Source organism: Rhipicephalus sanguineus, chromosome 10, assembly GCF_013339695.2.
Source record: "Rhipicephalus sanguineus isolate Rsan-2018 chromosome 10, BIME_Rsan_1.4, whole genome shotgun sequence".
NCBI lineage: Eukaryota > Metazoa > Arthropoda > Arachnida > Ixodida > Ixodidae > Rhipicephalus > Rhipicephalus sanguineus.
Window position 1 is genome coordinate 16,227,077 of NC_051185.1, and position 54,212 is coordinate 16,281,288.

The following is a 54,212-nucleotide window of genomic DNA, read 5'->3' on the forward strand; positions in this document are numbered from 1 at the left end:
TTTGTTGAAGCTTTCGTGACGACATTTTGGTTTGTATATGATAAAATAGGGTGAATCCCAGAGAAGTTCTGGAGTACGGAGTTTTCGTTGGGTAAACTGAATTGGCTAAAGGAAACAGTTTGCCGGACGAATAACATTATCATTTTAGAAAAAAAAATTGCGGTATCCGGAACAACGCAAAAAAACTCACAGGGTCCCTTGTGCATTCACCTGAGACCACTCGAAGGCGGAGGCCATCTTCTTTTTATTCTCAGTCGATGTAGCGATCGTGCCCCACCACCCTCCGAAAGCTTTGTACACCTAGCGTGGTTTTGCATTGCCTCCAGGATTGGAGGCACCTCACCTGGTTTTGCACTGCCTCCGTGATCTGCCCACTTTCGACCAAGCTACGATGTCATGTGATGACGGCATCGTGTCAAGTCACGCCAGAATTTGCGACGTCATGATGACGTCGCAAATTTTAGCTATCTGTGGCGTGATGACGTCATATAGTGACGTCACCACGTGGTGATGTTTTTCTTTGCGTCACTCGTGTTGTCCCCGACGCCGCGGGACGCCGACGGTCAGTTTGCGGTTTTGATGAGGCATCTAAGGCTTTCGCCTTAAAATTAGGAAAAGATAATTGAAACACTTGACATGTCCTTGCGCATGCATCTGGCCCATGTGAGAGGTTATATCCGGCCACGGTTGTCGATACTGTTCATTTAAAGGCAGATGCCGACGAATCGGAATTTAGCTAATTTCTTTGGCAGAGTATCGGTAATCTGGAGGAAAAAAATATTTAGGCGATCCTAATGTTCCATTTAAGTCTTTAATGGTGCCACCCCTAGCATTTGGTGAAATTTTGGTTCATCTTGGTAGACTTTAGAGTGAAAGAGTGCTGTCCTGTAGCAAGTATGTGTCATTATGATGGCACGCATGCCCACTACTACTCCGCAAACAACGATGGCAGTGCGCCGCCGTCGCGCTGCCTATAAGCGAATGTCGGAGGCCACGTAGAAAGAAGCGCCTGGTTGAGATTTTCACCGCCAGGTGCCGCAGCGATCCCAGCTGTTCACATGAAGACAGTTTGCTCTTTCAATGAATTATTTCAGTTATTTTTCATTTATTACCTCGACAGCTAATTGGCCCTTTTCTTAATGAAACGTCTGCTCCGATATCATACATGTATCCAATATTACTCCTAACGTGAACCGGAACCACTGATTTCGCACAAGTTTTATTTTTTTACAAATCATTCTCATAATATTAGGAAAACGGGATGTAAGCGCTCGACCGGAAGTGCTTGGAAGAGAAACAAGAGAGTCGCTATTGGCTGGTGCCACTAAAAAACGCCAGGCCTGCGCTGAAGCCGCAGCACAGTCACAGCGAAAGCTGGAAGAGTTTCTAGTAAGGCATTATGTGAACTTTGTTGACGCGACGACTAATGACGATGAAGAATTGTGGCTCAGCTCTTCGTAATGGGTTGGAAGCTTTAAACGGCTCACCAGTTATGTAATTTGCGTTGGGTGACGCCCAGTCGCCAGTTCCCTCTCCCGTCATGCTGTATAACATGCGTTGACGTGGGAGAGAGACAGGGGGGGGGGATGAAGAACTTTACTGAGACCCCGAGGAAATGGATCATGCGCTTATGGGCTTCCTTGGCAACCAATACAAGTGAACTTTCGTGGAACCCACTACGCTATAAATCATTGTAATTTTACTGAGACCCCGAGGAAATGGATCGTGCGCTTGTGGGCTTCCTTGGCAACCAATTCAAGTGAACCTGCGTGGAACCCACTACGCTATAAATCATTGTAATTTTACTGAGACCCCGAGGAAATGGATCATGCGCTTATGGGCTTCCTTGGCAACCAATTCAAGTGAACTTGCGTGGAACCCACTACGCTATAAATCACTGTAATTTTACTGAGACCCCGAGGAAATAGATCATGCGCTTATGGGCTTCCTTGGCAACCAATACAAGTGCACTTGCGAAGAACCCACTACGCTATAAATCATTGTAATTTTTGAGAAGTAGGGCAGCAGGCACTGTGCCATTTTTCGTCATTGGAGAGCGTTGGTACCTGCTAAACGCATGTAAGGCATTATGCGCACTTTATTGATGCTGTGCCGGATGACGATGAAGAATTATGGCAGAGCCCTTTGTAATGGGTTGGAAGCATTCAACAACCTACTCGTTGCGCAATTCGCATTGTGTGACGCCTGGTTACAGAATTCGCGTTGTGCGACGCTTGGTGCTTATTTTACTCTTCTACCACGCTATATTGCATTTGCTAATGTGGTTCCTTCCCGACATGAAGCCTGTATAGGACCTTTTTGCAAAGCAGTTTCAAGCACCGGCATGGCTCAGAGGTTGAATACTGGGCCTCCCACGCAGAGGGCCCAGGTTCGAACCTCGTTCCATCCTGAAGTTTTTTTCTTATTTCGTTTTTTTTTTTCTTATTTCGAGCGATACTGGTTACGGACACCGGCGGCGGCAGCGGCGGCGGCGGCGGACAACAACTACGGCGCCAAAAACGGCCGGTGAAATGATCTCATAACAGCTTTCGCTGTAAAATTTGACAAACTTACAAATGGACGAACATCCACGTACCCAGTCTCCGTGTTGCAATAGAAACAGATGTTCGCGCAACCCGAGAGTTCACACGACATAAATGTTCACAGTACAGAAAGAGTTCACACAGCGTATGTCCGGCAGTTTCTTTTGTGATCAGCTGTAGGTGAATTTAGCCCTAAGTACTGAATTTGTTTCACGGGCTTATTGATGCCAGCTAGTGAAGGCGAGAAAATAAACCACTATCTCGTCTTTGAATTCGGGATTGATTTTATGGGCCCTTTAAAGTGCCCCTAAACTACTTCGATTCACTACCCTCACTACCCTTCCTACAGGCGATATGTCCTCCTCTAAAAAGACAGGGCGTGCAAACACGGACACAAGAAAGAAATCTGGACACCACAAACGTCGGCGTTTGTGGTGTCCTGACTTCTTTCTTGTGTCCGTGTTTGCACGCCCTGTCTTTTTAGAATGAATACTTACCAACTAGCTCAGCTCTCTGTTATTCTAAAATGTCCTCATCGCCACTTATTTCTTCGTAAAGCACGTGGACAATGTCAGCATTAAGCGTGGAGCCTATCAGAAGTTCGCGTTTTTCGGCTACACGACGTTATGTCCGCTTGCGCGGTCGAAAACACACAAAACGAAGTGAAGTCGCTTGACCGCGCGCGATAATAATGCTCGAGACGAGGCCAAACGGGTGTGCTACCGCATGGCTAAACAGGGTATAGGAGACAATCCGCAAATGATATCCCTCGTGTCAATCGAGAGCTTATTTTCTCATGATGTCAAGTAAACAGACTGCTGACGTCACGAACAGTGCCGAAAAGACGGGAAACACCGTGAGAGAATAATGCGCTCGTTTTTTTAATTTTTTTTCAGAGGCTTTACAGGCCCTTGAATTAAACCTTTCAGCCCTGAATTTTTTTTAACGGGTAGATAATTTTTTTCTTGTTGATATTTCTTTTTTGTCACCTCAAGAGCACGAAAATAATCTTTTCTGAGCAGCCCATCAGTGCATGAGAAAAATAGCGCCATGTCATAAATATAGGACACCAGGGCTTAGTGGTTGTGAAGGGAAATATGGTGAATTTCGATATTGCTATTTATTTTACTGTGTTTACACCTGGAATTGTTGTGAAGTTAGCATGCCAGCAACCATATATGAGCTACTGCCTCTCAAAGGTCCAAAAGCAAGTTTTTGCACTCGTGACACAGTGCTCTTCAATGCAGTTGAATGACCATTATCTAATTATGGACGCCTTGTGAGATTTAGCATCATAATAAGTTGCCGAATTCTTCTTTGGTGCGCCGCAATTATTGTCACCCGTGCCCGCATGGGTAAGCTGAAGGAACTGCTCTTCATCCTCGTCATCTTCAAGCCCTGTCATGCACGATTCTTACACTGCAGCAAACGTATTCGGATCAATTATGTGCAATCTCGCTGTTGGGACCCCTTGGAAATTAGCAAGAAATGCAGGCTGATTTCCTGAGGAGAATAACAAGAAATTGGAAGCAGACACAAGCGCTACGGCTCGGGTCATCATGCAGTGCATTAAAAAATCTCACAACCACTAAGCCCTGGTGTCCTATATTTAAGACATGAAGATTATTCATTGCAGCGGCCTAAGCAGAAATGTTAGGGAAGGCCCCTTTTGTAAATAGGCCGTCAAGGACTTTAGAAACAACAAAGAAAATTGCGATAGCTACAGAGAAAATAGTTATTCAGTAAAATGTCATCAAATATTTGCTTGCGGCGTTTGTCGTCTTTTTCACCTTCCGCCATCTTGTTTTCGGCATTGCAGACTTCCGAGGAAGATGATGATAGAAAAACTACTACCTATGTTTGCACAGGTGTATTGAGGATACCACATACACAATTTTGAATTTTTTAGTAATATATGTCACAATTTATAGCAATTTTTCTTCGTGTCCTTTTTATAGGACGCCAGGGCCGGAAGGGTTAAGTCTTTCTTCGTCTGGCGGTTTCCGCAAAAAAGCGAAGCTCGGTGTTCAAACCCCGCCACGTTTTTCTGGCTGTGTGGTTTCGGGCCAGTCATCTTGCAGTGCGCATAACCTTCACCGTATATCCACCTCACTGACCTTCTTGTACGCGAGTGCGTCGTTGCACACGACACCTTCGCATGGTGCCATCCGTTCTCCTTCTCGTCGAAAAACAACCTTCTAAAAAAATTTTTTTTGTTTTATTCTCTTTCTTTAAAAGCGATCCGTTATTCCTTTCGAACTGTCTCGAAAACACGCGTGCGCTGCAGCTCGAAATCGTTTTTTAAGCGTATTTTAGTTTTTGCAATTGCGCATAGCGAATTTTTGAAAAATTTATTAATTTCGAAATTTTTTTTCGTTCCTCGTGCTCTTAGGATAGCGCGAACCAACAACTCCGGAACACTTGCGCGCGATTTATTAATTTTTTTCTCTCGTCGCGTTGGGAGATACCGGCGAGCTCTTCGCGTCGCAGCACTAAAAAATAAAATAAAATAAAATAAAATAAAAACTAAAACTGCTGCTGTACACCGGCGTGCACAGGTTGCGTAGGTACAGGCCTGCAAACTCCACGCTGCGATGGCAGCGGTCCGCTCGCTAGCCAGGGCCCAATTGTTTTCGATGTGGATGCGATCGGAGAAGAAGATGTATTGCGGTGATCGTGGGTCTGCTGCGCTGCTTCTTACGGCGAAAGCGATAGCCACAGGTGCGTTTGTATCGTGGCTTGTATGGCTCCTTGTATAGACGCGGTATCCCGTCCGCATACCCGCTATGCCGGAAGGGTTCGTATCCACTACGACGAATAATTGAGTGTGTGTGCCGTTTATATTAAAAAAAAAAGAAAAAGTGTTCCGGAATAACGCACTCCTGCAATTGAAGAGATCCACGTTATGTTTCTTCTTTGGGGCAGTAAATAAATAAATAAATAAATAAATAAATAAATAAATAAATAAATAAATAAATAAATAAATAAATAAGTTGGAGCTACCGTCCCAAGCTCACAATTTTGAGTAATGCAGTCGGGTCGGCATGTGTTGAACCCACATATAACCAATTATTGTGTATGTCGAACAGTTGTGAAATCCCCTTGAAATGTTTTTCATATATAAAATGCTTTATATGTCGAATTACCTATACATAGAACTTTTTCGTGATCCCGTTAAGGTTCTGTGTTACAATAGTCGAACGACTGATAACCTATAACATTTTTCTCACAATGTAGTGTCTTTTGATTAATTTTCTTTCTTTATTTTTGCCCTTCATTCTAAAACGACCGTACTGCCCAATTCGTGACCGATACCCACGGGTGGGTTGCGCCAGGTAAAGAACCAACCAATCAGCAAAGGAAGCAGTAGCTCTACGGAAGGTATACAGGGCAGGAGCTTCGTTCACGGCGTCCTGTACTGTCAGCTGACCTACACCAGTCATACCGCTGTTGCGCTTTCCGCAATCTAACAAACACTCGGCATGATCCGCTTCGTGTACAGGGATACAGAAGAGACACTGGGAATCGAGCCCAGTACCCGCCGCATGGGAGGCAGACACTCTACCACACGAGTCACGACCACTGGTGGGGTGGTTGCTCTCGCATAGTATTCTCTCTCCTGCCAAACTTTAGCAGTTCATGGACCCCTCCACCCTGAAAACGAAACGAAAGCTGAAAACCAAAATCGGTTCGTCCATCGAAAATCTATTAAAGGAAATTACTTATAACAGAGCAACTCGAGATCTACACAGCGTGTGATGGAACATAATTGTGGGAGTTGAACGTCCCAAAACCACGATATGATTACGAGAGACGCCGTAGTAGAGGGCTCCAGAAAGTTCGACCACCTGGGGCTATTCAACGTGCACCTAAATATAAGCACACGGGCTTCTAGCGTTTTTAGCCTCCATCGAAATGCGGCCACTGCGGCCGGGATTCGATCCCGAGACCATCGCGTCAGCAGTCAAGCACCATAATCATTAGACCAGCGTTGCAGGTGTTCGATGGAACTAAGAATGATAGGCGTGACGGTGATTCCATTTATGCCTCCAAATTTCTCAAATATGTCGCCCCCACCTAACCTTCTGGCGTCCTCGTCCGCGCTGTCTTGGTATCCATTGCGTCACTCTGACCATGTTGTCACGTGATCATGACGTTGGAGTAGGCAGCAGTCGTCAAGTTCAGGATGGACGGAACTTTTTATTTGGGTGAGCCTGTGCCCGGTAAACGAGAAGTCAAACTACAAACGATGCCCGCTGCACACTGATAGCGGCGAGCAGAGCGTTGGCCGTCGATAATCTGATCTGTGTTTAGGCGCGTCATCATTTATACATGCGGCATCGAACGTTCGTCTCGTCGCTGGTGGCCGCGCCAGTTCTAGAATAAACTCAACTGTTCGCGTTTACGCGCTCAAGCCTGTCAGAAGGTTCTAAAATAACCGGAAAGGTACCCAGACATTCGTGCGCGGTTCGCAGAAAATCAGTCGTTGTACTGCATGCACTGCATAGAAATACAAAAATGAGCCCGCGTGCCAATATTTCATCTGCATTTCACATCACGTGACCCGCCAAGGTCCATTTCTTTCCCTCTTAATATCATCCAGCATCGATATCTGCAATCCCTCTTCGTTCTCTGACGGATCCAAATGTATGCAATGTTCCTATCTGTCACCGGGGTCCAAGATCAAGAAGGGAGCCGACAGATGGATACACGTTATAGGTTTCAAAACAGGAGAAAGTGCCTCAGAACAGGCTGGCCGACGTTTCGATAGGGGACCTATCTTCCCTGGCGTGTTAGTTTCAAGGGGTTAGTCATGACGTCATGTCCAGCGGTGGCGCGTCTGTTGCTGTTGGTAATTTCTGCCTGGAAAGAGAGAAACTCGAAAGCAGAGGAGTGTAGCCCTTGAAATGTGGCAAGGGCTACACTCCTCTGCTGTCGGGTTTCTCTCTTTCCAGGCAGAAATTACCAACAGCAACAGACGCGCCACCGCTGGACATGACGTCACCACTAACGCCTTAAAACTAACACGCCAGGGATGACAAGGCGCCTTTGACAAAGATAGGTGCCCTATCGAAACGTCGGCCAGCCTGTTCTGAGGCACTTTCTCCTGTTTTGAAACCTATATCTGTCACCGGGTTATGCCTGTAATATTTTCTTATATGCCGAACACTCGCCGCGTCGTTCTAATGGTGGTTATGGTGCTCGGCTGCTGACGCGAAGGTCGCGGGATCGAATCCCGGCCTCGGCGGCCGCATTTCGATGGATCCAAAATGATAGAGGCCCGATTTAAGTGCACGTTAAAGAACGCCAGATGGTCGAAATTTCCGGAGTCCTCCACTAAGGCGTCTCTCGTAACCGTATCGCTGTTTCCACACGTAAAACCCCCCAAAAATATATTATGCTAGCCGGCTCACGTAGGAGCATTAGCGAAATCGTGTACTGATTGAGCGAGCTCGCCTCAGAGAGCTAATTTTTTCCGACACTCTTACGTCACGAAGCTGCTCGTTCTTTTTTTATATATATATTTTTAGGTGTTGTCGCCAGTTTGCGCACGAACATTAATGCGTGGTCCCTATATTCCTCTCGCTCAAGTGTGGACAAGACAATGTTTCGGTTTCCCGCGTACAGTTTATACGCATGTATACGCAAGGTGTACTTCGCTTTCGGTATTACCGTCCAGTTGCCATGCTTTAGGCCTAGCAACGAGCCTACGTCTGTACGGCGCGAGTTGCTAGCGCAAGCTTTCCAGGACCATACGTCTTGGTCATCTTGGCCATGTAGCTTGGGACAATGGGAAGACGCAGCTGCGACCCATTTATCTGAAGCCGTCAGTGAAGATTCGAATCGCGTCGACGTTTTTATTTTTTATTTTTTTTAAAAAAAGGGCATGTATAACCTTCCTGCGTGGGCCTCCAACATCTTTAAAATTCTTGTTATTTTTTACTTTTTTAGATTTTCTCTGCCCGTTTTCGGCACGTGTGCGGAGTTTGAACTGATTGCCTACGCAGTATGCGCGCGCCGAACGAAAACGTTCAAGCCACGATGCACGTAAATCGATTTTTTAAAAAATGCGTGACGTCAAGCGCCCATAAATAATAGGGCGATAGGAACAGTGTCAAGGTCAATCTAAATAGGTCGCGAAACTCGGAACGAAAAGTGGTCAGAAACCTATTGCGACAAACATCAACACCCGCGTGACGATTAAAGCGCTACTAGGTGAGGGGGGGACAAATAATGAAAACAAAAAATTAATTAAACGTTTATTTTCATTAGTTTTAATTTTATTTGTCACGAATTAAATTAGTAGATTACTTTAATCAAACTTTAGTCTTGGGTATGTGGTTGAGTGGCCAATTTTTTTCGTTTATTTTCAGAAACAGCGGGCACATGCAGGCAGTCTGGTAACGTGGGCCAACGGTTGTGCGCATTTTCAGATGCGAATGGCGTCGCTCGTTTTTGCGCAGTAGGTTTGTGCCTGTCGTCCGTAGGTGATTTCCTCGCATAAGCGTTGTTTTCTAGTCGTGGTACTTGGCAGAAGGTAATATAGCCCACCGCAGCCATCAGGAACCGTTTCAGTGACTGTGTTTTGCCAGCGCACGGCCGGCGTGCTGTCGCCCTTCGGGACGATGAGTCCGCCACGCTACGCGAAGAAACGCTGCGCTGTCTACGGATGCAAGAGCAGCACGTGTGCAAGGTTTGTGTGCACGTCGAATTGTTATGCTACTTCTGATTTCTGTGTTATATATTTTGGGGTAATATCCTGTTCAACTGCAATATTTCGCCAATAAAATAGATCTTATTTATCAAATCTGTCTTTTTCGTCTTCCCGTTATCTTGCAGGCTTCCATTATGGAGCCGTCATAGTGATAAGAAAAAGAACGTGCAGCTATAAAAAAAATGTAAAGAGCGGCGCCCTGTCAAAAAATTTCATAATTTCGCGCCCATCGCGTTAAAACGTGACGTCATTTCCGCTTCCGGTTGTGACGTCATCTTTTTCTTTTTTTTAATTCTGTCTGTCCCCTCCTCACATAGACGGCGACTGTTGCAACAACTAGCCACCGGCTTGACACGTGGGCTTCTACGGAAGTTACGCTACCAGTTTACATATACCTTGACAGTGTTATGTACCAATTGGACGTGATGTCGTTAAATTATATATTCGCCGTTCTACGCGAGTAGCACAGTATGATTAAGAGAGACCCGCTGCATGTACTACAATGGTCTACGGATTAAGTTTGGCACCTTATATAACGTATACATCATCTGAACGAGCGCAAAGGCAACAATCACACGAGGTAGACACACGCAAGCAGCACGGTTTATACGTGTCTGTTCCTTGTGGGATTGTTGCTTTGTGCTTGTTATGCTGAATATGTTCGGGTAGCGCCAACTAGCCCAACTTTCTGCGTTAAATACTCCTTATAACGGGCTGCTAAATTCAAGTACAGCTTGTCTGGCAGTGCCCATGGGAGGCAGCGACGAACTATTACGAATACGAAACAGCAGGCGAGGAAAACTAGTTGCAGTGATGACGCAATGTGCTAACATAGCTGTCTATATAAAATAGCTATGCTATAGCTGCAAAATAAGATAACCCCACTAGACAAGCTTTTTGTTCGGTGAAAGCATTATTGCTTTGGGGATTTTTGTGCGAACCCTTCCCAATGTCCACGAAGTAGAGGTGAACGAGTTCTAATTTTAAATAATAATAATAATAATAAACCACGATAGGATTGAGAGATGCCGTAGTGGAAGGTTCCGGAAAGTTCGACCACCTGGGGCTCATTAACGTGCACCTAAATACAAACGGGCCTCTAGCATGAGTTAATTGTCCTTTACGTGTTAATAAAATGGTGTTTCGGTGTTGTAGGCTTAGCAAGGTGTGAGTGTGTGTGTGTGTTTTAAATTAATCACGTTACGAAATTGGCGTTGTAGAGGCTTTGACATATATACGCAGTTTTTATATTGCAAGAGTGTGTGTCATTATTTATTCCCAATACAGCGATGATTTCGCGCATTTGCATAGGCGACAACTTGAGTCGGTTTTACGTCACTTTTTTTTTTTTTTGCTACTAACACGACATGCTTCTTGGAATGACTTCAGAGCACTACGGAGTCGCCATTGCGCAGTTCCTCGCAAAACGCACTGCGCAGTCTCGGCGGCTGATGGTCATACACAAGGCGCGCATGCGCGGAGCCACTTTTACCTCCGCATTCCACGATATCGCACAGCAGCTCGCCCTGCCATTCCCCGATCGCGTACAGTTCCGGCTTCGTCTCCCACTCTTCCATTGCTAAGCCCGCGAAACAAAGGACCGTTTTCTGTCGTACAGAGAGTACACAGGGCAACCTACCCCCCCCCCCCCACCCCTTCTCTTTATGCGACCTCACTTCCTATCCCTCTGTGTTGTGCAAAGGGCACGATGTGTGTCGTTGTTTGTGTTCGTCAGGCGTGCCTGTTTTGAGCTTCCGTGTTTACGTGTCATTGTACTCGATGGTATAGTACCACTGTGAATTAGCAGTGTGCGCGCGCCGTATGCGCAGTTATCGGGGAGTATCTTACACAGAAGCTTTGAACGATAGAGAGCGAGAGGGTTTCGGCTTTATTATCAACACAAAAAGTTGGAGGTCCTCCAGGCAAAAGTTGTCGTAAGTAATCCACTGTGCTAGTTGGCGATCTTCCACGTTGAGTGGTTATAGCAAGCAAATGTTTGTACCCTGCAAACATTAGACCGCGCGTAAACAACTTGAAAGGACTTGTGTACCCTACAGACAGCAGCAATGAACACAATCACAGAAGAAAAATCTGAGAAACATTACATCTCTGGGTATTTTGAAACAATGAAAAATATTTCACAACGAAAGATAGAGACATGTATGGCAAATATAGAGTTACAGCAATTAGGAACATCTTTTCGTGCATATATAAAACACAACAATTTAAAAAAATACATAATCATGCAAACGCGCTTGTGTTATAAAGGTCACTTTGCCATTTAATTTGTAAAGTGGAATGTCGAAAAGTGTTTGTCGTGGAAAGATCTGGAGGTGACCTATTATAATCCTTGACTTCGGTGTCTGAAGTGGCACTCGCCCGTCGGCGTTTGTGTGCCCTGGTGTATTCCTTAGGCTAACCTCGTGTTTCGCGTGCTGCCGGAACCTCATAAGAAGTGCGTGGTTCAGATCTAATCCGTCAGGTGCTGCAACGAGCCCCGTCCGATGGGTTTTTGAGATGTAATTTCTGTTTATATTATTTTTCTAATGCTTATATGAATCCAATTCAAATTTCTGACATACCTTAGCGCACACTCTATCATATATCTATAGGTGGTATGCACTTGAAGTCATCGGCCAGGAGCGCTAGAGTGGGGGTCGCCATTTTGAAGGTCCGCGCTCTCGCCGCGCGCGCAAGAATGCGCTGTATACGCTGTGTCCGAGATCCGTACGACGAATAGGATGACTGGAGATCTCCGGAACACCTCCTGCACACCGACGCACGGACAGCACGGACGGCGCGTACGAACGGACCTTCAAAATGGCGCGGCGATGGTGTTGCCACGTTGCGGATCAACGCTCAGTGCATACCCCCTACACAACACTCCGGTTAACCTGTCCCGTATTTTTATATACATGTTTAGTGTTATCAAATTTTTCAGACGACTCGCAGACGGCGCTAGACAGGCTGGTCTGGAATATGTCACTCGCTGCTCGTGCCAATAAATATTATTTGTTATGGAATTCACTGCCCAGTTCAGAGGACCCACGTCGTGGCACAAGGCATGCGAACGCATCTGCTAAAAGGTGTATGGAACCTTGGAACTTTGAACTTTATTTTGTATCCACCCTAGGTACAGATAGCGTATCGATCTCGTCCCCTTGTGTTAACGCTTTCCCGTCTGCGATCGAACCTGTATGTTGCCTCGAGAAATTCACATCAGTCGTGACGATTATACATACAACACTATCTATCTATCTATCTATCTATCTATCTATCTATCTATCTATCTATCTATCTATCTATCTATCTATCTATCTATCTATCTATCTATCTATCTATCTATCTATCTATCTATCTATCTATCTATCTATCTATCTGTCTATCTGTCTGTCTGTCTGTCTGTCTGTCTGTCTGTCTGTCTGTCTGTCTGTCTGTCTGTCTGTCTGTCTGTCTGTCTGTCTGTCTGTCTGTCTGTCTGTCTGTCCTGTCTGTCTGTCTATCTATCTATCTATCTATCTATCTATCTATCTATCTATCTATCTATCTATCTATCTATCTATCTATCTATCTATCTATCTATCTATCTATCTATCTATCTATCTATCTATCTGTCTAACAACCAATTAATTAATTAATTAATCATGTTTCTTTTACCAGAACATTCTGGATGGTCTTCAGGGCAAAAATTGGTCGCGTATCTGCGTGCTTCACTGCAAATGTCGTCTAAAGACGATAGAAGAGGCGCTGCGTGAGATATGAACGCCATCTGGCAATACGTCGGGAAACGTGAATGCTGTGTTGCGGGATGGTAGTCCCGGCGCAGCAGCAGGCAAGACCGCGGTGACCAACGCGACCGGCGGGGACGCCAGCCAGCCCGAACACGCGGTTTGGCGCGAAGCGCCGAAGCAGAAGAAACGTCCGCACTCAACGAGTACTCTCGGCACACTCTTTTATATTCACGTCGCCTGGGTAAAGCAGGAATGCCAGAGCGGCGCCCCATGGCACTCGTACAGTGCAATACTGAACTGAAACCGAAACACAACAATGCTCGCGCAGAGGGCACGGAGGAAGCCAAGTTTCGGCGCAGTCGCATTTTCAGCGCAGCTTAAGAAACTAGGGTCTCTAGAATTACGTATCTATGTATTTTCTATTAAAGGAACACACCACCTAATACATACCTAGTGATGTTGCGCCTCAGATATGCGTAATGTTTGCTTTTTGATCAACCATGTACACAAGTATGAACCTATAGTGAGCCGTTCACGATGGCTGGCCCTTGTGCAAGTGGTTCAACTTTGGCCGAGTGGCTGAATCGAGGGACGTGCCGACAAACAGAAAGACAGGCAGACAGACAGAAAGACAGACCAAAATTCCTGCGTTTAAGTTCCCCAAGAAAGACTATCGTCTTTAAAAGCCCCTCTAAGCAACTATACTGGGTCCCTGAAGACCCTTACTTTGGCAGCATACGACGTTCACAGCACGAATATGCATGTCAGATTGTAATTTGAACATACGTGAGTAATACTGTAAATATTTCAGTAGCTATCACATCAAGTGATAAACATAGCATCAGGATGTCGGAGCGAAAGGTTTTTCCGAGTCGCTTTTAGTTTCGTTTTACCGAAAAAAAGTTCTGTTCAGTTTCTGTTCCGGAACGAAAAAAAACAACAAACGCTTCGTAATGATTTTTTTATTTGTATGCATATATTTACAGTTAAAGTAACGATGAAAACACCGCATTTAATTTTCTCATAGGTGAATTGCGAATTCTCTGAGCAGGCTGAATGCATTGCGTCAAGGGAGTGAGCATGATCTCTGAAGCAGCACGTCATGGAGTCTATAGCCTCTGATATGCGAGACCGCTGTTCTCATAAAACAAACTTCAGCTCCTAGAATACCGTCTCTACGCTCGCCTGTGGGACTGGTGCACCAAAGTCCACTTGCGTTAATAAAAACAGCTCCGGTTGACACTCGATCTTTTCGTTTTTCGCAGCATTTCAACGCATCGTTACTTGGGTGTCCATGTCTGAGATACGCACTAGTACTGTCCCCTGAGATATGCATTAAAGGGGCCATGACGCCCAATTTTCGATCGTAATACGTGTTATTTGGGTTAATCCTCGTGCGTCCACAAACAAGCTGGCGAAATTTCAGCGCATTTGGTCGAGCACTTATTTTATAACCGAATATTTTATAAAGACGCGAGCGGCTTGCGAGTCGGGCAACACTGGCGCACTCTCGAGCCGTGACGTAACAAGCTGCTTGATGTGCGAGCGTCTGCATTCCGGCGAAAGATTTTGTTCCCGTGTCAACTGCGCGTGCAGTCCAGCAGTTGCAGCTTTCTTCAGCTTGGCATTGAAATCGAACGATTTGTAGCGGCTGAAACTTTGGTAGAATACGTTAGCTCTGCACCTTGCAGCATAGAGTTTCCTACAACACTTACTAGAGGGAAGTCTGGCGCTAGTGTCTATGGGAGCTGCAACGCATGGACGCTTCAGCCAGCTTGGGAATGATGGGTAGTACACAAATTTGTCTAAACTTCGGTCTTTCGGCTCCGTTTGGCTGCACGTCGCCTGCATCCGCTTTGTCGCAAAGCATTATTCAGCAAAAGTCTGCAGTTCCACTTCACCACTTTAACTTTTTTAGGCTCACCAAATCAAATCTGGTCACGAAGTTCACAACTGTCTATTCTTTTATCCGAAACGAACGCCAAAACACAGCAATAAACAAAGCCACAAGTACGTTTGAAGCCGCAAGCACGAAGACTAGGCAAATTTGTGTACTACCCATCATTCCCATGGTAGCTGAACGATCGCAGCGCCAGAGTCTCCTCTAGTTAATTTTAGGAAACTCTATGCCTTGCATCACATGACGTCACACACGCCATGTGAAAGTGGCGGTCGCCGGCGGTGGGCGGTGTTTATAGCCGGCGACTTCTAGGGCTTATTTTGTTCCTAAACATTCTTGAGCAGTGCATCTTCCATGTGTGTGTAGGTGCAATAGACGCTCTATACTTCTATTTTTCGCTGAAGATAGCAAATTGTTAGGTGACAGTGTCGTGGCCCCTTTAATGCTCACGTTGCATGACCTCGGTTGTCCGGGATCGCCAACTATTCCCACGTAAACCGATAAAAAAAAAATATTTCGGTCTCACTCCGGAACGAAACAATAGATAACGTTTCGGCTACGTCTTCGCTGCCGTCAAAAATATCGCTTTTTTATGATTTTTTGTTTGTGGTTTTCGTTCCGTTCCGACACACTGCATAGCGTACAGAAACAGCCTACTGTAACTTTGAAACATCTTGTCGACCAGAGCATACGTTTTCACGAATCGTCGGCAGCATACCTTATACACACCTGTGCGAGGTGCGTGGAAAAACACCCTAAGAAAATTACATACATTTGTGTATATTTTTTCGCGGTGATTCCGGAGGTCGTCAGGTGGCGCGGAACGCAGCGATGCGTTCCCAAGATAATACGCATCGAGACAAGGAAGTCGAGCCGGTGGTGGAACGCCGGGACATTTTTAAGTTCAGGGTTGACAAGCGTCACCGCGGCGGAGAGCCCCTTAATTACACACAACACACACCGTGTGTGTGTTTGTGTGTTTATACAGGACACGCATTCCGGCATGTCTGAGTCGCGATCTCTGGCACCGCGGGCCGGTCCGCCCTTGACACTGTTTCCGGTTCCCACCGCGGCCTGGCGTTTAGTCTCTATACGTGTTAACTCGGTTCCTAGCGCGCTGCGCGCGGATTATATTTGCGTTCCCGCGTTTTCCAGTGTAAGTGCGGGTCGCTGTGGGAATCAGATTTTTTTTCTTTTTTTTCGTATCCGGCAGAGCCTCACGAAATGAGGCAGTCAGTGAACGAACGTATACATTCATTGTGACTTTCATTTAGAATACTTAGGGACCGTAGAGATGACAGCGATTGATGCCGGCACAAATATCTGAAAAACCTTTACATCACTCGATATAATCAAAGTATGAAAAATATTATGCAATGAAAGTTCAAAATGCAAATGCAGTGTCCATTTGCCATACCTACAATGCATAGCTACAATGTGCATAGACGATCGCTTGCAAATGAACTGGCTCGCTGTGATACATATGGTGTGAGCAATACGAGCTGGAACACTGAAATTACCTTTTAAAAGTCATACCGGCTAAACGCAGTTGGCAAGCGCAAAATTGTTTGACACTAAATGGTCAAGCGGAAAGGTACCTATGGCAATTTAATGCGTCACATTCACATCAGTGCAGTACAAGTAATCGCTGAACAAACATGAAATAATGTTCCCGCTCATATTCCTCAAGTACACACCTAAAATGCACATACGTACGCTGTGTACAGTCAGACACAACTTAAGTCTACAGTGCCATGGCTGTGCCTCCCTCCAATTGAAAGACAAATTGTACATACTCGCCAGTCAATTCCACTCGCTGACTTAATGACGTCACGAGATTTTGTGCGTTTAAGACACGTGAATTTTGCCATAGAGATACGCCTATATCAGTGGCGTTTCCATAAAATTATTTCGGGGGAGGGGGCTCCGAATCCCCTTTATGTATATTCGTGCTTGTGTTGGTATATGTTTGCGTGTATATATATGCATATGCAAACTGTGCAAATTGCGTGTGTGTGTGTGTGGGGGGGGGGGGGGGGGTTAACCACCCAAAACCCCCGTCCGGCTACGCCAGTGGCCTATACGTTTGTGTCACTGGTTTTAGGTTTTAAACCTGAACGTCTTGGCGAACATTACGGGAGATGCTTACATCACTACTCAAACCTCAACAATGATTGAGACGGAAGCCAGCTTTTGTTGTCCAGTTAGCCTTTAACGTTTAGAGATTATCAGTTCGCTCGAGTTGGCTCAGCTCCCTTACAGAGACAAAGGGCGGGTGAGCCGTGATTTCGCGAGTCATAGGTGATACTGTGATCTTAGAGTATAGTAATAACTGCCGGGGTTATATGAGCCAAAATCACGATATCCTTATGAGACACGCCGTAATGGGGGACTACGCATTGAATTTCGACCTCCTGGGGCTCTTTCACGTGCGCATATATATATATAAGTACGCGGGTGTTCTTTTTCCACTTCGCCCTATGAAAGTGCATGTGGCCGCCGAGGCCGGGAGTCGAACCAGCGTCCTCGAGCTTCGGAGCACGAAGTGTTAGAGCAGTGATTCTCAGCCGTGGATGTTTCGGAGACCCCTTGTGGACTGGTGGAAGTGATGAAGGACCCCTTGCAGTGAGAGAAAAAGGAGGAGGGGGGTCCTAAATCAATACAACATAAAATAGGCGCCTTTTGCTTTTTCCTGGCAAAGAATGGTCAAACTAAAGTGCCACGCCGATTTGATCTCAGCAGCATGTCAATAAGTTGTGCGGTGTGCCGCCGCATTCAAACTTGTTTCTAGCCATGTTTGCTTTTCTAATATGCAAGCCTGGAAAAAGCATGCTCGAGTGTATATGTCGTAGAAAACGGCAACGAAAGGTTTACAGCCATCTCATGGAGAAGGGGAAGTCAGCTCCGCCACAATGCAAAGGTGTCATGCGGTGAAGCATACCGACAAACGGAAGGGGGCGCTGTCAGGGGACATAATGGGCGCTCACGGGAAGACGACAAATGAGGCTGTAAAGGGTGATATGGGATGGACAGGCTTTGAAGTGAGGGAAGCTCAGAGCAAAATGAGATTCGAAGAGAGGCTGAGGAAAATGAAGAAGAGTAGATGGGCAGAGAAGGTTTTCGGGTATTTGTATAGAAAAACCGTTGACACGCAGTGGAGAAAAAGAACTAAGAGGCTCACCAGTAAATATACGGCTAGCAGTGCGGGCGATATGGCAACAAGGAGCATTAAGCGGAAGGTCAGAGAGGCGGAGAGGACTTATTGGATGGCAGCGATGGAAAAGAAGCCGGCTCTGAGTAACTACCGAAAGGGAAAAAGCGAAATAAGGATGGAGAGGTTTTATGATAATTCAAGGGGAAGCGCTTTACTGTTTGAAGCAAGGTCGGGCTGCCTTAGAACGCGTAGTTATAAAGCGAGATTCAGTAACGAAGAAGAACAATGTACATGCTGCGGGGGAAACTAAGGAAACGATGGAACATGTACTGATTGAATGTGGCGATATTCACCCAGGTATACGTGTGGGCACGAGTCTATAGGAAGCCTTGGGTTTTAGGGACAACAGTGGAAAGCTGAACACGTCCGCGATAGAGATAAGTAAGAGACGGTTGGAGTATTGGTGGCAGAAAAGTAGAGATAAAGTACAAAAATAAATAATGGGGAAAAATAAGGTCATTCTGCCTTAAGAGGCAGAGAGATGGACCGTGAATTTATATTTTTTTGTATAATAACATAGGTTTAATCAATGTAGATAAGGTATTAGGCCAACATGAAACAAGGAAGTTTTCTTTGTTTTCTTCGAGCCTGGTGGCAGACATGTCACCGCCCCGTTGTAAAGGGGATGCTCATGGAATCTATCCATCCATGTGCCTCCAAAGAATGCGTTTTTTTTCCACTATGCGTTTCGCGGACCCCCGAAAATGCCCTCGCGGACCCCCTTTGAGAACCCCTGTCTTAGAGTGATAGTATCACATTCGAGCACAGTGACCATTTCAGACGAGAGGAGGCGCTGCCTTCCATTTCTGTAGATTCTAAATGAAGTGTAAATGCGAAGAAATGCTGCAAAAGGGCGGAAGTCAATGTATATGTTAGCTCTGTAGAACTTGAAAAAAATAAAAAACCAAGCACCATTGAGTAAACTCAGCTGAAGTGAATGAATCGTCGCGAAAAGACGTGGGAGTAGTTTTCTGCGCTGAAGCGGTGTTCCATTTATAGAACGAAAACAGAGTTCACTATTGAGGGGTGGACGACCTCCGTGTCTATGTACATTCATGCGTGGGAAGGCTTACTACGTTTGCGTGTATATCTGTATACATACAGATTGCAAAATTTTCGGAGTAGGGGGGTGGTGTCGGGGGTTCGAACACCCCATACCTTCCCTATGGTTACGCCAATGACGTATATCTTGGTGTCACTGGTTTGAGGCTGTAAACTTGAACGTCGTGGAGAATTTCACGGGAAATAATGACATCCGTACTCGTACAACAATGTTTCCTACATAAAGAACTGTAGCTTTTGTTGTCCAGTAAGCCCAGAGTTTACTCGCCTCGGTGGTCTAGTGGTTATGGCGCTACACTGCTGACCCGAAAGTCGCGGGATCGAATCCCAGCCGCAGCCTCCGCGTTTCGATGGGGGCGAAATGCTAGAGGCCCGCGTACCTAGATTTTGTTGCACGTTAACGAATACCGGGTGTTCAAAATTTCCGGAGCCATCCACTACGGCGTGCCTCATAATGATATCGTCATTTTGGGACGTGAAACCCCAACATTTATTACAGCGAAAGCTGTTATGAGATCATTTCACCGGCCGTTTTTGGCGCCGTAGTTGTCCGCCGCCGCCACCGCTGCCGCCGCCACCGCCGCTGCCGCCGCCGCCGGTGTCCGTAACCAGTATCGCTCGAAATAAGAAAAAAAAACGAAATAAGAAAAAAATTCCAGGATGGAACGAGGTTCGAACCTGGGCCCTCTGCGTGTGAGCTGAGTATTCAACCTCTGAGCCATGCCGGTGCTTGAAACTGCTTCGCAAAAAGGTCCTATACAGGGTTCATGTCGGGAAGGAACCACATTAGCATATGCAATATAGCGTGGTAGAAGAGTAACATAAGCACCAAGCGTCGCACAACGCGAATTCTGTAACCAGGCGTCACACAATGCGAAATGCGCAACGAGTAGGTTGTTGAATGCTTCCAACCCATTACAAAAGGCTCTGCCATAATTCTTCATCGTCATCACTCACAGCATCAACAATATGTGCATAATGCCTTACATGCGTTTCGCAGGTACCACGGCTCTCCGTAGAATGACGAAAAATGGCACAGTGCCTGCTGCCCTACTTCTCAAAAATTAGAATGATTTATAGCGTAGTGATTTCCTCGCAAGTGCACTTGTATTGGTTGCCAAGGAAGCCCATAAGCGCATGATCCATTTCATCGGGGTCTCAGTAAAATTACAATGATTTATAGCGTAGTGAGTTCCTCGCAAGTGCACTTGTATTGGTTACCAAGGAAGCCCATAAGCGCATGATCCGTTTCCTCGGGGTCTCAGTAAAATTACAATGATTTATAGCATAGTGAGTTCCTCGCAAGTGCACTTGTATTGGTTACCAAGGAAGCCCATAAGCGCATGATCTGTTTCCTCGGGGTCTCAGTAAAATTGCAATGATTTAGAGCGTAGTGGGCTCCTCGCAAGTGCACTTGTATTGGTTGCCAAGGAAGGCCATAAGCGCATGATCCATTTCCTCGGGGTCTCAGTAAAATTACAATGATTTATAGCGTAGTGGTTTCCTCGCAAGTGCACTTGTATTGGTGGCCAAGGAAGTCCATAAGCGCATGATCCATTTCCTCGGGGTCTCAGTAAAATTACAATGATTTATAGCGTAGTGGTTTCCTCGCAAGTGCACTTGTATTGGTGGCCAAGGAAGTCCATAAGCGCATGATCCATTTCCTCGGGGTCTCAGTAAAATTACAATGATTTATAGCGTAGTGGTTTCCTCGCAAGTGCACTTGTATTGGTGGCCAAGGAAGTCCATAAGCGCGTGATCCATTTCCTCGGGGTCTCAGTAAAATTACAATGATTTATAGCGTAGTGGTTTCCTCGCAAGTGCACTTGTATTGGTGGCCAAGGAAGTCCATAAGCGCATGATCCATTTCCTCGGGGTCTCAGTAAAATTACAATGATTTATAGCGTAGTGGTTTCCTCGCAAGTGCACTTGTATTGGTGGCCAAGGAAGTCCATAAGCGCATGATCCATTTCCTCGGGGTCTCAGTAAAATTACAATGATTTATAGCGTAGTGGTTTCCTCGCAAGTGCACTTGTATTGGTGGCCAAGGAAATCCATAAGCGCATGATGCATTTCCTCGGGGTCTCAGTAAAGTTCTTCGCCCCCCCCCCCGTCTCTCTCCCACGTCAACGTATGTTATACAGCATGACGGGAGAGGGAAATAGCGACCGGGCGTCACCCAATGCAAATTACATAACTGGTGGGCCGTTTAAAGCTTCCAACCCATTACAAAGGGCTGAGTCATAATTCTTCATCGTCATCAGTCGTCGCGTCAACAAAGTGCACATAATGCCTTACAGACATGTAGCTGGTGCCTCGCTTCTCCGCTGAATGACGAATAATGGCTTAGTAGGTGCTTCCCAACTTCACAAAAACTGTGATTTATGGCGTAGTGGGTACCTTTCTAGTGTACTTGTATTGTAGCCCCAAGAGAGCTTACAACGGGCTCTAGAAACGCCGCTCTTCCAGCTTTCGCTGTGACTGTGCTGCGGTTTCAGCGCAGGCCTGGCGTTTTTAATTAGTAAGCCCATTGCTTGTAAATTAACAGAACTATCCAAATGGTACGGTTCCCCCACAAAGACGAAGCTTGGGCGGGCGCACAGTGACTTTGCGGGTTACAGCTGATACTGTGCTCTTGACCGCTGCCGTAGCTCAGTAGTAGAGCATCGGACGCATTATTCGAATGTCGCAGGTTCGGTCCCTGCCGGGGGCAAGTTACCTTTTCGTCCACTTTACTTTCTTCACATCTATATTCTAAATACTACAGATAGCACCCCCCTATACTTTCCTTGGCGTTATTGTCTGTTATCTCTCATTAATATTGTGTCTAACAAAGAAAAACGAGCCCTTAAGAGTCATATCCTTTCCTTCTCATAATAGGGTGTCATTCAAGTGCTGCGGTGACCAGTTCAGGCGAGAAGTGACGCGGCCTTCCGCTTTTCCATAAAATTTCTATAGAGCCATAAACATTGACTCTACTTTTCTAGAGCCTGAATGCAGTGTAGACTTGGAGGAAGGTTGCAGAAAGGCGGAAGTTGATGTATACGTTAACTCTGTAGAAATTCAAAAGAAAAAAGAAATTCGAACACCATGGAGTTTTCAGCCATGGGGTTTAATGAATCGCTGCGAAGAAAACGTGGGAGTAGCTTTTTCTTTTTTTGCACCGGAGCTATATTTTACTTTTAGAACGAAAAACAGGGGTCACTATTGAGGAGACGGCTCCCGTGCATTTCATTTAAGAGGGACTAAAAAGAAAATGACGCATGTGATTTCGTAGTTTTCCTAGTGCCAACCGTACGCTCAACGTAAAAAACAAAATGTAGTCGGAGAATACTCGTGGTGTTCTAAAACGGGACTGTCGAAAGTTCGCATCTTAGACAGAGCGCATGCTGTGAACTTTACTACGACAGTGTCAAACTAATCCATCTTGTGAGTTCAACGTGTCGTCGAAAGGCCTGCGTTAGGCAACACCTAGCACGTATTCACCGCTTCAGACTCGACGTGGCTTATACTATAAGTGTACTTTAAAGGGGTACTGACACGAATATTTTCAGTTGTCGGTTTTTATTGCGATAGCAATTATATGGACAGTCTCGGCTGGAAAATGTCCGTCCCCGTCGCCGTCATTCACCGTATATGTATAAGTATGTATATATATAGAAAGGCCACAAAGAAAAATAATTAAGAAATTCTTTCCGACGCGCGGAATCGAACGGGCGACCTCTCGCTTTGCAGCCCGCCGCGTTAGACGTTAGGCCACGACAGCACCGTCTCTCAGCCTGATAACGGCGAGCTATTTATATATACCATGTAATTCAGCATGCTTTCTTAGTGGCCACATAGATGGCACGACGTGCGCGCGTGTTGCGCGCTTTAAAGATCGTCGCCCCGCCCTTGCGAACGCCGTTGCTGTTCGCTCTACAGGGCGTCGTCGCTTTCGTGCGCTTATCTCAAGGAAAGAAGGGGCGGCCGGTGGGGTGCTTCGCTTCGCTCGCTGCAGCGGCCGCGTTTGCGAAAGGAGCGCGCTGTTCAAACAGAAATAAGTAACAACTGTGACAGTTAGTTCGCGCTCGTCTTGTGTGTACCTGTTCGTTTGTTTCGTGCGTCCTGCTTTATGTTTGAGCAGTGCGCTTCAAGTGTCGAGCTGTGACGCATTAGTTCGCGCTCGTCCTGTGTACGTTCTTTTCGTGCGTCCTTTGGGCTCGAGCGACGCGCTGGCAATTTCGAGCTGCTTTCCGTTCTTCGCGTTACATTACAATTTATTGCTATCGCAATCATTGCTTCGCCGTTGCGGCGAAACTGTGACTTTTTGCGTCAAATGAAAGGCCAAGCCCTCAAGAGCCTAGAAAAGGTAATGCTAAGCGCGAGTGCAGCCTGAAAAGTATTATGTTTTTAAAAGCTATTTTCGGTTCCTACTGTACCCTGACCTCACAACACAGTATGAGCTTCTCGTCATGTGCTCGCACAATATATAGTGACGTTTCCGTGGCCGCTCCGCACCGTGTCTCCGTTGGTGACGCATAAGCGGCCATTTTGGAAGTTTTTGGTGACGCACAAGCGGCCATCTTGGCAGGTTTGGTACCTAACGTCATCACAACTAGCCAGACTGCTGCGCGAAGTCACCAGAATTTGTACTGTAGCCTGGCGTCAAGCTAGTGTCGATGTCGGTATGTGCGCCATGGAAAAATGTACTTTAGTATCAAATTAAACTATCTTATCAGCATTTGCTGAGCTTCACACTTGCTCAGTGCCGTCTCTGCATACAGGAGATTTGCATGTCCGAGTAAACTTGCACGCCTTACCATACAAAAAGGAACAAACTCACCCAGCGACAAGCGTTACTGACTACACGAGTTTTATACTGCCGTTCTCGACGCCCTATAAGCATCTGGTTGAAACAGTGAGTACGTGAATGCGTAGGCGGCACTTATTTTCAGTCCTCATGCGAAGCTCGGGAACCTATACGCTCGTGTTATGACCCTCGCATTTATTCAGACCTTTATTTCATCTGATAAAGTATAAACGTCACGGCCGCCGCGGTGTGTGAACACGTGTTCATTCGAAGCAGCTGCGCGCTCTCATTTCGCCCATGGAAAGCGCCTTCTGTCGAAGTTGCGCAGCCATGTAACACGTGATCGACGCTGTTTCGAGAACTGGAAGTTTTTTTCCTTTCCCTCGCATTTCTTCGAATGTACCAGGAGCAAAAAAAAAAAAAAATACAATCTTCGTTATTTTACGTCAGCGAAAACGAGGTGAATAACCTCACTCGTGTTGAAACATATGGCCTTGATACTCATATAGAAAGTTTCGCTTTACTCTAGCATGACACTTTCTATTCTTGGTCCGCATTTGCAAAAGCGAATTGCGGCAGAGCGCAATAATTATATATATATATATATATATATATATATATATATATATATATATATATATATATATATATATATATATATATATATATGTGTGTGTGTGTGTGTGTGTACACTCTAACCAATCCGAGAAAGCCTTCAATAAATTACTGTTAATCGATTTCAACGAACACCAATTTTCGTGCCCTCTTTCCGGTGGTGCATCAGCCGTGACGTCACGACTGGAAGCACGAAATCGCGACGTTTGTTACTCACTCCGCCTCGCTCCTTCACCTGCTAAGCTGTACTACTATCTGCTATACTACTACCACTACTACTGCTATTGCTACTTCTTCTTCCTCCTCCTCCTCTTTCATTACATTTACTTCTACTACCTTGTGGTAATAACGCATGTACTGCGATACTGTACTACCAATGAAGGACTCTGCTACGACTCCTACGATGACTTCTTCTATAGATTGACGCGTCCGCTGCGCCACCATTGTTTGAAGCACTTCCAAGCCAGCGCTGGCCTTTTGTATGCGTTTCTGCGTTCGTTGTTTTTTGCGACATCCTTCCCTTACACCTTAACGATCTTCACCTGTTCCAGCACCCAGATCCTCTCTGATATGGGGTCACTTTTCATTATTTCTCTCTATGAATATCCTTTTTCTATCACTTCTTATCTCATCCTTTTTCTTTATCCGCTTAATCCGAGAGGTCAGTCCGCTCTCTTCCATTTATCTCAATTAAGCCCGGACTCTCCACAGTCTTTTTCCTCCACATGCTACCGCTATAGCGGCGGAAGGTTGCAGCCAGGACTTCCACGTGCGCCTTGACCGCGATACCGCGCTGTGGTGGCGGTGGCGTCCACTGCCACCAGGAGGTGCGGCATTCGCACGTGGGGGCGCGTGTCATGCGTGGCACGCACGCACACTCACGCACACCTCTGCGCACGCGCTCTCACGAGACGTGTTGAGCACTCGCGACGAAAGAATGCACATGCTTGTGCGGATGGTGGTAGTGGTGGGGACCCTATATACGTGTTGCACTAAAAACGTGCAGTGGCGCGAAAGCTGATTAGTTGCACGTGGTCAGCTCCTTGTACACCGATCAGTTTATACTGCTAAAGTCTCCTTTCAACACCTTGTTCATCGTTACTTTGACGTTAAGAGGTTCATTCGCGCAGTGTCGTGTTTATATACTATATGCGATAGCGTGCAATAAACACCAACGTTGATAAACACTGAGTTGTTAGTTCCCTACTGAAACGTTCCGTATAAAATCATATGGAAAAAATATGGACTCCATACAGTTTCCTTATGAAAGATACGGAAAAAATATGGAATTTTATGGACGCATACGGAAGTTGTATGGTATATATGGAAAGTTCTTTATGGAAAATATGGAAGGATAAGGAAATTTTGCGGAGTATATGGAAAGGTCCTTATGGAAAATATGGACGGATAAGGAAATTTTACGGAGTGTATGGAAAGTTCCTTATGGAAAATATGGACGGATAAGGAAATTTTACGGAGTGTATGGAAAGTTCCTTATGGAAAATATGGAAGGATAAGGAAATTTTATGGAGTGTACGGAAACTTTCATAAGGAAGATGTGGAAACCTAAGGTGTTATGGAAACGTACGGATTTTGTAAGGTGCATACGGAAAATCGTCATAAGCGTATGGAAAACGTGTGGATTGTGGCCCATGCGGAAAATGTACAACTTGTGTAGATACATTTTCACTGGTAAGGAAATCCGAGCTATAGTTGGTATGAATGCATTGTGGAATAGCGCAAATAAGACACAAGGACACAGGCAAGTGCCTGTATCATCTCACTCGCCTGTGTCAATGTGCGCTATTTGTGCTATTCGAGAATGGATACAACTTCTGCAGATATGACTGTGTGCAATACCCCCGTCACACGGCAAATCTAATGTCATTCACAACGAATGACATTAAGTTAATGTCATATTTTACCTGTGTTGCTGTCACACGATGAAAACAAATGAAGGAAACAAGCATAAATTTAAGGGCCCGTTTTTTATGTTAGACACAATATTATTGAGAACTAACACTCAATCAGAACACGTCAATATTGACGAGAACTGTTAGTTCTCATTACTATTGGCGAAAACAAATGTCATTTTAAAATGATGACCATGACCTTAGCCCTCCTGAGCCGTGACTTTGGGAGCAATAAAAATCTATGAAAACATGCTTGACATGCGCGTAGTACCAAAAATAATTTCTTATCACTAAAAGGTGCTCCTAGAATATAAACGCAGCCATTTTACACAGCTTGCCACAGCTGCACGGCACGAACGAGGTCAAGCCAAGAGCCAGTTGAAAAGCAACGTGGCCAACAACTGACCTGGCTGCAGAAATGAGACAGCTGCAGCAATTTCGTGTAGCCACCGCCTCAATCACCACAACATGAGCAATCGGACAATCAACACCTGGGGGGGGGGGGGCGCTGACATTGCGCCCCCCCCCCCCCGAGTCGCAGCGCCTCCTTCCCTATTATGTCAGTGTGTGGAACTGACTTTGCGCCCCCCCCTCTTAGGTGAATGGGGGGGCCGCTCCCCCTGCCCCCCCCCCCCCCCTTGTGCGCACGCCTATGATAAGGAGGATGCATGGGTGCACTGGTGTTATTGAGTGGAACCCATTCGTGTGATACGCATGTGCGGAAAACAGTTTTACGGCAGAAGTGAAAATATTTTTAGCGCATAAGCTTCTCTATCAAATATGCAGAATATTTATTTATTTATTTCTGAATACTGCAATATTAAAAGATCATATTAGGGCGATTAAGAAATAAAGATATGCAGGCTTGAATAAACAAACAAGGCACAGTAATTAATGCAGGAATAAGAATCGTATATATGCAAAAGTATAAAAACACAAATAGACTTACCAACCAGCACAAAAATATAACCCAACGTGAGCATTCACTCATGTTCATAGTCGTCTGTACGGTATGATGTTCATACTCACGTCTACTCACACCCCTCAACACTCACCCATACTCAGACTCACGGCTACTCACACCAATGAGTATGCACGTGGTGTCTACTCACACCTCTCGACAACTCTTACTCACACCTACTCACACCAATGCCTATTCACTCACGTTAATACTCACGTCTAATCCCACCCGTCAACACTCACTCATGCCTACTCTTATTGATGAATATTAACTCGTGTTCATACTCATGCCTACTCCCACCCCTCAACACTCACTCATACTCACATGCCTACTCACACCGATAAATATTCACTCATGTTCATACACACATCTCACATCCTTCATCACTGGCTCATACTCACACTCGCGAGTACTCACTCATGTTTATACTCACACCAACTCATACTCTTTGATACTCACTCACGTCCATACTGCACACCGACTCACATTCATGAGTAACCATTCATGCTCATACTCAGGTTTGCTTACGCCCTTTGTCACTCACTCGTAATCACACTCACGCCTTTCAAACGACTGTGAGTGTGTGTACTCATGAGCATAGGTCGGCAAAAAATGTGGAGCTCACTCAGGCTCACTCACCAAGCATATTTTGCCTTTAGTGCTCACTAGAACTCAGACTCACCAAAATTTTTCTAAACCAGACTCACTCGGACTCAGACTCACTGAAAATTTTCTCAACCAGACTCACTCGGTCTCAGATTCACAAAAATATTAGTCAGCCTGACTCACTCAGACTCAGACTCACGGCTCGATCTGAGTCTGAGTCGACTCATTAGTGAGTTTGCCGACCTATGCTTATGAGTGAGTATGCCGAGCTGATTTTCACATCTTCTCCAGGTAAAAGACCTGTATACGCATTGATTGTTGCAAATGATTCAGTTCAACAAAAGTGAGTTTTGTATTCATAAAAATATTTGTCTATGTTCATGGATTGGTTACCCAGAAGCTGTACAAGGTGGGCTGAAAGTAACATGTCTTAAAGTAAGTCAATGAAGTTCTTTAGCTGCGGTTAAGCACAGCGTGAAATTACTAGTTTAACCCATTGTAGTAGCACATGAACACTGGCAACAAAGACACATTCTCTTTGCCATAAAATGACTCCACGAAAACTTTTTCTTTTGTCATAATTGTGTGTTAGTGAACTTCTTGTATTCTCAGTATTAAACCAACAATGACTTCAATCAAAGAAGACCCAGTGGCCTGTAGGCATTGCTGTTTGGAAAGATTCACATTGAACAAGCACTTTCTCTGAAGTAGTATTAGGCAGTACTTCCTTCATTTTATATATATGTGTACGTCATAAGAACATACTCAGAGTCACCTTATAATATCGCTTGCACACACTTAAGTTCTGCCTAAAAGCCTACAATAAATATATATCAGAGATCATGATTTAAGGTATACATACGTGTAAATTGTTCATAAACTAGTGGTGCTACCTGCGTGCCCTCTTTATATGACGCAATTTTATCTTCTCTGAGACACTGGCCTTAATTAAACACATTATCTTACATATTGTGATATGCGTACGCACAGTGTTGTACATATGAATACTTCATGAAACAAATGTATGCAGTTTTGTTTAAAAGCTTCACTCTCAACCATTTAGTTGCTCAAAAGGGTTTAAGAGCACACATGTGTTTACATAGTTCAACCATAAAGGAAGTATTGTTGTACTCAAATCTGTAGAAGAGAAAGCTCACTGCTCTCATTAAGAGTGACAATGTTGCACTTCTGATCCTACTACTGTAATACCTTTGTCATCAGCTGGTTATACAGCTGAATAAGTGCCTGATCTTTTTTTTACATGTTGTCGTATGTGCTAATAAGTAAGAATGCTGTTCAAATCTCAAGTGATCAATAACACATATGCATCGTCATACTGATGCTCACTGTTGAAGATCACATGTCGAGCTGCTTGGTTATCAGTTTTCATGCAAGTTATCAACTAGCCAACTGTAAAATACAGACATATGAAGCAAATTTGCCTGTCTGCTCTACTTTACTATAGACCCTGGGTGTTGATGCACATGATTATTACCTATTTATACTACAAGGGTACATAAAATGAAACAGAAAATAAAAAGAGGTAAAAGACGAACGAAAGGCAGGCAGGTTAACCAGGTCGAACTGACTTGCTGCCCTACGGTGGGAGGGAAGGTGATCAGAAGAAGAATTACTCATGAAAGCACAAGGGATGTGTACGCACACTTAACCGTGTTCATCATTGATGCACCTATGAGGACTCACGTTCGTACTCACACCTACTCACTCACATTCATACTCACGCCAACTCACTCTGATGTGTACTACGTTCATACTCAGGTTTGCTCATACCCCTCATCACTCACTCGTACTCACAGTCATGCTTTTCAAATGAGTGTGTGTACTCACAAGTGAGTAGTATGCCAAGCCGTAGTCGTCATATCTACTGTAGGTAAGAGACCTATATACACAAAGATGGTTGTAAGTGATTAAGTTCGACAGAAGTGAGTTTAGTATTGAGAAAAATATTTGTATATATTCATGGATTGGCTACCCAGAAACTTTACAAGGTGGGCTGTAGTAGGATGTCCTAAAGTAAGTGAATGACGTTATTTAGGTGCGGCTAAGCACAGCATGAAATTATTCGTTTAACCTTTGTAGCAGCACATTGGCACTGGCAACAAAGACACGTTCATATTGTCATAAAATGACTTCATGAACACGGTTCTTCATTTGTCATAGGTGTGCGTTATTGAACTTCTGGTATTCTCAGTATTAAAGCAACAAAGACTTCAACCAAAGAAGGCCCAGTGACCTCTAGGCTTTTGCTAATTGAAAAGATTCACATTGAACAAGCACTTTGCCTTAAGCAGTATTAGGCAGTACTTCCTGCATTATATACGTCATGAGAGCATACTCAGAGTCACCTTAATATGTCACTTGCACGCACTTAACTTCTGCCTAAAGGATCATAATAAATGTATCTCAGGGATCCCAATTTGAGGTAGCAAGTGTACGTGGTTTAAAGACTAGTGTGTCCTGTATATGATGCCATTTAAACTTCTCTGAGTCTGGTTTTGGTGAAATACGTTTTCTTCCACGATGTGCCACGTGTGTGCACAGTGTCATGCGTACGAAAACTTTATATAAGAGTCAAACGTATTCAGTTTTTGGTAAAGAGCTTCACTCTCTCCCATCTAGTGTACAAAGAGTCTTAGTGCACAGATCTGTTTACGTATTTCAGCCATAGAGGTAGTATTCATGTACTTACATCTGTTCAAGAGAAAGCTATCACCAAAAGTGACAATCTTGCACTTCTGATCTTGCTACTGTAATACCTTTATCATTAGGTTATGTGGCTGAACAAGTGCCTCATTTATTCACATGTTGTATGTGCAAGCAAGTGTGGACATTGTTCAAATCACAGGTGATCAATAACACATATGCATCGTCATACAGAAGCTCCCTGTTGAAGATCCCAAACCACATGTCGAGATGCTTGGTTATACTTTTCATGCAAGTTATCAAGTGGCCAATTTTAAGTACAGACAAATAAAGCAAATTTGCCTGTGCTCTACTTTCTAATACACAATGAGTCTTGACACATATGTTTAATACCTCTTTCAACAACAAGGGTAGATGAAATGAAGCAGAAAAAAAAGACGAAAAAGATGAAAGAAAGGCAGGGAGGTTAACCAGGCTGAACTGATTTGTTGCCCAACAGTGGAAGGGGGGGGGGGGGTCACTGGTCAGAAAAAGAGCCCAACTGATGTGCATGGACACATAACAGTGTTCATCATTGATGCACGGATACTCACGTACAGAACTGGGTTGTTTTGAGAAATTGCAGTAGCATATTGTTTCAGCCCGCATTGCAGATTATGCTTGCAATGGCATGTTATATGATAAAATTTAAGTGCCTGTTTTAATAAGTTTGGAGACGCAACAAGGGCTTTAGAATTTAGATCATGGCTGCGTGGAGACACATGTGCAACACAGCTAGAGAGTGCAATAAAGTGAGGATGCTCGAGGTTCACCTTAAAGAGTGGAGCGCGATAGCATAATCGCGGGGCCCCGAGTGCATCATCTTCTCAATTGCTAGCGAGGTACACTTTCTATCACTTTACTTTGTACCCCTAGTTTTTTGTTTAGCTCGGTCCCTTTTTGCAGTCCTTATTTTGCAATATCGTCAAGTGGATAATGCCAAAAAAGAGAAAAATAACCGGTGTGCAAGCAAACACAGTGCCACACACATATTCTAACCTAATGTTTTTTGTTTTATTTTTAAGTTTCAGCTCCCAACACGCTAACAGAAATAGCAGTACATCAATGTAAATGAAAAAAAAAGAAAAGAAAAGCATTAACTGAGTAGGACTCGAACCCACGTAAACAAGTCGTGATCCCTACGCGTGAGCCTGCTACTCCAGCCTGCTACGCCACCCGCACACAGGTCATGACATCTTCCTAATTTAATAGATGAAAGTGCTTACGCGCTATCTGAGAGTGCATAGTAGGTACACTATGAGATCATACTTATTATTGCGGGCATATATTTTGGGACCGCATCTACGCCTCACACTTTTCTCGTATCTTTTCACTATAGGTTGCCGATCGCTCGCGTATGAAGACACGGATGCTTACACACAAGCAATGTAATTTACACAAGCAGTTGAAGCTTGTTCCCCGAGGCTCTCTTGCGATTAATAGTCAGCCATCGCGCGAAACTGGAATGATACGCCGTTAACCCGTGCGTCTAGCTGTGTTCCCCTCCGTGGCTGTCTCGCTCGATCACGAATTCAGCGCGGGAAATGAAGCACACGGCAGTGCCGAGCGTAGCGGCAACATCAGCTGATCACGCCGGCTTGCTTCCCTTTGCTTCAACGCAACGAAACATCATGCCTTGCAAGATCACATACTGCATTACGTAAAAGTGTTACTGCTTTGGAGTCATCCTGCTATTCACTGAGGACGGACATACAACTACTGTAGAGTTTTGCTTCGGCGGCAAACATCGATCGTAAAGCCGCACTACTACGTCCGTGGTACAAGCAGTAGAAACCTGTCGTCTGCTAGAACCAAAAAAAAAAAAGAAAAAAGAAGCTACTGAAAAAGTATTTAACTTTTCTCGTATAAATTTTTCTTGAAAACGTCATTATTTTTTAACTATTTTGCCCAACAACATGCATTCTCTAACAGTTTTACACGGCGACGTTTTCTTTTTCTTTTTCACGAACAACAATTCAAGCTAGATCCATCCATAGCCGAAGCCAGATGTTATTTGCCTTTGTTTGCGAGCGTCTCGCGTGTGTTCTCATCCACAAGAAGATTGAAGGTAAAAGCATTAAATTTACGTAAGGAAGCTTCGTTCCTCGTTTGTGCGGTGTGCAAAGATTGCACGCAATTCCCGCTGTTCTCGGAGTGCCGATGAAGTACGAGTCGTTCAAGGAATCAACGAAATGTGCGGGCGCTCGAATGACTCCATGGCTGACACCCGCGGCCACCTGCTACACGCCAGTGCGAAAGAAACTAAAGGTAAGTGGGACAGCTTATTGTGTAAAGCATGCTACTCGGCGCAAGGCTCTGTTACCGCACTCGGACGTGGCGTCGTAAAGAGCCTTACGCACCTTTGCGAGCGACGACATTGTGCGCGTTTCCGATTCGCTTCGACTACGCTGATCTGAGCGTAGCCATGGCGCATCGGCACGGCCTTACGGGAGCGAATTCGCGAGAATTGCGAGAACATGCATGTGTGTGATGATCGATTTTTTCTTATGTGCATTGCAGTCAGCAGGACGCAAGTGGCGCTTGCTTCGTTTGTTGTTGATAAATCAAAGCCTGCAGCGCCATTTGCTGCTGGGCAGCATTTTGCTCACGTTCGCGGGCTATATAATTCGTAGCGTGGCTCAATTCACCTAGCCAAACACTTAAATTGTGATAATGAGCCTACATTCACGGTGAAGTGTTTATTATGCGCTTGAACGCTGGCTTGAGCTAGTTAAACGTAATCGTGTGTTTGCCTTGTGTAGGGAGAGGTGTTAAAAGAATCTTTGTGTGTATATGCACGTCGCCTTCGCGTGTCAGTAATATTGCACCAGCCAGCATCCACGTTGGACATCTGACGGTTATGAAAACTTGCATGCACAATGTGAGACTTCATATTCTGTCAGAGTTTCGCTTTTTATACATAAATGTGCAGCCAGCATGTAGTAGAATACATTACGCTGCTGTGTGGCAGTGGTGTAATTATCACAGTGCTGTGGAGTTGCTGATGCAAGGATTTATAGGTACGATGCAGGAGAATTTCTCATCTGACTAGCTCATCAGGCTTGTGCGTGTTTTAGCGCAAACAAGACAAGGACAGAAGGTTGACATGTAACGACAGGACCAGCACACAGTTACGTCTCACCCTTCTGTCCGCGTCTTGTTTGCACTGGAATACCTATGTTTGCATACTTTTAGCAACAGGCTTTTCTGTTATGCTTTTCTTGCCCAATTTGTGCTACAGTACAGTCGTCAGCAATACGAATGTAAGCATTGAAGTTAGCATTTAAAGGTCAGGGTGACTTAATGCATAGTAATGAACAGCATAAAGTAAGAACGAGAAACATAAGAACAATGCGGGACAAGCACAGACTGTCAAATGAAATATTTATTGCACAAGAACTTGCCTAAATAGCATTAGCCATACACCTCGTGCACGTGAGGGTCCGGTTAGAAAAAAACAAGTTACAAAATCAACAGGTTCATTGATTTCGTAACTTGTTTTTTCTAACCGGACCCTCATTTGCACGAGGTGTGCGGCAAATGTTATTTAGGCAAGGTTCTGCGCAATAAATTTTTCAGTTTACAGTCTCTGCTCGTCCTGCATTGTTCTTCCTTTTGTCTCTCGTTCATACTTTGTGCTGTTCATTACTATGCATCCATACCAACTGGCTTATTTTACGACTATTTTGGACTATATGCAGTTGGCAAGCGCAATAGTATTCATAACAATTGCTCAAGCGAAAAGGTATCTCTTGCTGTTCAGTAAGTCACATTTATATTGGTAATCATTGATTAAACATGTATTCGGTGTTCTCTCTCGTTGTGCTCACAAGCTTACATATCAAAATAGATGAAGCATATATAGGCGTGCTTTCTAGCAAAGCAAACTATGCTGTTAGATTGAACACCTCACAAAAGACCGCTGCATGCTTACTTTCCACTCATTCAGGTGTGTTTGAAATACATTTCAATTCCTCAGCGCACTGGCAATAACCGTAGTAGCACCAAATGTTGACACGTTGTCGCCGCCACATTGAGAAAGTTACGTGAATGTTATGGCAACATTGCTTGCTGCTAGGGAACACTTCACACTGGGGGCAACATTAACCATTGTTTGAGTTCTATCTTTAAAAAAAATGTCGGCGTGCCTATAGGAACCTTACACTGTGGGGGGGATATAGGTGGCTATTTTGATGTCATAGCCAGTCGAGGTGGTAGTCTGGAAAGTGCACGCGGCAGCAGCTCCCGCTTCAAAGGTTCTGCCGCGATGATGCACTGTGTGGTATATGTTCCCCTTGTATTGTAGCAAGCATATATATCTACTCTACTGTAGCAGTTGCACCCAAAGTAAGGCAAAGAAGTTGCAGTTGGAGAAAGATGGTTGCTGCGTCTACAACACACCGAAGGGCACACGGTAAACCCTATACATACCATGCGTTTTTGACCACGTCGAGGAACAGTTTTTCTCAAAACCTAATAGAGTTATCCACATAATACAATAATAATTTTTTTCAAAATTTGGCACTCTTTAAACTGTACCAGATTCATTAAAATCTGGTGATTATTACTTTTTTCAGTGAACTTTTTACCACTAGGACCTAAATTTTGGGTTAATTTGCATCTTTCAAAATTTGTAACGCAAAAACAGGTAAGTGCCTAATTTCAATTCTCGTACAGTATTTGTATGCACTTATGCTGAATACAAAGAAAAATAATGAAACGGTTATGTTGAAATACATGGAAAATAATGGTAGCTAAGTAACAAAAACATAGTTTTAAGTCAATCAAGGTTAAAGTAAGAAAACAGCTAAAAGGCGATCTCTTGCCACAAACAACGTTAAACTTTTATTTGGTGCCTACAAGCTTGGTAATCATTGCCAAAGTCATTTTTTTCCCCTTTGGAGCCTGTAGTCTTGCTTGCCTTGCTTCTTATGTGGCATTAGGAAAATTAAATTTACCGCAACATGACACAAGGACAAGAAGGGAGGACACAACACGTGCGCTAACTTCCAACAAAATGGTTTATTTCAACCGAAGCACAAATATATGCAGTGGTGATGGTCAAACGCTACAGCCAGATGTCATGCGCAGAGAACTTTTTTGTCATTCTGATTTTAACAGGAGACGTGCAGAAAAGTGATATTTTCTTATCATAACCTTTTATACAAGCTATGCGCACCAACCACAAAACTAATCCATGTTCAAAAAATACAATTCTTTTTCTGTCAGGGACGGCATGCTTACACAATCGCTACCCAACTGCTTCTACTATTAGTCTCGTTAGTTCATCACGGTTGGTCAATAACACCTTGGTGTTCCCAAAACCCGGGGCGCACCCACAAGCTCTGCAGTGCATCGTGAGCCAGCCATCGTTACCCTTCTTCACAAGGCTGAAGTGCTCTCGTAACCTGTCATTTAGACAGCGCCCCGTCTGTCCTACGTACTACTTTCCGCAAGAGAGGGGAATCTGATACGCCACCGCCTCTTTACAGTCCACGAACTGAGTCCTACGTCTTATCTTGCAAGCAGAGGCGTCTTGCGGTGCTGGACTACTCAGTCTGCAGGTAGAATTAAGCTTAATTCGATTAATTCTACCTGCAGACTGAGTAGTCCAGCACCGCAAGACGCCTCTGCTTGGAAGATAAGACGTAGGACTCAGTTCGTGGACTGTAAAGAGGTGGTGGCGTATCAGATTCCCCTCTCTTGCGGAAAGTAGTACGTAGGACAGACGGGGCGCTGTCTAAATGACAGGTTACGAGAGCACTTCAGCCTTGTGAAGAAGGGTAACGATGGCTGGCTCAGGATGCATTGCAGAGCTTGTGGGTGCGCCCCGGGTTTTGGGAACACCAAGGTGTTATTGACCAACCGTGATGAACTAACAAGACTAATAGTAGAAGCTGCCCAAATCACAAAGTTGGGTAGCGATTGTGTAAGCACGCCGTCTCCGACAGAAAAAGAATTGTATTTTTTGAACATGGATTAGTTTTGTGGTTGGTGCGCATAGCTTGTATAAAAGGTTATGATAAGAAAATATCACTTCTCTGCACGTCTCCTGTTAAAATCAGAATGACAAAAAAGTTCTCTGCGCATGACATCTGGCTGTAGCGTTTGACCATCACCACTGCATATATTTGTGCTTCGGTTGAAATAAACCATTTTGTTGGAAGTTAGCGCACGTGTTGTGTCCTCCCTTCTCGTCCTTGTGTCATTTTGCGCTAAATGTAATTTTTCCTAACGTCTTACCAACAAAGCCGAATTTGTCCCCTTGTGCAGTTCTTATGTGAGCTGTCATGCAGCTCTATTCACAATGTATCGTCGATTGTGGTCAACTTCTTTCAGCAAATTTACTGTGCTTTGGCCAGGCTTCAGTCCTAATGATTTCAGAATTTCGGCACGTGTGATACTGCCATCATTAGATGAAAAAAAAAGCACCCATCGTCGCAATGTTTAAGACTCTGAAGCCTAACAAAGTGCAAGGACTTTGCGACACAATTCGGATTAGCTCAACACTTGCACCACACAGTTTGCATGCGCAGTTCTGTCTAATTGCATCACAAATAATATTGATGTCCATTAGAGCGTACCCGTTGTCACCCTGTGCGTGAGTTGCCTTGAAGGAGGCTGAAAAGGGTGGGATTCAATGACGAAGAGTGTGATGGTTCAGTGTTCGGCACCTCAGTACGTCGCTAGCATTTATTCGCAGTTACAAGACAACTGAATTAGTTGCCACAAAATATACTGTCGCTGAAGGCTTTCTCTATCCTCAGCATCTCAACGTATCGATTGGCACGACAGACACAAGGTGTGATGAAACTAGGAGCTAAAATTGTTTGAATAGACGCGCTCTGAACCAAGAATGTGAATAAAGACGCACACAGCATCTTCGGATTGTCTTTGCTGAAAAATTAGGCATGCAGAAAGTTAGCTGACAATTTCAGAAAATGGACTGTAAGCGCTGAGTGCATACGAGGCGCTTGTCTTGGGTGCGTGTTCACTCACTACTTGCTTCCGGAAAATGAGGTTCTCAGCTACAAAAAAAAAAAACATTCAAAGAAAAGCACGAATATGCAAAATATGGAGAAAAGGACACACTTCCCAAATTGCAAACAACAAAAAAGTGATTTTTTTTTAAATTTTGCCTTACCCTGTGCTCTTAAAGGAGTACTGACACGAATTTTAAAAATTTTCGTATTGTTGCTCTAAAAAAATACTGGTGTCGAGAAACCTAAAACGAGTATTGTGGTGCCTGGGAATGCATCGTATATATTTTAATTACTGCTACCTTTAAAAGACACATTCGGTTTCGATATCGAGGGGGCGGCTTCTCAGTGACGTTTCATAGCAGTGTGACGTCACGGGGATACAGAAACTTGCGACGTACTAGGGGCAAAACCGTCATCTGCTCGTTGTGCACGTAAGCAACGATGAGCAAATTGTCGTCCAGTGGCCCTGACAGTGATTTCTGTGATTTAGGCTGCATGCAGGATGCAGAACTCGCTAACTCAGGGGAGCTGTCTTGACTCGTCGGGATAATGTCCATTGCAGTGGGGCTGGCTTGCAGATGCTCAGCGACGAAAACTTCCAAGTCAAATTAGAATATTTTACACATATTCAACTCGGGTGTGTGGACAGCGTTGACGCTGCATATGGAAGAAACAAAAAATGTCCCTTTTTCGATGTCTCAAAATAGTGTCAGTACTCCTTTAACGAGCACAAGACCAAGGAGCTATTTTGAGCAGTGTCGTGGTAAATGGCTTACGCACAGGACAGTCCCAACAAGCATCACGTCTATCCTTAGCACTTTCTCTCTGGTAGGTAAACTATGCTTGGCTTTTGGAGTTTCTCTGTTTCGGTCCCTAAAGCTACCGAAACGTTTCGGTCTCTTTAGGGACTTCGCAAAGCTTTTCTGGGAGCACGTGCGGTAGCTTCATGGAAAGAAGCGCAAGTACAGTACATACTGGTGTGATCTCCTTGATGACATTGAGGTTGCAATCTTTGACAGTAGTTCCAAGCAAGGAGCACGAGGTCAGTAAATATGTACTCAGCAGCACTCTTCTGGAAGGATCCTTACGATACAACGAAAAAAGCCATCTATGCTCACCCGTTCGCACTTCATGCAGCCGACTGCATCATGTACGTAAACTTGTGGCCACGCGTCGACGCCTCGGACATTTGCGAATTACTTGTCTTATGTTTTGTCGAGCTTTGTCATGCAGCAGCAGTGAAGTCATAAACGGCTCTAGGCCACAACATTGTGAGAAGCGGCTAGTTACACAAGCCTACGAGAAAAGTTGGGGCTGATAGCGTTGTGGTCATGACATGAGCAAGTTATAAGGACACTCTAACTCCTGGTAAATATTAATTTTATCATTGTTTTATTTCATCTGTACCCAGTTGCAGAAACAGTGAATGCCTCGTTAAAAAGGGACCTTACACATGAAGCCACAATGGTCCTGCATCGTCGCAGCAGAACCTGATATGATTTGTGTGTAAGTGGACAAAACAGAGCTAACGAAAGCCAAGCATGATTTGCCTACCTAAAAGGAAGCAATGAGGACATACGTGATGCTTGTCAGGGTTGCCTATGCGCTAAAGCCATCCACTCTGGTACTGTTCTGATAGTTCCTTCGTCTTGTACTCGCTGAGGCGCACCTTCGGCATCTTGAAGACGTTGCAACCATCTTTCTGTGACTGTAACTTTGCCGTACTTCGCATGCAACTACTACAACCCACAACTGCACGCGCTTCCCCGATTGCCAGCTCATCTGGCTGTGACAACAAAACGGGTTGTACCTCATTGCCACCATTGGTGCAAGCTCCCTATAGAATGCTTCTGTGTCTTGCATGTATATCTGTGACTGAAAAACATTATGCAAACTATGCTCATCTCACAAATTGGTTGCAGCACTGTGGAGGCTGCAGGGTGGCTTTGCCAGTAGGAAGGGCGGAAATTCCTGAAGATGTGTTCATCCATGTTGCATCAGCTGCTTGGTGTTTTCATGGCATCTCTGCACACGTGTTGGGTGAGTAAAGTAAGGTGGTAGCAGAGCAAGGAAAACGAAAACATGGCAGCACCACTTGAAGCGCGTGCCTTTCACTTTGAATTTATCAATTTGTCATCGTGCACTGTGTGGCCTGTAATATTTAAAGTGGCACTTCTATTTGCTTTATATTTGCATCCTCATGCTTCGACAGCAATGTATTTGTGACTATTTTACATTGTTTCCGCAATGTACTTTCAAGTTCTTGGTGACAAGGCATACCTGCCAAGTCTCCCGGATTACCCGGGAGACTCCTGGATTTTGAACGTTTCTCCCGGTTGTACGGGTCATAGGAAAATCTCCCGGAAATCCAGTTTTGCCCCGCGCGTCCAGTGCTTTGTCTGGCCACATGAGCAAAGTTGTCTGGCCACGTAGTAGAAAGGATTCTTCTTTTTTTAACGATGGGAGAAAGGTTCAACTCAGTTTCATTGCGCATGAAGTAGCTGTGCACTTTGCGCCGCAGTCCAGCACTTAAAATGGTAGCCGTTACCGATGTCTGTCGAGATAGCGCGTTCGCCAGCGCTCGCGACCGTCCCCGTCTCAACGGTGCCCCTTATGGTCCTTTGCCCGACGAAATAACTGGTAAGCAAGCGACGACAGGCCTCGCGCGACGGTGACGGCCGGGTCGTTTCATCTCTGCTTCAACCGCATTCGTCCCTAGCGCTAGCGCACTTTTACTCGCACGTGAAAAAGACGATGCGTAAGCGATGTTATCGGTTTGGACTGTGTACAGATCAGCGGCGACCGCAATATCCCGCTGACATTGTTCATATAATTGCTATCGCAGTACCCCCCCCCCCCCCCGCCCCCGCGGTCGGCATACGAGAAAGGGATACAGGAAGTGGTGCTGAACACACTTGGTTAGCTTTGAATTGAGCAATCTTGAATTTCATTTTCGCACAGCATTACATAAGCTAGACATTACAGGTCTTATAGCAGTACGAAAAACATGCAATGAGCAAGGCTAGAAATACAAAAATTGCACAAGGAGGTTCAACACAAAACTTGGTTCACTTTAAATATTTGGCATGAGCTCTGCGTGTTTTCCAGCATAGGTCCCCATTTCACAATTCAGCTCATGCAGAGCAGATTGTGTTAAGCAGGACACTCATTTTAACATATTAACATGGCTCAAAGCATAAAACAATTAAAGGGACTGACAAACAATTCTTGTGGTACTTGTTCTCTTTAGTTCACTGGAAAGCTAACTAGTCACTGTCTTAATAATGGAATAGTAACGCTGAAAGTGCTGTGAAACATTTTCAGAATTTTTGGATCTGTGGCTACTATGAAGTTGTGTACACACAACACAGGCGGCAAACAGTGGGAGGTCAACACGACAGCGGTACGAGTTTATGCACTGCAGTTTGGTGCACATGCGTGCATTCCGCATGCGTGTGCCATGGCTCGACATGTCCCACTAGTTGACACGAAGCCAACGCTGCTTATTAGCATCAACTCCTTTGCCTAGTAAGCAGCACAGAATAGGACGGGGATAGGTTATAATATAATACAGTGTAATTTTGAGCACTAATTATGGTGCACATTAAAGCATCAAACTATGTACAGCAAACAGAACGACTCGATAACACATCATCAGGCAATTTCTGCTAGGATGCATGGCATACTGTTTTTTTTTACCTTTAAACGCAATTTAAATATGTAATCTTACTCAAATTGCGAAAAGCATGCCCTGCAATTCACGATCTTTTTATTTCCGCCAGGATCTAATCACACGTTCTGGCCAGTTGTCGGTCCCTTTAGTGATTAATAAATCTTTGCATATTTTTCAGTGTAGTACCACCATCAGTGTCAACGTAAGCCATTTCATTAAAGAAGCCATCCAGAGCATCCAGCTAACGTTGCCTGCCTGTCCAGTTAGGGTTGTGGTTGTGCTGGATGAGCTTTTTTTACATACAGTGCGCAGTGAACTAACACCTTCAAAGTCAAGCGCAGGTTCAAAAAAAAGAACTAAAATAGAGGTTGCAAATGCAGGACCTTAACTTTAAGAAGGGATGCCTCAGTATGCCTTCTGGAAAATGGGAGTGTTTTCTTTTGCTGCAGAATTTCGGATATTATAATTTACAATTCTAAAGACCTTATCTACGACCTTGTGCAGGTTGATCTTAAGCAGAAAACCAGAAGTGGCAGTGGTCTCCAGAAGAGACCAAGGACCCCAAGCTCTCTCTGACACAAGCAGGAAGGGCACTGTGGTGCATTGAAAACTTGCTCCAGTAGTGCATTGCCAGTGCACTATGCTGCTGTTTCATCAAGGAGAAAGGAGGTGACCAGCCCGAGAGGAACTTCATGCTCTACAGTGTGAGTGCCTGGATGGTTTTGTTTTTGTCCTGTCACACGTGCTGAATAGTGGGTGAGATTCAGCCTGGGTGGCTAGAAGGAATAGGGGTGACAAGTGTGGTAATTTCTCTAGCCAGGTAGTGTCGACTTTTGCACCGGTGCTGTTAGTGGCCCCAAGTGGTGCACCTGTTCAGAAGTTTCAACATGGTTGTGGCTGCCGCCACAGACTGCTGTAGCTTTGTCACCTCGGTAAATGTTCAGATGCATCAGGAAAAATTCGCTATATCACTTTCTTCTAGAGCTGCCAAAATTTTGCATTATACTTGAGTTTTGTTCCGGGCGTGAGAGCACAAATGAGCCTAGCATAGATTAAATGCTGAAATTTTACTCACGGGAGGCCCTGCATGTATGCCTGGCCTTGTTATCATTAGCACCTTGGTGGGTCAGCATGTATGGTGAAAAATTGGGTATCCGTTGCTTCATGAATGCTACATAATCCATCAGTCACATCCAGTGAATCAGATGCAGTGGCATACTGGTCAAACGGTCTCGTTGCAGATAAATGATGCGTAAATGGCCATTATTTGCAAAAAAAACATATCAGCACATTCAATGAATAAACCATGTACAGCATGGACCGCTTATAACAAGTTGCCAGAGTCGCAAATATCTGCACTATAAGTGGTACTGCCCTGTAAACAAAACAACATTTGTGAAAAGCTGTACATCTGAAAAACATGACCAACAGGCACCCGCATGATTCCGACTATCTAGGCGTGCAACTTGGGCGTAAAGTTGTCAATGTTGAAAGGTTAACGTCTGCGGACCTGCAGTGTCGACATAGTGAACGCAGAAACAAGAAAACAAAAAGAAAGAGTGCCGTAGCGGAAAGCCGCTGACTGACTCTTCAGACCTCCACATTTATGCGAACTTCGCTGTGGTACAACACTGGCCAGAAACTATACGGGGAAAGGCTATTGAAATTTCGGGGGCGATGTCCAAAAAACAGTGACAACCTTGAACCACCAATCTAGTATTGCACATGCACTCCCTAGTTTTCGGTGAAGATTTTAAGTCACTCCTGACTGCAACAACTCCAAAACGTTTCATTCACTCGGCACCAAACCGTAACCTTGATTGTCTGCAGACACTAACAACTAGGTAGCTAGTGCTCGTTAGGCCTAGCTTGCGGGAGTTTGCCCCAAACAACACGGATATCGGGCGTAGAAGATGTTGCACTCCTGTCCTAAACAGTGGGCAGCAGGTGTGAAACGAAGTTCCGGTCCGCGATCAGGAAAGTCACGCCAACTATCCTGAAAGAGTCTTCCAAGCTTGTAAGTCCACCTGCTGGTGGCAAAGGCAAAAGCTCTGTCGTGTCTCAAAACATTATCACTTGCTGGGGAATAGAGGTCGCACGCACAAGATCTCACTCTACGATGAGACTGTTTTCCCGACAGAAAACCGAAGAGCCAAACAGCAGTTACGTGCACTTCATGCAGACACGGGTGGCCCTTCAGAGCGCAGCACACACACAACAAGCAGCCAGAGCAAAGGGAGCAAAGGCTTTTCTGTTGCCTAGGCAATCACTCCCCCTCTTCACACCATGATGCCCCCCTTGTTTTTCTTTTTTTTTTCTTCCACTGTTTCCTGTTCATTCGCTCTGCATCTCATCCTCCATAACGCTGTGGTTCTTCTCTCCCAGGCTGATCCGAAGCGCACTCGCTTCGAGTCTCTGAGAATTTTGCAGCAGCCGCCTTATAGCCGATGTTTCATGTGGGGGGACTGCACAGTAAGCGGCATGCGTGTATACGTGGTGCTTTATGGGAGGGTATGCTGAATTCAGAAAAAACTGCATTATAACCGGTCCTGCACTGTGAACGATTGCGTTATAAATGGTGTGAAGTGTACATAAATATTTTATACACCTTAGACTGGGGCACATGTTTACATTGAAAAGTTGAAGATACTGGCTAAAAGGAAATATAACTAAACGTAATTTTTTATTGTAGCCATTTGAAATGTTTCTTCTCATTCCACAGACAGTCCTTACAGCATTCGTGGCCTTTGATCACGGGATTCAGTGTTGTAATTTTTCTTCCTATGCTGGTTAGGGTTAACCAGATGTTGCACTTACTTGCATTACAACTGCAGCACTAATTCTGTCAACCAAATTTTATTATCGTTCTTCCCTTGTAATGCGCACTCTGAACTTCCCGTCCTGCGATGGCATTAGGTTGCCAGATGCCCGTTGCTTTGCTTTGCTTCGTGCTTTGTTTTTTTCTGCGTAATTGAGTTTGAAGATTAGTCTCTCATTGTGCTCGAGCGGGGTGCTATTCCATGTCGTTTCTGTAACAATGACATTACACTGCTGTGTCATAAGCGCCGATTAGGTATTTTCTAGGGGTGTGTTAGAAATTTGTGGATAGGTGGTTAAATATTTCTCTAGTCGATCTTTCTATTGGATATATCATCAGTGTTCATGAACGCAAGTACTTTTTGGTTTTTCAAGTCTCCAACAGTGTGATAATTTTGATTTCTAATTGCCAGAGTTCACATAATAAATTTGATTTTGTGTAGGGGAAATCACCTATGCTACCATACTCGTTCCAGCTCAATTGCAATTCACTTTCTATATGTCTTGAGTATGCCAATAAATTACCTTTGTTTATAATGGTGCTATTATGCTTTTGATAGAGAATGCTTCACATTGTGCAGTTGTATTCAATTTTTTTATAACACGAATTGATTAATTCTAAAGCTTGCCGTTCACTTATGCCTATTTCTGTTTGGTGGGCTGTTTTGGTCTGGCTGGCACAGACCTGCCTACTTGTGTGCTGCTTTTTCAGCTTCATAACTTGCAGCATTTCATGTTACAAAGCTGTTCAAGATGGTATTATTGCAGACAAACTAAAGTTTAAGGGAAGTAAATGCACATGTACACATTACTAAATGCTCATTTAGGGCTTTTACTGGCAATACTTAAAGTTTTTGTTAGTATACAGAAGACATTTAATTCAAAGTTTTACGTAATGAGATTTCAACAGATTTACTACACATAAATATGTTCAAAATAGTAAGAAGCACCTAGTTATTTTCCATGCAATAAGCATGCCATTACATTTTTTGCATGCGCTGGAGCTCACTCGTGCACTTTCCTTTTCTATTCACACAAATACATAAAAAAGCAGTATGTGCATTTCTTTTTCAGCATCATTCTGTGTGTTATTTCTTCTGCATGTGAACTAAGCTGCTTACATGTGCGTCTGACATCATGTGTTTATGATTTATGCATGCAGATGCCTACGGAGAACACCTCAAGGCGCATCCAAGCAACGTCCTGGAGGCACAGCGCCACCGGAATCTCAATCGCCATTTGGGGGACCTGCTTAAAGTCCTTAAGAAATGATTCCACTGTGAGGCTTTCAAAACGGCATGAATATTAATTTTATTCATTATAAAGTTTTCATTTTTAAATTCCTGTTGTTGCACATTGTTTTGCACCATCTTTCCATGGGTGAGATACAACTCGTGAAGTGATGGTGCAAGGTGACCTCATTTGAACAGTCAATTGAGGTATGCATATTGACACAGCTAGAACGTGCTATATAAAACAAGTTTTAGTCCTTGCAGTGGGGCTGGTTTTGAAGAGCATGTAAATTCTTTCTTTATGCGAAGACTAATTTTATTGAATTTTACCAAAAGCTAAATTTTATGCCGTCCTAAGCAGGGAGAGTTTTAGCTGGTGTTTTTTCTATTACATAAAACCCTGCATTATTTCGTTGCAGTATGACTGCAGCTTATGATGTCCAGCATATTAATCCAGTAGCTTATTAACACATTTGTTTCTTCTAAAAGCCTTTGTTTGCTCATCAAGGCTGTGTCTAGACAGCAATCATATTTCACCTTCATGCAACATTAAGACAGAAATATTCACACTATTTCTACACAGTACAGCTTTACAAATAACGTGAATGGCCAACTGCCTCTTATGTTGCTTTCCACGAGGTCTAGGACGTCCATCTGATTTTCGCATAATGCGGCAGATAGCTGCATGATTTCCGCATTATGCGGTTTTCCGTAAGCTGCTGTTGTCCGCATATTTCCGCATGATATGGCACTTTCCATAAGCTGGGGATGTCCGCATCTTTCCGCACGATATGGCACTTTCCATAAGCTGGGGATGTCCGCATCTTTCCGCACGATACGGCTTGCCGTAAGATGCGGATTCCGCATCATGCGGCTTTCCATATTCCAATAATTCCGTATGTACGGATCCGCATATACGGATCGTTTCAGTAGGGTTAGCGCTGTGTCCCGTCTCTGCCTCTGGCCGTCCGTGTGATTCTTTACGCTACTGTTCTGAGTGAGGCTCATTAGGTTCATTGGAACATTCCTTTACAAGTGCCCCCCCACCTCTTGCGCGCGCGCACACGCGCGCACACGCGCGCACACACGCACACGCACGCACACACACACACACACACACACACACACACGCACACACACGCACGCACACGCACGCACACACACACACACACACACACACACACACACACACACACACACACACACACACACACACACACACACACACACACCTCGAGATATGCAAGTACATGCAGCCCGAGGTCTGTGCTGGTCGAATTCATGCACCAACCCAACCGTTTTCATGTGTATGCGTCTACCGTCATAGGCGTGCGCAGGATTCCCCTTCAGGGGGGGGGGGGCGACGGTCCGTCGCGGCGTCACCCCCCTCTCTATTAAGTCAATGAATAGACAGTCCTTGCGCCCCCCTCTTTTTATGTGACTGGGGGGGGGGGGCGGCCGCCCCCCTCTGCGCACGCCTATGTCTACTGTAGCACTGTTCGATTGGTGGTTAGAGATAAAAAACGGCAATTTAACAGCCCAACACGGTGGCGCCAGAACCCATCCGTAAAATGGTCTATAGTCTGACAAGTCCGCAGCTTTACAGGAAAGACGGCGTTCAGTGTAGTAGCGCAAAAAAAAAAAAAAAAATCTTCATGCTCTCTTGCCTCGTGTTGGTAGACCGCATGCCAAGGGTTCAGTTCTGACGGCATACTGCACGCAATTAGCAGCGTGGAGTGTCACAAGGGGGTGTTGAGAAACCCTCGTTAGTATGGCTGGAGCGGCGCGCTTGTTATGTGGCCCCAGCGGCAGCACGGTTCAGCGACGGAAGATAGACAACGGAGCGACATGGAAAGACTCCGAGCCGCAATTGCGTATACGCGTTCCATTCGGGTTGCCCTGCGCCGTCTCGCCGCATACCGCATGCGCCCGTGTAATCGGTGCATCCAAGGAATAGCCGCACCCAGAACATTATTTAGGAATCCCCCCCCCCCCCCCGAAATATATTTAAAAATTATCCGTGTATTAGCCTCAACCTTAATTTTTGTGAAGGTTACCAGTGTTACCCGTTGTGCGGCGTGAAAATTCCGAAGTTCTTTTTCTTTTTTGAGCGGATGATGATGATGATGATGATGATGATGATGATGATGAAATGAACTTCATTTGGTCCTGGAGAACCCCGATCAGACAACCCTCGAAGGGGGGTCCGCCGCAGTTGCTGGCCGTGCCCACGCCGGTACCGTGGCCCTCCGCCCGTTCGCAGGCCTCCTGGACTGCCGACAGCTGGACTGAGAGCTCGCGGCTTTAAGAGCCCTCTCCCAGTACTCTTCTGTGCTGAACTTGGCGCTAAGTAACGCTGGGCACTGCCATAGCATATGGGCGTGTGTGCTGTCAACTTTTCCGTTATGCCGCGCGGCGAGACCTGGAAACTGTCATCATCGTTAACCGTCACGCGCTTTCTTCGTCCTCTTATTCAGCTTCGTCCTTTTCTTCTTCTGCTTTGCTCCCAGAACACGTGCGCCGATTTGTCCGGTGTACCATGTGGGATGCAATAACGCTGATCGTGCGAGAGAGCGAGTACAGAGAGAGAGAGAGAGAAATAAAGAAAGATAGTAAGAAAGAGAGAAAGAGAGAGAAATAAATGTAAAGGAGAAAGAGATGGAAAGAATCAGACACGGAAAAGAGGTAGAAAAAAATGTTGCAGTGGCTTAGCTCGGCTATGCCAGGATAACGTAGCGTTAACAAAGGTTCCGCTGATTGTTCTTAGCTTTCCTGATTGTCTAGGATTAGCTTGATTATCATGCTTACTGCTGCTCCAATGACACACACATGGTATACATATTACGTGGCACGTGTATATATATTTTGCCAGGCAACTACTTCGGGATCCGATGAGTTAAGCTTCTCCGCTCTTCTGCGCCGCTGAACAGCATTTGCGCTCTCCTTCTCCATGGCTAAACCACACTGGCAAACACCAGTCAGAAGCGGCTCCAGCGCAGTGTCAGACGGCGACTGCACAGCGAAGGCGAATAGCTGCGCGCGCGCCGGCGCCAGTACGTCTGCCTCGGCTACGGCGTCTGGAACTGCGCAGACCGGCGGCAGCGAGTCGCGCGCGGCAGCGGCGGAGTGCGCGGGAGGTGCCGGCTCCGATGCGCCTGCTGTGTGACATCACTGGTCCTCACGCATGCGCAGCACGGCTCTTGAGGAGCCACGCGAAACTGGCTCGGCTAGGCCAGTGTAGCCAACGCTACAAAAATTTACCGACGACTACGATACTGCCTAATGCGAATTCTGAGCGCAGCTTCGTGTTGGGGCAAGGCCAACTGTGTTTGAAGTTTTGGCTTTCCGCAAGGTATCGACTACGCCATCAATGATAAGTTTTGTGAAGTAGGACAGCGCCCACATACGCCAGTATTCGTCTTTCTGCGGATAAGCGAGGTACCCGCTACACATCTGTAAGGTATTATGTGCACTTTGTTGATGCTGCATGTGGCTGATGACGATGAAGAAATACGGCTGAGCGCACTGTGGGTGGGAAGTATTAAATCAAACACTCGTTGCGCAATTAGCGTTCTGTGATGACCATCGTTGTTATCTTACTCATCTGCCACACTATATTACATAGGTTAACGCGATTCCTTGCCCGACATGATGCCTAGGGTCTTCTTGCAAATGAGTTTCAAGCACCAGCGTGGTTCTGTCATGCAGTACTTTCGAGAGTGCATGTTGAAATTTGTTGAATTGCAGAAAGCGCAGGAGTTTGTACCTGAGCGGTTGTCGAGGGTGGAACACTTGACAGTGACCAAGGAATCTTAAAATTGATGTCCGTCCAGTAGGACTGACACTATTTGTTGTTATTACCTCTGTGTGCTTGTTGATATAATTCGTGCCTGGAAACACGCAATAAAGCAAAAGAAAAAACCGTGTATCTGTGGTAGAATACTCGACGGCCACACAGAGGGCCCGGGTTCAAATGCCATTTGATCCTGGGTATTTTTTTTTCTCATTTTATTTTTTCATGTCTATCGGTTACGCCACCGACAGCGACGGCGACGGCGCTCAACGCAGGAACGGGCGCTCGAGAGCTGCGCTCCAAAAAGAAGGTACGCAACGCATAGCCATGTATAGCGTGGTAGCGCAAAGGGAGGGAAAGGAAACTGAGGGCGAGGAGGAGGGTTTCGGAGGAGGCGAAAGGGTAAAGCACAGCATACGCTTGTATAGTATAACATACTAGACAAGCTGCGCCGTGCTCCCGACCAGGCTGCGGAAATTAGGCGCCTTTTCCTCTTCAAACCACTACCACTAGTGTGCAGCCGCCCCAACTCCCCCCCCCCCCCCCCCGTTTTTTTTTTCGGGGGCAAAACAAAAATGCCGTGCGGAGTTTTTGGCGCCTCCGGGTAGCAAACACAGCCTCCGAGATTCGGCGGCTGTCTCCGTGGCGGTGCCGTCCACCAGACCCTCCTTGACCAGACCACATCGACTGAACTGCTGAAGAGGGACTGCTGGATCTGTGCCACCGCATTTTCGAAGCGTGGGGTGGGGTGGGGTTTGCTTCAGTACGGCGGAGGAAAGCTTCAAGGGTCACGGGAATCTCGAACAAGCTCGATGGAACGCTGCACAACGTCACCTGAAGCAGAGGCCCGTTTGAATACGGGACGAATAAAGAGGAGCCTGAGGAGGAGGCTGAGGAATAACATTCTTGCAACCGCGTGAAAGAGGCAAAGGTTGTTTTTCGCTTCTCCCAGTACAAGCGAGTACCGCAGTGACATAAAGGCAAGTAGCGTTGAAAACCTGTACGAACCAAACAATGTTGCGTCTTTTTCTCCGTGTAATGGCCGCACCCGCGATTTTTGCCCCATATCTCGGGGGGAAAAGGACCTGCGGTCATTACACGAGTGCATGCGGTATTTCTTTTCGACTCCTGCTTGTGTTGTGTGCCACTTTGTCAAGTCATATTCGTCCTTCTCGTTTCTTTTTCTTCTTTTTTCTTTTTTCTCTTTTTTTTTTGCGGGTGTGCTTTACCGATTCCGCCTGCGCACTCTGGTCCGAACTTCAAGGAAGTCTGCGCAGCAGTCCTGGAGGTTATCACGGTCAGCGCCTGTCACCAGTATAAACTCACGAAATGATGCGCTTTCGTAATTTCCGCACTTAAATTACCGGGCTCGCAGCTTTTGTGACGTCCGTTTTTTCAGCTGTGACTTGCATGACCAAGAAGGCTACGATAACTCAGCACCGCATGAGGCCTTCGCTGGAGCAGTTTGGCAACATTGTCGTTTTGATGACGTCTGTAAGATATCTCTCTCGGGGTGCTGTTCTGGACACCGTTGTCGAATTGTGCCATCTTGTCAGCTCTAATTGGCTTAGAGGGTTGCTACGGCCTCTCTGATTGAAGGAAAATGCCGCCATTAGGAAATCTGACAATATGGCCGATTCCGACAGTGTCCGGAATACACGGAAAGAAGGAAAAAAACTAGGAGAGAGTGTCACGTGACTATCTCGAAGCCGTGTCGTAAAAAAGAAATTTAGGGAGAAGTAGGCCCTGGTCACGTGATAGGCAAGCGCCACTATTGGTTGGCTCGCTTTGGTTGCGTCTCCTGCGGGCGCCTAATCCTACCCATGAGGCACCGCGCGCTGTGGTCGGGAGGGGCGGTGTCGGAGGAGGCTGGCTTGCCGAAGCTAGCGGAATCACGTGACGCTCCTTCCTAGTCTTTCGTTCCTCCACGCCGGAATAGAACCCTCAGGTACTGGCGAGGTACTTTTGGTACGTTTGACCGGTGCGTCTTTGAGTCTGCACTCTAAGAAAAAAAGAAGAGTATGTGTGACTCCTTTAGGGGAGTCTTGACTTGGCACGTATATGAATCTCTTTAAGAGGCACGTTATCTATTTATTTATTTTATTCGAGTTCCCAGCCCAAAAAGGGCATTGCATGAGGGGATACAAGTGTGAGTACCAAAGGGGTGTGAACATATACAGGTGAAAATCAACACGGAAACCGCAAAATAATTTAAATAACATATCTTTAGAGTTATACAATTTCTAGTATCATCATTCTCGTCAAGCAATGAACATGGCTACATAAGCTAAACTGTAAAGGATGAAGCACAATACAGAGGAAGCAACAAAAAAAGAAAAAAATCCGAAAAAGATACACACGGCAAAGCACAACTGTAATGATGATGTTGCGTTATACAGTTTCAATGTGGAAGATGTGTTTTTACGAAATACGCGGATACGTTTAGGCTACGGATGGTTTCTTTCCAAAAACGCTATTAGGGCAGCTCGGAATGGCGATGATTCTGTAAGCGACACGATAGATGAGGCACTCTCTTGTGGGTCACACGACTCTCCGAAGAGAGTGTAATGGTCTCCTAAGAGAGTGCCTCTTTAAAGAGCGTCATATACGGGGCAAGTCAACACTCTCCGAAAGGAGTCAAAAGCCTCTTTTTTTCTCATAGTGTCTGAGAGCAGCCACAACAAAAGAACCTCCTGGTATGGTTCGTTCGGTCACGTGATGCGTAAGCTTGCCAAGAAGCCGCCGCGGTTCTTGTGACCCCGCGTGAGGCTTGACTCCGCGTCGTGAACAGCGCCCTCGAGCGGACTTAGACAGAAGTGGAGTCTGTCATCAAGACAATCGAGTGCGAAGAAAAAGAAGGCTTTCGTCTTTGAGTCGTGTTAGGCGAGTGCATATGGGACAGTGTGAAATTTATGTGTTATGTATACGCCATTTCAAGTTTAGTATGTATCGTCAGCGCCTCCTCTATTTTTCTGTGCCTGGGCGAAGGAGCGGAGCGCAATGGGAACCGACAGTCGGCGTTAGTGTGGCTTTTAGCCGCCGGGCGCCGCCACCGTGGTAGACAAGCTGTCGCGTCGTCGCTCGCGGAAACGAATGCCGTGGCTGCATTCGAAGCTGCTGTATGGTTCAGTTTTCGGCTGTATTCGCGTTGTTTAAAGTATAATGAAAACTTGTAAACTGGAATCATGAAGCACTTGTCGTTCTGGGCAACCAGCCAATTTCGAAGGCACGTGTCTTTCGCGGCTATTTGATCGAGACGCACGCGCGTCGTCTGCTAGCCCGATACCAGAGAGCGCATGCCAGTGATGCGCGGAAAATTGTTTTGTCGCCGTTACGTTCGCTTGACTGAGAGTCGGTTTCTGACTGTCTGAAAATAGATTTTCGAAAGCAGCATTTGTCAAGAGCTAATACTGAAAGGTTGGACGCTTAAAATACCCCGATGCGTGCTACCGTCTACTGGTGTAGCACATTATACGCAATCCTGGAGTTCATGCACTAAATAGCATGAAATGTCACTAAACTGCTTCCAGGGATATACGTGATCGCCCGTTCCTTTCGTAAAGCTTTTGAGAATTACATTTGTTGCCACCGGGAGAAAGCAACAAATGATGCCAGAAAAAGAGGAGCAATGCCAAGTGATTCTACCATTTCAGAGCTTAAGCCAGTTGAATCGTGGTGTTACGAAAAACAAACAAAAACAGCTACATACAGCTACAGACCAATTATCCCGCCTAATTACTGCAAGCCACCTCTACCGAACACCAGCGACAGCTGGAATTTCATGGAACGACGGCTGAACAGTGTATTAAGGCGCAAGCCTTGGATGCCTCATCAAACGCGAAAATTGACCGTCGCCGGCGTCAGCACGAGTGATGCAAAAAATATTTACGTGATGACGTCATCATATGACGTCATAGGTCATAATATTTTGACACCATCGTGACGTCACCTCACGTGACGTCGTCATATCACATCTTCGCTTCGTCAAAATGGGCCAATCACGGAGGCAGTGCACGACTCCGCTGATGTGCAGAAAGCTTGCACTGCCTCCGATCCTTGCGGCTGTAAGAAAACCACGTTAGGCGCAGAAATATCTCGGAGGGAGGCAGGGAATGTTCAATACATTGACTGGAAGAAAGAGATGGCTTTCGCCCTTCAGTCGTCTTAGATGAATGTATAAGGTACTCTGTGAAATTTTTTTTTGTGTATTAATAAAGGGAAATAAAAAAGACATCGTGATTTCTTTCAGTTCCATTTGCAGAGTGGAACACAACAGTATGACATACTAAGGCATTGGGAAGGTTGCAATAGCCTTAAATAGAAAATAAAACGCGAATACTATCAAACACGAGTGCAAGTATCGAACCGGCAGCACGGACTAACCGACTGCCTGCGGAATACGCACAGCGGGGATGGAAAGACACGCGAACACGCGGCATCTGCATTCTTTGCTGTTTCGCATTTATTTTCAAGTGGTTATAGCCTGGATGATTGATGAAAAGACGACGTCGTCCATGACACAAAAAAAAGCCCATCTAACATCTTTTTATTGCCACCACGGTTAGAGCGTGATTAAACCAGCGCGCCGCTATGTTCGCGTTTCTTTCCACCCCCCTGTGCCTGCGAAAGCTTGCGAGAAGCACAAATGCAATTAAACTCGGATGCAAACACGAATTCGTGAGCTTCGTGATACGCGCGGCCGTTCAGCGCCAGCTTCCCGTAGTCTACTTGCACAGCGCCACCACGTGGCAGCGGCGAGCGGACGCGGAGCGCGCACGCGACGGCCCGAGGAGAGCGTTCGCCCAGGCACTGAAAAATAGAGGAGGCGCTGACCGAGCAAACAGTTGCACGGCCATGCTCCCCGTAAGCGAAGATTATCAAGGTCATGAATGTGAGCTTAATGTTATATACGTTATCAAGTTTATCAGTGTTACCAGCGTATCAATGACTCGCTCCAGG

General features: G+C 45.4%; 1 long non-coding RNA gene across 1 annotated transcript; it reads left to right on the forward strand.

Moving 5' to 3' along the window:
- The first annotated feature begins 32,739 nt into the window (after nt 1–32,739).
- Nucleotides 32,740–45,568, forward strand: LOC119407132 (uncharacterized). The gene is made up of 4 exons (XR_005186629.2): nt 32,740–33,023; nt 39,661–39,778; nt 41,916–42,115; nt 45,391–45,568. It is a non-coding gene; the product is annotated as an uncharacterized LOC119407132 (long non-coding RNA).
- The last annotated feature ends 8,644 nt before the right edge of the window (nt 45,569–54,212 follow it).